The sequence below is a fragment of the Sturnus vulgaris genome, chromosome 4 (assembly GCF_052056855.1).
Source record: "Sturnus vulgaris isolate bStuVul1 chromosome 4, bStuVul1.hap1, whole genome shotgun sequence".
In the NCBI taxonomy this organism is placed as follows: Eukaryota; Metazoa; Chordata; class Aves; order Passeriformes; family Sturnidae; genus Sturnus; species Sturnus vulgaris.
Window position 1 is genome coordinate 49529603 of NC_142246.1, and position 72089 is coordinate 49601691.

Consider the following 72089-nt stretch of genomic DNA (forward strand, 5'->3'; position numbering starts at 1 on the left):
AGCCCAAGATTTCCCTGTCTTTATCATCCATAAGAGATGTGTGCTCTACAGCAGGAGAGATGGAGGGTCCTTTCTCCACCAGATAAATCTGGAAATAAATCCATTAGATAACACTCTGAATACATGTAGTCAGACACAAGAAATTAGTTTCTTCAGCCTATAAATGCTACCTCTACACATTATTCCTATCACTACAAATTCTACTTGATAAAATTAGATTATCTGAACAATTAAGAGAGAAAACAAACATTTTATCAACACCTACCATCTGGTTTTAAAAGAGCAGAAGATTTATAAAAGAGTTTCAATCCCCAGTGCTTGCTACATGAAAATAATTCCTTTTCAGACAATAGCCTGAAGGTAATGTAAGAGATTTAATAGAAAGATTTTTTTTTTCTGTCTGCCTCAGGAAAGGTAAGGAAGACTTACATTTTAATTTTTACAATTCCAGTTCCCTGACCTCCTTTTATAGTTTTTTTATCAGGTACTCTCTTATAAGAGCCATTGCATCAGGCAAGGGTATTTGCATCTGTTTTTCTACAGCGAGGCTTAGTTTGTAAGTTTTAATTCCATAGAACTCCTTTTCATTTGTCACTTGTTGGAGTCAAACATCTTATTTAACCATAAGACACAAAAATTATCTTCAAAACATCTTTGTCTGTATTTGTGTATGTGAACAGGGCTGTGCACCTGTGTGAAAAATTCAGGCTGTGAGCCTCCTCCTTTGCTGCTTACCTAGAGAGGAAAGGCTGTTCATCTTTATTTTAAAAGAAATCCAATAAAGCTAGAAAGCATTTTTAGCAAGATATTGCTACCTGCTGCCAACACTTTACCATTCTTTAGAGAGAAAAATGTTGTTGCCAGATTAATATGGTTCAAGAAATTGCCAGAGGATCAAATACCATTATTGCTAGCAAAATGACACATTACAGGTGTAGACACACTGTAAATCCACATGCCTTGAATCTGGGATCAGGAAAGCAGTAACAAGGCTATCTATTGATTTTTTTATAATTTCCACATAAAAGTTGTTTTTTTGTTCTAAAACCAGCAGTGAGGATCAGAAGTGGCCTGTTACTTGAGAGATAAAAATAACCTTAAAAGAACATGATGACAATAAATCTAAGTACTTTCTATGATGGTCAAAATTTATTAGTCACCAAATATAAATGCTAATTCTTGGAGCCAAATTAATAAGATGCGCTCCTTACAAATTATATTTAGTTACTACATTTTGCTTTCATGCCTCTCCCTCCCTCTTTGCTACTGCTTGTTCAAAACTCATCTAGTGATATATGTCATATCCACAAAAAATAAATTAGCCTAAATCATTTCACCTCAGAAAATTAATTGCCTTCTTTTCTGTTGCCTTACAATACTTCTGAAACTTGCTGAATTATTAAGAAAGGTTAGGTCACTTGAACTCTTGTTCTCACTTAAATAATGTCTTTCAACATGAATATAGAAAGTCGAATTAATAGGAACTCCTTTGTAAATATATGTCATAGCAGAAATAAGATAGTTCAGTGGTTTGCAAAAAAGGTGCAAGAGACTGAATGACTTCTTGAAGCCACAAATTGAATTTCAGTGATATGGCAATAGTTGCTTTTTCTTTCATTCCAATTCCAAAGGAAGAAGAAAGGTCACACAACAGAGAAACAGAACCTTAATATCAGGGAGAAGAAAAAAACCCCATTTTGCAACAGATAAACTTTCAGCAAAAAACACTATCTCTTAAGACACAATAATTTCAGTATTTGGCTCCATAAAAAGTTTACATAGGTGATTCACATGGGATTTTGGACAAATAAATGAATTATTTTGCTGAACACCAACTAACTAGCACTAAGAAACTCTATAGTTTAGAAATAGAAGGTGTGTGATAACATGTGGTAAGAATACCACAATCCTTGTGCATCAATTTTGACAGTTGTTTCTTTTCCACTGACAGTCACACAGCCAAATACACAAGATATGATAAGACATTATCACCATTTAGGCTACAACAGTGGTTTAGGATGTGGAAAAGCCAAGTTCAGATCACTTTTCTGGTTTTATCTCAGATGAAGAACTGCATTCTAAAAAAGGCAGGGCATAAATCAGATTACAAAATGTAGAACAGAACACAAGTGGTTTTGCACATTTGAGAGAACAGCTGAAAATATTTTCATTTTATCCTTTACTTTCCATGCAAAATAGATATATTTCAAGACAAAAGTTTGCTGTGTTGCCAAAGGCTTCCTCCTATATTTATTACACATTGGCAGACACAGCTTTTCTGAACTATCATACGTCTACCAGACAAGCAATTATTAAATTCACTTTACTCTGATCCTGCTCTAGCACTCAGAATGTAAAATAACTTTTGGTCAGAAGTAATAAAAACATCATGTGTAAATTTGTACTTTTTTGCCTTTTCTTTCTCTTGTACAACAAAGAGCAACCAACTATTTCTATGCTGACAGAATACAGTTTCATACAAATACTCCAATTAGTCTTCTAAAGTAGATGATATATATATATATTTTTTTTTTTTTTTTTTAGAAATACTGTCTAGATAGTATTTTAAATCTGTAAACTGCCTGTAGTGCTTAATATGAAGACCAATCCATAAAAAATTTATTTTAGTTAAGGAAAAAAAATAGAATATTCTCTTGGTACCAAAATGATAAGATAATATCTCCTGTTATTAAAAACCAAGTCAAAAAGCCTATCTGTTTTACTTTTCAGGTAACAGTGAAACACAGATGTGTCACTGATGCTCTATAAATAACATGGATATAGCTAGTGGAAAATCTTATTTTCTGATTTTACTCAGCACTGAATTACTGCAGCTCCATTCGTGCCTTTTCAACTTGCTCAAGACCTTAAAATACGCATTTTATTCTGTAAGAGTATGCTTGTAAATGTAATATATGCAATATAAGTACATAACAGAGTAAGCAGCTTCAAGAGTCAGAAAAGTCACCAATAGACCCCCCTCCCTAATTTGGATGTTTGTAAGGAAACAAATTGCTGGAATGAGCCCCATAGGAGACAGAGGAAATAGTTTTCCCAGCAGGCGTCTTTTCGACTGAATCCAGTGGACTTGCAGTTTCAGGTGGCTACAGCAGCTACCCATTAATTTCAAAGGTGTAGGTTCTGAACCAACAAGATCCAGTCGAACTGGACTTATGTATAAGTCTCTTGTAAAATGGAACTTTAAAAAAAGTTATCAAAGCAATTTAAAAGAGAGAATAATAGGGGCAAACATGTATTAGTGCACACACAGAAGTCAGTTGCTACATCATCTCACATATGACATTTGAGAGGTAGGAGAAAGATGAAGAGGTTCTTGGATTTACAATTGCAAATATATTGTCTTCTGCTAGAGAAAATAGAGAATTTACAGCAGCTAGGGAAAAAAGTATCAGTGAAGGTTCCCCACTAATTTGTGTCAAAGACTGTCACAAAGAATGTAGAGAGAAAAACAGTAATACCAGGAAAGAAGACTAATCACAATTACCCGAGAAAATATTTATTATACCATGGTCCATTTCACTTTGCCTTTACCTCCTCTCCAGATATACTGCTGTCATGTAGAAGAACAACTGGACTCAATCCACTTAATTTCTTCCAAAAATTGCTATTATCACACTCTGTATAATGTATTTTCCTCTCAAAGCCCTAGCTGACCAGGAAAGCAAATGAATAAGAATTACTTTCACAGAATGGCTGTGTCCTACAATTACATTTTGGCACAGGCACCTCAGTCTGCCAGCAATTTAGCACCTTCAGTCATGTCCTATATGTAGCAGCTAAAGAACAAAGGGATAAACTATGCTGATGACAATAGAAAACACATATACTTAGCCTTTCAGAAGGATCAGAAGATCAAACTCTCAATGGCTGAAGAAATCCTTCATCAAGAAAAAAAGTTTTCTCATACAAAATAATCTGTGAGTATTATCTGAAATTCAAAATAGTCTTCATTTCTATTTATTGTTTCTCATAACTCATCTCTAGCATCTCTAGACATATTGAGTTTTATTTTACTCTACAAATAGTTCCAGCGAAGTTGCATCTCAGCATCATATTCCAGAAGAAAACTTGTCTCTAATCAGTTCTTTGGCTCTGATTTTCCTCACCCTTCGGCCCCCTCCAGCCATGATGAAGAGCCAAACACTATATTTCTGGTTTTGGTCTTTCCCCTTTGCTGCAATATCCTTACTTCCATGCTTGTGAAGCTGCTAAATATCCTACTGAGTTCATTTGCAGTTGGTGACAGGAATAAACCTTTTGCATTCATAAACAATTATCAGAAACCAAGTTAAAACTGAGTTTTCCAGCTGTGTTTTAAGTTACACAAATAAAAGGAAACTGTTCAGAATCTAGGTGGTTTGGCACTATCATGACAGCAGCACAATGCAAACACACAGCCATGATAAATAGGACAGTGCTGAGCATCCTTAAACTGCATAACTTCTGCTGCCCTAGCTAACCCTTTTCATGACTGACTGAAGAAAAGGAACTATTAAAGCTGAAAAATAAAAAAAAAAGCTCCTGCAGAAGGATCATTTCTTCCAGCTGGGCACTGAAGGAAGGAGGCAGGGAAAGAGGTTATTAGGCTAAGCCTAATCAAGCAAGCAAATACAAAACCAAAAGCAAACTTCACAATGCCCTTTTCTATACACAAAAGAAAGGACAGAGGTCTTGTGAAATATCTTGATGCAGTTTTCGCTTATGCTAAATAGAGATACTTTGCCGGCTGTTATTTTATCACAAATCCCTACTTATGCAATAGTGATGATATTCTTTGTCTCTCATTCCCATAGCACACAGAAGGTCTAGTGGAAGAACAATTTCCAACAAAAACTTCAAGTACACTAGAAGATCTGTAGAAAACTAAATCATAATCTCATAAATAGGTAAGAAAAGAATAACTTCTAAATCTATCTTCTAATCAAGATGCCAAGTCGGGAGCTTAGCCTCTGCTCTGGCTAAGTAGGAGCCAGCTAAGCTGGAACTGTGAAAAAATAGCTTCAAACTATATAAGACAAAGGAAGAAGTAGAGACAATCACAGCTACTTTTCTGTTCACACTTCAGATATTTCTTTTAGATTTCCTAGTGTTTCTGTGAAGCTGGGAATGGGGAGCTGCTAATAGTGACGAGTTTAACCATAGTTTAAAAGTACAACGTGCTTTTACACAAGCACAAAGTTGCAGTCAGTGGAAAAGCAAAGGAGCAAATGACCATCAGGAAATAGCAGATAGCAAATGACCAGAAGAAAGTCACTCTAAAAATGAGTAGCCTTACAGAGTGGGAAATTAAACATTCCCACTGCAAATATGCATAAGATGGAATGGCCAAAAGTTAACATAAGAAATCACATACCTGTAACAGTTCTGGAAGAAAATACCAGCACAGTTACCCTTTATTGTCTATGAGAGACTGGATAAAAACACAGATCCTTGTCTTTTGTACTAGTCCTTTGCATAAGGTACATCCCAGTCAGGCAGATTATGCTCCTCAGAAGTTATTAATACAACTGTTTTCACCAAAGTTGCTGTGGAACTTTTTTGAGAAACCCAATGCTGATGGCCTTCAGCTGACTAAATTTCAATCAGTTGTATGTGTAATTAATACAAATTTTGATGGAGAAGCACAGCTGACATCACTATATATGTGAATTTCCTCTATAGATAAGATCCTATTAATGGAAACATCTTTTCTTATTTAGTTAAGTAAAATGTTAGTGAGGCAGATCACCCTATTTTTCTGCTGTAGCCCTTTGGATGTAGGAGAATCTGGTTTTGCTCTGACTCTGATTGTACCAAACTACTTCTCTGTGGTTTCAGTAAAAATGAAAGCCAGAACACAGAGAATTTGTTCCAGCAAATTTTTACAATCATCTCCAAAACGAGTCATAAATATTCCCCATGGGAGACTGATCCAGATGCCTAACATTTGTCCTGTGCTGTTCAGTTTTCCACTTCTCAAAACAAAACAACTCCAGATACTCAGCCACCTTTTCTGCCAGATTCAGATACATGCTGCAGGCTGATAACATCCATCTTACTGAGTATTAAAAAATCTAGGTTGTCCTTTTATGCTAATGGTACACCACAGTTTTTCTTTTCATGTATGAGAGAGAGGGGATGGGGAAGAGCATAGTGTATAGAAATTTCCCTACAGGGATGGCACATTTCCTCAGGGTACCTCTGAAGACAGAATTAATGACACTTTGATTTCTAGACTGTAAAGCTGACACTCCTGTGTTAGTGGCGTGGCTGACATTTCACAAACACAGACTACATAAAGCTTCCTGATTTGTGTTTATAGTAAGTCTCAAAGACTCAGTTTACCTACACTTATGCTAGAATAAGGAGGTGTTGCCTTATACTGTCTTCGCACACTGTGACTAGGAATGCAATGAGAACAAATTCCCATGGGGACACCTTAGATGATTAGGAAAAGACCATGGGAATGGTCTCTCCTGAACACCGGGAAAGCAACAGCAAGCAATTTTTCACGACAAAGATAGAACAAGCTTCATTCCAGAACAAGAAATTAGACTTCTGCTTTCAAACTCAAAATCCAGAATTCAGTCCCTAGTTTGCAGCACTACTGGATATTGCACATTTTTCAGGGAAACCTGAGACAGAATTTACACACGTGACCAGAATGTAATTCTGTGAACTACAGCAAGTGGTTCAAACATAGATCCTTTATGTTCCTATACAGGGGAAGTTACCATGGTGTTCTACAGGACTCTGCTCCTGTATGTTTTCACTCCACTGCACACTTGTCAGTAAAGTGTGATAGAAATAAGGTACCTGTGTCTCTGCTAACATGAAGGAAAAGGAATAATAGATCTGAGGTTGGGAGAGCTGGATGGAAGCAATAGAAGCATGTGGGACACTTGTGCAACTGGTGTGCAAATGTGAAAAGCACATCTACTTAGTAAAAGGATAAAGTCCAGAGTTCCTAGTTTGGGCATAAAGGTGGAAAGGGCTGGGTTTGTACTCTCTGGCTTACAACCATATGAAAATCTTGAGTGAAGCTGCTGGAATCAAGAGCTGAGTGTCCAACTCTGCTGTAACTAGTCAGTCTGTTGTTCCTCACTCTTTGGAACCACCCTTTAAATTTTTCATATCTCAAACTTTCTTCAGGCTTGCCTCCAGATAGAGGAAGAAAGAAGAGGCAGGTGCAAGATTTAGGATTCAAAATGGAACTGTGAGATTAACTCCATTGACTTTCCTGTTACAGCCATCTGCAGTGCATGGGTGGGTTCTAGACATACTGTAGCACCAGGTGATTTACAGCAGAGCTTCTGTGGTTTTCAGCAAAGCTTCCAAGCCTGACGTTGGCAGCTGCTCTGGCTGGGGTAAAGTTAGTAAAAGCTCATATAGAAACATCCACAATTACATTCATTTGAATTAAAACTGCAGTGAAGACCAGACAATTAAGTGCAGGCACTGCTTCCACTAGGTAAATACATCAGGGAGGAAGTGGTACCCAGGAGTATTTAATTTTTGTTTGAAGCTTTTGTTTAAAAAGTACTGAATGTGTCATTGCTGATAGAGATATCGAAATGCTCCCACTGCTGTGATACAAATGAAACCCCTACTGATGAGAAGTAGTAGCTCTAAATTGTTGAAATATGAAAGATTGACACTAAAACACATTTTCCTCCTTAAGACTGCAGCCTATTGAATAACAAAGGTTTGTTAGCTGAAGTCCCTTGCAATCAATCCTTGCATAAAACATGCATTCCTAATGCCAGCTGTTGTTAACATATTAACAAGAAAACTGATTTTGGATGTGAAAACATCAGATGTTAGATTTCCTCATTTACCCTTTTCTACCATTATAGAAACCATTGCATATTAAAGTACTGGTTGCTCAAAATAATAATAGTACTAAGCGTGAAATACATGCAAATCACAAAAAATAACTGAAATATTTTTTTCAATGACACAAAGTAAACAAACCCCTAATATTTTGCCCATAACGAGGGACACCTATGTTTAGGGCTGTATGCTGTTTCAGTAGAAATCAGTAACTGCTGAACAAGCAAATGACTTTATAAACGTTTCTTGATATTAATTACATACTACAGAATGAAAAGTGAAATTAGAGACCAGCAGAATGTATTTGTTTGTCTGTATTTGTTTATCTGTAGGTAACACAATGGTTTAAAGGAAAGTGTGTACTAACTAAAAAGAAGTCAGCAAAAAAGCAGCTCTGAATTTATCTGGAATAAATTAATCTACAAAGAGCTTTAACAAAAAAGACAGCCTCAGTCCTGGGAATTTCGACTAAGCCAGCTGATTAGCCCTGCAAATACAGGGCAAAAAGACTATTTTAAAAAGGAAGCACACTAATGAAACTTAAAGAAAGACAATATAAAATCAATCAACATGAATGAGAAAGAATTCATTTTCCCTGTGATGCTTTCCACAGCTCCTGAAAGTGCCTGCTGCTGGAAACGAATGAAATAAAAGGGGAGGGAGAGAAGAGGGAAAGAGGTGTTAGCTTACCAGCCGATGGAGCTTATTGCTCCACTCCCTTCGTGACGCTGGGAACTCACAAGCCTATAAAATGTGCCTTGACTCCCAGTCCCCTTCTCTTTAAGCAAAATCAAAAGCAAGAGGCTGTAGAGAGGAGAAACAGGATACTGTTCTACTCTGAGGCAGCTCTCCTGACGTGTCTGTTAGAGCATTTCTAACAGTTTGAACAGCATAGCAAAAGATTTTTTCTGACAGAGCTCTCCTTCCCAGTACCTGCTGAGCTGCCTTACTTCCCCTTTTTCTCCTTCCCTCTTCTTATCTGTTTGTGGGGATTTTGGAGGGTTGGGAGAGGGATGTGGGAGAGGTACATCATTCCTGGAAGAGAGGAGAGAAACACCCAAGATGACTTCAGTCCCCACAGCCAAGTGGAATATGAGCATGAGCAGCAGGTGGAATGTGAGCCTTGCTGAAGCAGGCGATCCCTGGGGACAGGCTCTGGAAGCACCAGCTGCAAATGCTTCTGCCCTTGTAGCCTCCTCAGCAGGCAACTTCTCCAATCAGTTCATACAACCTTCTTGGCGCATTGCCCTGTGGTCTCTGGCTTATGGTGCTGTGGTGGCAGTGGCCGTTTTTGGAAATCTCATTGTCATCTGGATTATCCTGGCTCACAAGCGCATGAGGACGGTGACAAATTACTTCCTGGTGAATCTGGCCTTCTCTGATGCGTCCATGGCTGCTTTCAATACTCTCATCAACTTCATCTATGCGCTGCACAGCGAGTGGTACTTTGGAGAGGCTTACTGCCGCTTCCACAACTTCTTCCCAATCACAGCTGTCTTCGCCAGCATCTACTCCATGACAGCGATCGCTGTGGACAGGTGAGAAAAGAGAAAAGTTTAGGGGCGAGAGACTGAGATCAGATTCTCTGCCAAAATAAAATACAGGTATAAAATCACAGTGATGAGACATAAAGACCTCAATAGTTCATTCATTGTGCTCCTCTGTGCTTCTTTAGGATCTCTCCCTAACACACTTTTTCTCCTGGTCTTTGGTCTTTCTCCTTCAGTCTTCCATTACTTTTATTCTTCTGCTTTCTTTTATAACAAACATTTCCTCTCTCTGTTTGACTTCAGCTGCTTTCTGTGCTCCATCTTTCAATACTTATTCTGTAACAGCAACTCAGGGTTTTGCTTCTCACTGTGAAAACAGTCTGTCTCTCAGCCAGGCATCTAATATATACCGGTAAGGAGTTGTAGAGATTGTATGTAAAAGGAGAGGATTTCAAATTTCCCTCTTCTCTGTATTTCTGCAGATGGCAGAAGCATTTATCTCCTCTTCAGAAATCACTTCAGACCCTGTTTTTAATAGCTTTTCTCACAGTCAGCTCTGAGATGCTTTGTTCCTGCTGATTTTAACTAATGAGACTATTTACATTGCCATCTGTGCATATCTGGAGGGCTGGTAAGAACATAGTTTTAAAGTGCTCAAGTTTTTTCTGATTTCTTGAAGCAAAATAAAGCTTTGCGATTGTCAAAGAAAAAAAGTCAGGGAAAAACGATACCTTTGTACTCCTGACAATAATAAGACAGCTGTAGCATCCATACAGCAAAGGGGAGATATCGTTGCTGGGTTTCCTACACAGATGCACTGAAGGATTCTGTTTCTCAGAGAGTGCTGTGAGAAAGAAGATGTATATTTCTTTATTATTGTTTTCACATTTGCTGTGCTGGAGAGATAACTTACTGATTTTTTTTTTTTTTTTTTAAGAAAAAACAGATTGATTTGTATTCCAGGTCTTTTATTGCTTTTAGCAATGCACTGAAGTTACTCACTAAACTCTTTTCTAAATATTCAAATCACATTATACATTTTTGCTGAATTGACTTGTCAGAACAGCAGTATTTCCAAGTGATGGTAGTTAAGATTTTCCAAGGTTCAATCCACCTTCTGAAATGTTATTTCTCATTTCCAGCTACAAAGACTGGGAAACGTTGTGCCTTTTGTGCTTGTGGACAAGTTCATAATAATACTTTTCTGTTTGCCCTACTAATTGCAAATGTTTGGTGGCATTCTCAGCTGGATGCATTTCTGTTCTGTAAAGCTAGAAATGAAATTAGATTCTTGGCAACTTTTCTGCTCTGGGGATGGGAGAAGACATGAAGAAATCAGCACACTTTCCTCCTGCCAGTGATATATCTTTTCAACTATTAATCCCCATTAAAAATTGAGAAGATAGTGTAACACCAGTGCTACAGCCTTTGACCAGGCAAAGATTTCATTCATCGTCTTTCTGAGTTTCATTTAAGATTCTCATCTAGCTTGAGGTTTTCAGAAACATAAAAGGGCTTTAGTTGAAGTATTTAACAGTTAGAGCTGCATATTTAATAGTTACTGCTGCAGCTCATCAAGTTGAGCAGTTACTTGGATGCTTTGAGTAATGTTTTATTTCATTTTTCCTGACAAAATTATCCACAGAGATGTAGTACTTTACCTTGGCAGTTCCTAAATTTATGCCAGGAAACTGGGAACAAAGTGAATACAGTTCCTTAGGAATCCAAACTGCATTTCCAGAGTGAGAGAAAATAGCTCTACTCCATACTGACTAAAGTGCAATGGACAGATACATGTATTGGAAATGTTTTCCTTGGTTAAGGAATGCAAAATGCTGGTGCTCAGAACAGAGTAAAAAAACTACTGTTATTCACTCTGATCTAGTTCTTGTCTCAAAATCCCCTGAAGGAATCACAATTTGCATCCCATCACATCCTCCAAATTCACCTGCCATCCTAGGCAAATTAAAATCTTCCCAATGAACAATGCCATAGCTGTTTTTAGGTGAGCTCTCTGTAGTACCATGCAGCATCATGTAAAACAAATGGAAGAGCAGTCTATCCCTCCTTCTCTATTCTCATTACTATTCCTTTTTCTTTTATACCAAATCACACTCGATGCATTCAGTGCCTTTAAACATTCCCTGGCTACCTCTGCAAAACAATTCTGCCAAGTTAAGGAAACCTAAGGGACAAAATAGATCCCAAGCAATGTACAAACTACCCTATTCCAGGCAAAGATCTACTGGGCGGATGTATTTTAAAACTTTGGTTCCCATTTGTCTTTAGTAAAAGTTCAGCCGTTTTAACCCAGTAAACACATCCTTACACATTATTTTAATTAAAATATTTAAAACAACAAAAGCTACAAATTAGAATAAAGCTGCTGAAGGAACTGAAATTATGGGATCAGATTATTTTCCTTCAGAAATTGTTACCATCTCAAAATACTAAAGGTCATGGGTTGTAACTCACTAAAAAGTATGTTGCAATATGCTCCACTGGTTGCTTTAGAGCATCCAAATGTTCATAGAGTATAAATGTGTGACTGAACCTGGACATCACAGAGCAGAGGTCATGGGCAGTACATGTTTCCTTTCACATCTGATTCTGTAGGACATTCTAAGTTGTGTGAACTGTGAGATTACAGGACTGACACAGAGTTTTGTGGACTAGGCACTTCCTGCAGTGGGAGTGAGCTGCATTTGGAGCTGAGCATGAAAGATGTGAGACTGGATATCCTGGTCATTGAACACAGACTCAAATTTATATGGGTTTATTCATACTTCTGACCATCCCTTCCTGGTGGTTTCTCTTCCCCCTGCTTTCTCCTTCTTTTCCAACAGGTTGTTTGCAGTCTACTGCAGAGATGCCACAGGTAGCTCAAACCAAGTTGTTTCAGGCACCAGAAGTAGCACAGATTTTATACTGTGCTGCTTCAAGGGCATTAATTCCTGCATGCTTCTGTTGTTCGTGCTGCAGTTACACTGCTTCCATGCAACAGTTCCTTTAACTATGTTATGGGGATAAACTGGTAAATAGTTCAACATAAATTGAATAGGAGATAATTCTGGAGCCAATATGCCGTTGTCACTGACCAGTGCACGATCCTAAAGGGTCCATCCATACTCCTAAACTCCATCTGTGATCATGGCAATGCAGTGTGTGACTGCAGTATGGGTCTTGGACATACTAATGACAGTAGATTATGCATCATTTAGGCCACCCAGCCATTGAAGACCTGCTGTCATTTCCTACGAGACCTTAGCATGAAAGAGGTGGTTCAGGTATGCCACCAATTAATTTTGAGTCTCAAGATTGCTTCATTATAAAACCAGTTCTGCATGTAGGCCTAAAAATTCTCTGCAGATACTTTATGGCCACACGGGAAGTTTGGGGATGTAGCAATATAGCACAAAATAACATGCCTTAAGTAGAGCACTTAGTATTATGCATTTTTTCCTGTTTTTAGCACATTTACATTACTTTCTCAGTTACTTTTCTCTCTGCAATTCCATAATAATTTTCTCATGTCAAGAAATTTAACTTTGTAAAAGCAACTCCTCTAGACTTAAAAGTATTCTAACTGCAATGGTGAGTAGGTGCTGCTCCTGTTCATATCTTACTATTTCTTTTCCTTCTAGTACGACAGCAAGCATTTGAAAGCAAAAAACATTTGTTTCATTTTATGTGACTCTATATTTAATATTCAGTTTTATTTCGCCTCTTGCATAGTCTACTCTCTTTTTTATGAACCTTAGTATTATCTTGTTTCTAGTATGCATATGTATTTCCTTGTTTAATACCTGTCATTTTAGTTTCCCACCTTATTTTCTCACTTGTTGTATCTCTACAGAAGAACACATATACTGGGTCAATTTTCTTTTTTTCTGTGACATTGTTCAGTTACTGATGGCTGTTAATAATCCCTCTATACACTCAGACTCCAGCAAAAGTACAAGCTTGTACCAGAAGACAGATATGAGACATAAACATATTATTTGCCTTATAAAATAAAACCCAAACTCATCATATATACACACGCTCATATCTTCAAAATATCACTTAGGCTCTTCAATCTCTCCAGGTGTATTCTGTAAGAGCAGTTATTATTGTCACAAAATAGTACCACAAGCCCTATAAATTAGTATTACTGAAATTCTGAAGTAGGAAGTTGGCACACTGAAAAATGTCTTATTTTTCCAGTAGAATACATTTTGGTATCAGTCTCTACCTGATTTCCCATTCCTGGGACAAATTGCTCAAGGCCTTCAAGCCACCATAAATATTTTAAACTGATATTCCTTCCAAACCATCTATTATCTGACTGTTATTAAGTATCTATTACCTGCCTTGTGTGCTCAGAAATACTAAAGTACAGGGAAATGTGTATGTATAAAATATATCTCAAACATTTCTATCAGGTTGAGATATGGAGTGCAGAAGGCATGACCCTGTGTTGTGGTCATGTGGTAGCAGTGTCAGCAGAAGATGCACATCAAGAAGGTACTTGCATCCTTGAACATGAGCCTGGCACCAAGTGTTTTGTGCTTGGCTCACTGGTGAATGGAGGAGGCTGAAGCAGTGACAGACAGGAAACCTGCACTGACCAGCCAGCTGCCAGACCCGGCACAGAGCTCAGCTCAAACACAATTGCAGCCTTTGACCCCTCTCTCATTCCCTTTCCCTCAGATTGAGATGTCTCAAAGTAAATTGTTTTCATATAAAAGAAGTGAGAATTTGGACTGAAGATTTGTGACAGAGAGATGAACACCAGAACAAGAAAAATAAAAATAGAGATGGAGGTTTTTTTCAGGTTTCTTTTGCTTCACAGGCTAGAGATCTTCCCCTCATATCTGAGAATATTTTCACCAGAAGAAATGGATAGTGCTTCTGTCTAGTTTTTTCCCATAAGATGCCACTTTACTGTTAGCTAGCTTTTCCTAAAGCCTTCAGTGCCACATAAGTACAGAAAACATGGGCTGCCATACCCCACTACCACACTAAAGTGCAATACTAATGGATGACTTCAAAATCACTACTTCAGGAATCAGTCCTCATCACTGCATATCATGAAGGGGAAAAATTCAGGATACACTTTAGACGTACTTTGTATTGTTTCTATTCTTACTTTGCTAGTCAAACTATGGAATTCAAAGAGGACATCCCTATTTCTCTGGCTTCCTCAAAGAGTATTCGAAAATGAAGCACATCTTATTTGTGGGTTCCAGTATCTGGGATACCCTCTGAAAAATACTAGTTCTCAGAACTGGAGAGAAAGCTCAATAGGAGGGCAGTAAGGGCTCAAATATCAGGAGCTGAAATATGAAAGACTATCATCTGGGGGGCTAAAAATGTTTGGTTTTTTGATTTGACAATACTCTTTCTTTCTCTCCTAGTAAAGAGGTGAAATCGTTTCTGCAGAATGTTTTGATGCAATGGCTACAGGATTCAGCATGCAGAGGCCTAGGAAAAAGAAACCTTTTCTTGCAATGGCACAATTTCATTGGGCAAAAAAAGAGAGGATTTTTTTTTTTCAGTTTTGGTCAAAACTCACATCAGAGTTACATTATTAATAACATATTGGGGCAGTCTGGGAAAAAAATACAGGCATAACATTAATTTTTTCCTTTTGTTTTGTACTGAGTAAATATTCTATTTAATAAGCTGCTTTCAAAAGGTGCTGTAAAAAAGAGGTTGATATACCAATATCTTGAGAAATATAAGCAACATTTACAACAGCAACAAGCCCTCAGACTTCTTGTTCCAGACAGGAAATATCCAATAAGTTTGAACCTTACATTCAAACAAGAAGTTCATTTTAGACACAGACTTAGCCTTAAATACATACTCTTATTTATAATTTAATGAAAACTATTAAAATATGTTCTGTGGTTTACTATCCAATATAGCCTGTGGTACTTTAAGAAGTTAGTTAAGGGTTGGGGTGATGAGTTTTTTGGGGAGAGAGGTTTGTTTTATTTGTTTACTTTCTTAAGTATTATTGCCTAAATGCATGTTTTTCTGACTGGTTTACCAACAAGGAGAGAAAGTTGTATCATTCAAATATTTGGGTTTCCCTAAAATAAAATTATTTCAAAATAACTGCAGAAACAAGAAGAGAAGGAAGCCATCTAGATGACGGTGGCAGAAGCATAGACACTAACAGTGGTTTTATGCAGCTGGAGCTGTTTCTACTGGCTTTGACTGATACTGGTCTTTGACAGCCCGGGTAGATGATATTAAAAGAAAAGGAAGAAACAGAAACCCTTCTGTCAGGGGAAGTCAGTCAGTCTATCATTTTATGAGACAGACCAAAGAAAAGTCTTACTCCTTTTCTATGAATAGATGTAAGTATAGAATACATTGTGTTAAATCAATTACATACTCATAAAAATCCAGCTCATTGTCAGTTACAGTCCTACAGAAATGCTCACAGCCACTCTTCCTGCAGGGAAAGTCAGACTAAATAAATGAATACAAACTAGTCCCACAAGAAAAGGAGGAGCCTTGCTCTAGTAGGTAGCAGATAGAGATTAAAGAATACAAAAGTTAAAGATTTGGTTTTCATCATACAAAAAATGCCTTTAAAATCTCCGTTCATTCCATCACATTTAAGCTACTCTGTATAGCTTACCTTTTGGAGGATTTTTCACAGCAATTTTCTAAATACAGGCAGGGAATCAGCAATTTCCCTAAGTTTTTTAAATACCAGTTGATTCTAAAATCTAAAAATCAGCTTCTGTCTTGAGGGAATAACACCTTCTGTGTATTCATGAAAGAAGCATGCTCTGCTGTCTCCTGTTGACAAGCCACTTACATGCAAACATTATGATTTTTCTCTCTCTTCCTTTGTCAAGTTCCAATTTCCCGTTACAATCAGGGATGATTACATTTTGCTCCACGTGAGTTTATATGCACACTGTAAACAGGTGAAACAAATCAGTTAGGATGATCAAAGGCTTCCAACTGTGTCTCCAGATGGGCATTTGTAGGATCCGATTCTGAACACCATTTTGTTTTAATAACATCTTGTGTATTTTTGCCACAATTTTCTAAATGATGTGTTAAAGATGAAAGGTTTTCCTGGCTGTATTAGCCAGTGTACACTATTTTACAAAAAGACAAATTAGGTTTATTTTATCTTTTCTATTGTTGGGACCATAATACATAAACTTTGTAAGCTTTTATAGTACATAGCAGCTATTTGGCTCATGTTACTTAAAAACTGTAAGAGAAATACATGATTATGCTGCTATTAAAGAGTTTATCAATGTTATTCAAAAGAAGACTGTCTCTATTTTTGTTTCAGAGAAAACAGGTTTTCTTGATTTGGTGAACCGAAGACATGAGAAGCGTCTAAATTGTAGACTCTAGACAAACAGAGCAGTTCAGAAGGGAACTGGATCTATTCTGACCCCAGAAGCTAACAAAGGAGTGCAGCAGCAAGTACACCGTGATGGCACCAGCCACTATATCATGCAGCCTGAATGATTTCTCATTAAGCTCAATGGAAAGACTCTTGCTGACTTCAGTAGTAATCAGTTAGGGACAAAGATTAGCACAAGATAAAGCTGTAAGAGAAGTGATGACAGGGAGATGTCATATGGTCACAAAACAAAATCATGTGCTAATGATGTGCGTATGAAACTGAAGTGCTATTTAAAAATGCTTTAGTCATACACAGAAGAATATGGTGCAGTTTTTAAGCAATCCACATTCTTGGAAGTGCTGGCTTGAGTCTCTACCTGCACATATTTCCACCTCTAAATTTCTAAATCACAGAATTACAGAATGACTAGGTTGGAAGAGACCTCCAAGATCACTGAGTCCAACCCATGCCCTAACACCTCAACTAAACCATGGCACCGAGTGCCACATCCAGTCTTTTTTTTAAACACATCCAGGGATGGTGACTCCACCACCTCCCCAGGCAGATCATTCCAACACTTTATTGTTCTTTCTGTAAAAAACTTTTTCCTAATATCCAACCCATATTTCCCTTGGCACAGCTTGAGACTGTGACCTCTGGTTCTGTCAGTTGCTGCCTGGAGAAAGAGACCGACTCCACCTGGCTACAGCCACCTTTCAGGGAGTTGTAGAGAGTGATGAGGTCACCTCTGAGTCTCCTTTTCTCCAGGCTGAACAACCACAGCTCCCTCAGCCATTCCTCATAGAACTTGTGTTCCAAGCCTCTCACCAGCCTTGCTGCTTCCTCTGGACACGCTCAAACATCTCAACATCCTTCCTAAACTGAGGGGCCCAGAACTGGACACAGCACTCGAGGTGCAGCTTCACCCGTGCCCAGTACAGGGGATCAATGACCTCCCTGCTCCTGCTGGCCAGACTATTCCTGATCCAGGCCAGGATGCCCTTGCCCACCCATCCAACCATTCCAGGTCTCTCTGCAGAGTCCTCCTCCCTTCCCACAGATCAATACATGCTCCCAGATTAGTGTCATCTGCAAATTTACTGATGGTGGACTCAATCCCATCATCCATGTCATCAATAAAAATATTGAACAGGACTGGCCCAGCACAGACCCCTGAGGGACACCACTGGTGATGATCCCCAGCTGGATACAGCACCATTCACCATCACTCTCTGGGCCCAGCCATCCAGCCAGCTCTTAACCCAGCACAGAGTGCTCCTGTCCAAGCTTTGGGCTCCAGCTTTTCCACTGTATTCCATCTTGTAATTATTTTCCAAGTATAAATGTTTTGTTGGGTGGGGTAATAATGATTTTTGCTTGTTGTGATAAATGAGCATAATGAATTCATGCCTTTCAGCAATGCGTATTTTACATACCTGCTTTGTTGTGTGCAATAAGCTATCTGTGGCACTATCAGCAGCTTCCACTGGAGTGAGAAAGCATTAGAAGTCCCATCTTTAAACCAAACCACCTGAGTGGGAGTTCAGAGGCCTTTATTCAGCAGGGAATCACACTGCTCAAGCCTGGTGACATACTGAAGAGTAAATATCCAAATACTGCAAAGCAAATTGGCACAGCACCCCACTGAAAAATGTCTGTGTGGCTACAGAATGCTTTTCAGTGGTGTAACAAGCCTTCAGTTGCTTGTAGCCATTAGAAATCCTTCAAATGCCTACCATCTTTTACTGTCCTTGGAGATGAGCTGTGGAGAGACACAAGGTCTGTGTATAAATATCGCAGAACATAGTGAACCTATGAGGGCTTCTGCATTTGTCACTGGTTTCAGAACTGCATAAATTTTGGGCACTACAACATAAAAAAGACATTAATCTATGTAGAGAGCATCTAGAGGAGGACCACAAGGCTGGTGAAGGGTCTGGAGGAGAAGCCTTAAGAGGCGTTGCTGAGGTCACTTGGCTTGTTCAGCCTAGTAAAGAAGAGGAAACTGAGGGGAGACCTCACTCCAGTCTTTAACATCCTCACAAGGGAAAGCAGAAGGACAGGCACTGATTTCTTCACTCCCCTGACCAGTGACAGGACCTGGGGGAACAGCATGAATCTGAGTCAGGGGAAGCTTAGGTCAGGTATAAGGAAAAGATTTTTCACCAGAGGGCACTGGAACTGGCTCCCCAGGGAAGTTGGCACAGCACCAGCCTATCTCAGTTCATTAAGTGTTTGGATAATGCTCTCAGGTACATGGTTTGATTCTTGGTAATGGTCCTGTGCTGGGTCAGGAGTTGGACCCAATGATCCTCATGGGTCACTTCCAACTCAGCTTATGCTATGTTCTATTATGAAGTTCAGACCACTTGAAAAAACCATGGAGTGGCAGAACAGTCTATAAGACAGATGACATCAGAGCATCTAGGAAGTCCTGCTGTTCCCCTTGCATTCTGTTTATGGTTGGCTGATTACAGAGAGAAAAACTCTCTGGGAGCTCTCTCCCATACACCTGCAGAGGTAAAAGGGCTTTCCACCAGACAGCCAAACTGCCAAAATATTCTGGTTTTATACCAGTTCTACTTACCTTGGAATCTCTGCTATGCTAGGGCTGATTTTTGTCATGTCTTTTGCTCTTACATGACCTGCAGTTTCCTGTCTTATTCTCTCCTCTCTCATCACAATTTCTATATGCTGTTATCCTACAATTCTCTTTTCTTTGCTTCTCCTATTAGTTTCTCATTTTTCTCTTTTCATTTCTATATTTTTTAATTCAGCAAATTACTCTCCAGTCTCAGTTCTTTTGCTAGATCCTGTATCTCATCATTCTCTCTTCCACTCCTGGCCTACTCAAACATTCCTATAATTTCTATACCATGTTCAGCATCATGCAGTGCACAATTCAGACAAAATGTCTACTCTTCCCCCTTGTAACTGGGATTTTGCCATCCTTAATATATGTAAGGATATAATACAGAGTAAAAAAATCAGCCACAATGACAGAGCTACACCATGAAACACAACAGACAGTTGTCAGTCATGGGGAATTGTAATACACGGGGCAATACATTCATCATACCTACATTATCCCATCCTTAGCCTCCTTACCTCATTGATTTTCTGAGCAACACCTAAGTATGGAACCTCTAGCCTCTGCTAGCAGGAGCTTTCATTCCTGCTGGAAACACCCTTGCTGAATGGAGAGAGATCAAAAGCAAGTGCCCATTGAAAAATTAGCTACTGCTACTTCACATTGAGCCTAAAGAGACAGACAAACTACCCTTTGATACCTGTAACAGCAAGATAACATTTACAGCAAACAAAATCATAAGCAGGAACATTTGTGTCTCCTTTGCAAGTGACAACTAACAGTGCAGGAAGAAGTCAGTTCTTTGCAAGGCTTCTTTTGGCTACAGAGATAACATTCAGATTCTGTTAAAACATGGAGGTAGTTTTAGACCTGCAATAAAGGGTCATCCTATATGTTCTACTTTACTTACTTGCGGCAATGACAGCTTCTCTTAAGAAAACGCTACCAAACGTGTATGACAAATCTGAGTGAATGTAACAATTGCAGTTACAAAGCAGTATCTCACTATGTTGATTAAGTAATTTTGTTTCTAAGAAAAGCCACTTAGAGAACTTAAAGAACACACTGTAATTGTTACTGTACTGACAAAAGTAGAATAACTTAGATTTGTTATCAAAGGCTCTGTAACAGAGCTGTCAATACTCTCTTCAGCTAAATCTATCATGCACAAACATATTATTTAGGGAATAGCCAAAGTTTCCCTACTTCCCATTTTGCTTTTTAGAATTACTGCCTGCTATATATTTGTAATGGATCTTGTGCAATAGCTAGGCTGTTGTCTTATAACTCAAATTTGAACTCGAAAGATAAATAGCCTGCTTTTCATCTGATCCTTGTCCTTTGACTTACCTTACTCAGACAGCCAATTGTTGAAATTTCCATCAGTACAGCAGTATGAGTCATTTCACCCAAACAATCCATGTCTTTAAAGGGCAGACGGGGAGATAAAACAACCAAATTTTATCTTCGGCAACAAGAACTACTGTGGGTATCTATTGGCAGTATGAATAATAGAACTGGGAATAAGAATAATGTGAATGTAAGAGAAATCTGACAATAGCACATAAAATAATAGCAATGTGCAATCTGAAGAAAAGTAGCAATTTGAAGGAATAATTCCAGGCTAGGAGGATATGCCTTAAGAGTCTCAGAAGCATGTGAAAATGATTATTTGTTTATGGCTTATCACTTACTACAAGATCATCAAACATTTGGACAATGCTGGCACAAAAGCCAGCTCAATTTGAAAGGGCTCATGACTATAAACCTGACTTCTTTACCGAGTGGTACTTACTTGTTGGAGGAGAAGGGAGCTAGGTGGTAGAGGGCAAAAATCCAACTGCTCTTCTCAAGAAACAGAAGACAGCCAGCTCAAATAAAACTATTTCATAGTTGCAATACCAAAAGCACCAGTTTAGCTGAAATAAAAAACAAAAGGCACATGAAAGAGAGGGGAACTAACTGTTACCCTGTGGAGAAAAATTATCAAAGTGCAGTAAGAACAAAAGCGAACAAACTTGTAATTCTAGATATGGATGATTCAGAACTGAAGCTGTTTTAGATCACTCCCTGTTTCTGACAGCATTTAGATGTTTTAAGGTATTAGGGCGGTTGTCGTGCCTACTAGAGAAGGCATAGCACTATTATGACCAATGTTGGATCATATATTTTATCATTAATTATAAACAGAGTTAGCTTTGCTAAAACAAACATCTGTTCTGTAATTACTCATCAGTCACGTATAAAATTTCCAAAAAAGTTAGACTATCTTGAGTGAAATCTGTGCACCACAGCAGGTAAATATGGATGCAGAAGATTCTTGCATAAATTCTTATCAGGAACATTATCTTACAAATATTATTACTGTCTTGTTGCTAATGTCTGTACCTAAGAATCTTGGGCAAGTCTGCCACGAACATGGATGTGTACTGTAACAATTAAACCATATCACTCCTTCCTTCATTTGAAATGAGTAAGAGACTTTTAATTGCAGCAAATACACTATATTAATCAATTATATATAATCAAAAAATGATTGATACAAATTTTGTGCGTCCCTTGTATCTGCAACAGAGATCAAAAGACAGAAAACAAGACTTGTTTTTCTATTACTGTCTGTCTAGATGCTTTCTCTCATTGTTTTTTTTCCCTAAGCTTTTACATTGTAATTACTTAAACTTTTTTATTACTTTTTCACGTGTTCTTCTAACCTTCTTCCAAGGTTACCAGCACACATGAATTACCAATACAATTATGGGGCAGCCCAAAGAATGCTATCCTACCTGGAAACACAGGAACTGAGAAGGCAAATGAGATGTTTTCTTGCTTTATGCATTTGTTTCCCTTAGTGCTTTCACCAGTTCTTAACTGCCTCTTCAATCAGTCTCTGTACAAATCAGCTGCTCTGGTGTTCTTTGCCAGACAATCTGAAGTCAGTCTATCTCTACTAAATAAATGCACATGGACTTATCAGGTTCCTGTAGCTTTGGGACAGGTGACTAATAATCCTGACAGCTTGGCTGTAAATTTTTGTATTAGAAATAAATGCTGTATGACCTAGAAGAGTAACAGAGGATACAGTGGCATTGTTGCTTTTCAATCAGGCTGTACGGTAACAGAATGGTCTAACTCTTAGCTAAATAGTTTCTCTACTGATACACATTTGATTAACTGTGTGTCCCATGGCTGCAAAATAATATCCAACGAACCTTCTTCTCCTTCCAGGCGCTGCCTTCATTGGAGCTGAACCACACAAAGAGCACAGTGACATCAAAACTGCAGGAAGATAAATATCTCTGCTTTTATGCTTCTCTTTTATCCTAAACTTTGGCTGATTCTAGATACATATGAATCTCTGAAGATTTCTTACACAGAGGTTTTTGCTTTCTTTTACAGATACATGGCCATTATTGATCCCTTGAAACCTAGGCTCTCTGCAACTGCTACCAAGGTGGTCATTGGGAGCATATGGATTTTGGCATTCCTGTTGGCCTTTCCCCAGTGCCTATACTCCATAACCAAGGTGATGCCTGGGAGAACTCTTTGCTATGTAGCATGGCCAGGTGGTCCAAAACAGCATTTTACGTAAGCTTTTGTTCTTTTAAACTTGTGCATGGGGGTGTCTAGACTTGCAATAGACTTAGCAAAATCTCTAGCGTTGTGCAGATACTCTACATGCAGAGTAAGAGCTTTGTTCACTGAGAAATGCAGAGCCTGTTTTCTAAGTAAGGAAGATGAAGCATTATATGTGATAAACAATACAAATTTATTCTCTTCTACATCTCTGTGTGCTCCCTCCAGTGCTGCACTTTTATCATTGCTCAACCTAAGATGGCTACTTCTATACAGAGAGAGATGGTCAGAATTGGGAAGACAGCATGCAATTCAAGCAAGCTTCCTCTTTATTCTAACTAGGAAAACAAGGATTTCTAGTCTCTCCTTAGAATCATTTAGTTTGGAAAAGACCTCTAAGGTCATCAAGTCCAGCCACTAACCTTACACTACCAAGTCCACCACTAGACCATGTCACTAAGTACCACATCTACACATTTTTAAATACATCCAGGGATGGTGAATCAATTGCTCCTCTGGCCAGTAACAATGTTTGACAACACTTCTCATGAAAAAAAATCCTAATACTCAGTCTAAACCTCCCCTGGCACAGCCTGAAGCCATTTCTTCTCTTGTAACTAGGGAGAAGAGACATCCACCTCACTACAATCTCCTTTCAGGCCCTAACCAGATTTTTTTTCTCTAGATCTCTTCATGAGAGGGTTGGATTTTATTACTTCATTCTGTTACACTATCACAATTACTTATGTCAGATATTAGTCCAAAAGAAAAAAACTGGATAACCTGTAACTGGTTCCGCTTTCTGAAAGTGAGAATATCATTCAATTAAATTAAATAGAACCCGTTTGTCCTTTTGGCAGAATTAGGAATAAGGGGCTACTTAGGCATCTGTCCTTTCATGTCTTCATTGACATTTAAGAAAAACACTGCGTTCAAGGCTGAAAGCCTGTGTAACCATCTAGAATCAAATTTGACCTTTTGCTCTTTTTGAGGCAGGTGAAAGAAGTCCTGGTCATATGTAATTTTTATCACTTTAGGAGCCGTACACAGACATTTCTCTTTAGGGCAGGAAGGTCACACTCAGTGACAGCTGAGGATTCTTCACTGATCATTCACTAGGATTTTATCTGAAGTTGGCATTTAACCAGGAACTAATAGGAGGCAAAAGAAACTATCTTTATTTTCCCAGAGCTTACATCAGCAGTAGTGACTATATTGCACACAGGCTACAGATCTGTGCTGTCTATGTGCAACAGATCTGCCATATGAAGAACGGTGGGTGACAGGACTCTTATCAGGGTCTTTATATCAATATATCACTAAAATACTTATTTTCCTCTTTCATTTATAGTCCAGACCAGAGCTCCAAATGCCTAGCTTGCCCTCATGATACCTGGCTGTGCAATTAAGTCAGCTAGTTATGGACAAACATACCTTATTCTGCACTCACTAATCATGGTAACTATAGAGTTATTAATAATATACACTAGAGCAGGCTCAGCATTAGACACCCCACAAAGCACATGCATTAACATGTACATAAATTTGCAGTGCAATTCAAGACTTTCAAAAAGACAGCGAAAACAACAAGGACTAGCCAATTAATATAAAACATGCTTTGTGCTAAAGTAGCAGTCTTGACTTCTAGCAGCCCATTCCATTGGTATAACTCCTCTGAAAGCATTTACCACCTTAACACCTTTTCATTTCAGGTATCATGTTATTGTGATTGTGTTGGTCTACTGCTTTCCACTGCTTGTCATGGGCATCACTTATTCCATGGTGGGAATTACCCTCTGGGGAGGAGAAATACCAGGCGACACATCCAACAAATATCACGAGCAGCTCAAAGCTAAGAGAAAGGTACTGTTCCAGTGGATCCCACTAAGTGAATACTTATAAAATCACCTGTAATTATGTGGACACCTATCAGAGTAAATTCTTTCAGAAACACCAAATAACTTGAAATAGCAGTAATGAGAGATCTCCTTCAACACAAAATTTGATTAACTTTGACAAGTTGTCTTCTCTGTTCACTGTTGGGTTCTGTTCAGGCTGTTCTTTTTGTAGCTTTAATGTCTGTCATTAAATAAAGGAAACATTTGGGTTTTAACTTCTTACTCCACATGTAGCAGCACATACTGTGTCTGCTACGAGGAAACTAAAGCAAAACATAAGCCTTCACAGAGTTAAGATACTGAATTTTGAACAATGGCTAGCAAACCATTAGCTCTAGTTTGGTAAGATTCTCATCCAACTGAAACAAAAGTGAATCTTGCTGCAATTCTCAGGTGATTAAGGTCCATGCATATTTGAGATAAGCACTGATCAGCCTGTTTGTAATAAACAAGTTAGATTTTTAAACAGTAATTTTTTTGTGAGAAATGCAGACAAGTTTTCCCAGATATTTTCCTTCAATCTCTTTCACTGTAGATATTATTTAAACTAACTAGACTTGGGATTGCTTATGAACTGAGTATTTGACTATCTCCAGTTCAGTTTTCCTAATGTTGCAGTGCAATGAAGGCTTCTTTCCTATAACATTCTTTTTCTTAACCTAACTTTTCTTATTTAATAAGGTGGCCTCCTGCTTTTTATTTCTGACAAGTTTTTTTTATCCTAATGTATTTAACCTTTCAGATTTGAAATAATGGTACCCTAATACGAACTTCTAATTCACAATGATGAGGGCATTTTAAGTTGCTCAGTTTGCTTCCTGATACTGAGTATGTTTGAACTGAGTATATGGAATATGCTACTATACTGCAGCAATAGCAGAGTGGGGTTTATTGGGTCATGAGATAATACGAGATCTCCTGCAAATTCTGAAGAACACTAACACTTCCATTTCTTTCAGGACATCGCAGAAATCACTTTCTGTAACACACACAATTTGCAAAAGCAAATGTGGAAAGGAAATTATTAAATTATTGTAGAATCAGGACAAGCCAGAACTTCAGGACCTGTTATCATAATGACTAAGTAAAATAATAATCTTGTGACATAGAAACTAGAGGTCTCTGGCTTTCACTGTATGATATAGAGGGCCCAATTAAATCCCTTGAACACTTTAAAAACAGCACCTGTTTAGAATTCTAAGTATATACAAGAGACAAGGAAGAGCATCTTTAATTAAGGGATTTTAAATGTGAGACTATGGGAATACATACCTCCAAGACATGCAACAAGGGAATTAAATTATGTGCAGATATATTATAACTGCATCAGTGACTTTATGGGTAGAGCTCCATGACAGCACTTTAGCTACACTGCTGTGCTCTCCAGCAGGATTTATGAAATGACTGGTATTTGGAAATATGAATCATAATTGGTTATTCATGGAGAGGAACTAACAGACTGGAATCCAAATAAAGCCATAACTCAGCCTGCCTCTGATAACACACCTAGTGCTTTGCCCTTTTCAGGCAAAGTAATAATCTGTTTTTTTTGCTTTTTAGTATAGGTCTCGACATACATCTAGACATACATCTAGACGTATGGAAAATCTATGCACTTACAATGAAGGAGAATATAAAATAGCTGACTATGTTTCATATCAGGCAATGCTGCATTGTTTGCAACAGGGCAAAGGTGTCTGATTAGGGTTGTTTGAAATGGAATATAATATTAAGAAGGTAGTGAATGTAAGTTCATGCAAGACCTTTAAAATAAACAATATTTGCCAACGAAAGATTTGAAGCTTGAGAAAACTGCTAGTAGTTCAACAGAACTCATAATTTCATATATATGATTTGGCAATACAGTCCTGGATCCTCCTGAAACTGCCATCAAGGGACAAAGGATTCAAAGAGTTTCACAGTGCACACTGCAGGCTGGACAACACAAAGTCATGCTTAGTATCTTTAAGGTCAAAGACAAAATATTTAGAAATTCATGACTGGATGCTACTTTTGCTTCCCTCTTTTTTTTTTTTTTTTTTTTTTTTTTTTTTTTTTTTAACAGCTCAAATATCTCAGGGACTGACCCATTTATATATGTATGACATCAGTTTTTGAGCTTCTGAACATTTGCTACATGCAGGGACTTTGCATCCCTTCTTCTTAAAGCTCCTGGCATGAGACTGACTGATGATCAGCTGAACATCATTTATTCTCCTGCAATTCCCATTTTCACAATATGGAATTATAGTCTCAATCGTGTCACACAATAAGTTTATATAAGTGTCTCATAATGTTACTGTAAGATTTACTAGGTCAAAATCTTCTTTACATTCACTGCAGATACTTGCTATCAGATGTTGTCTCCATATCCTGCTTTTGCTATCTAACAAGTTCCAATCGGTCTTGCAGCTTTGCTTAACCCATAAGAGGGAATAATCATGTACTGCAAGTAAAATCAGTTAGTATTGTTTTTATCAAGAGATACAGTTCTGATACAAATGTTTTCTGGAAAAAAGAACATTTATCTCAACAGAAGATGCTATTGCCTGGGCACAGTGGGAAGACTAAAGAGGAACAGAAAATGTTCTCCTTAACTTTTATAATTCCTTTACGGTTCTTTTTACTTATAGCTGTTACCTTTGTGACAATATCTCACCAGGCATCTTTTTCAGTAACTTTCATTCCTCCACACTTATGCTTCTGCCTGTATTTTCTGCTTCTCCTAACACAGCTTGAGGTGTCATTTCAACTTCTTTTAGCAATGAAGATTGATTAAAAGTCACATTGTTTCAAGATAAATTTTTTCTCAAATTTGAGTATAAAACAAGAAAAAAAGCCCCATATACGTGCTAGCGAATCTCAGTCTCTGTGAGAACTCCTGTATGAACACTTCACATATATTTATCTAGTTTGTTCTCTTTTTCTTTCCCCTCCTTTTCGTAGATTTAGAGAAAGTCCAAGTAAGGGCAGCTAAAAATGATCAAAGGACTTATGAAGAGATTAAAATGGCCTCAACTTTTTGGAGACAAGTAGGCCAATGGACAAGATTTCAGGGTTTAGAGAAACACAAAGGTGGTGGATAAAGTGACTGAAGGACTGCTGGTCACCAAATCCTGAAATACAAGGACTAATAGGAGAGCAGCATAAGGCTGGTAGAAGAGACAGCATTTTAAGAAATGGCAATTTAAAAGTCAGTAGAGGGCATCTGAGATGTTCCCAGATGCTTATCATCTCAGAGGATTCAGAAGGGTTTTAGGCAAATTAACAAACAGTAAATTCATAAATCATAGAGTTTTAAGATTGGAAAAGACCTCCAAGATCAACAACTCCAACCTGTGACCGATCTCCACTGTCAACCAGGCCACAACACTAAGTGCCTTGTCCATTCATTTCTTGAACACTTTTAGATATAGTGACTCCACCACTTCCCTGGGAACCTTTTCCAATGGCTGACAACCCCTACAGTGAAGAAATGCTGCCTGATGTCTAAAAATTCTCCCTAATGTCTAAGTACATACTGAAAGCATGAATCAGAGATGCACTCCTCTTTAACACAATCTTGGGTGCTGGGGCAATATTAGGAAAATAGAAGACAGAAAATAGCAGGTTCATGGGATTTCCATAAACAGCACCTCCTAGTGCCTCTGAGACAGAACAGTAAGATAGATGGGCAACTGATTCAGAAGGAACTGTCCTATGTCTTTATGCTCCTGTTTTTACATAGCAGTGCAGCTATAAAAAAACTGCTGACTTCTCACTGGCTTTCAGTGCAACTAAAAATGCAGATTTTCCTTTTTTACTTCTTTACTACATATGAATAAATGACATGAAAACATATTAATATATATTTTATACCACATTTAACAAAGAAAAGCACTAGTTAGAAATAATGATACTTTTTCTGACATTAAAAGGTAGCCAACCAGGTCCGTCAGAAAAGAAAGATTGTTTCCCTATGAAGTAGTTTATTGCAGAGCAGAGGCAGGGGAAAAAAAAAAAGAAGAGAGAAAAGGAAAAGAAAAAAAGCAAGAGAGTCAAAGCCTAAAACACTGCAGTATGGCATCAAAACTCTTGAAATACTGAATTAATTATGGGCTGAAACAGATTTGAAAAAAACAAGACTATACTCATAATATAAAGCTGATTCAATATAAATAGGTGGTGAGAATATTACACTATGAACTCACAGATCGGATGATAACCAATAATTAACTCTGAAATCAAAGATCCTTCTAGTTAACAAGCAACCACTAAATCTAAACTGACAGACTAGGGTTAGATACTGCTTAATTCATAAAACCTTTTGTGAAAGTTTGCATCCAGCCATGTGAAACAAAATGTTTTGACACTCTGGGTCCACGCGTTTGTCTTGCATGTGACTTCCTACACCATCTTGAAACTTCAGTTTTATCCTACATATTTGTTCAGACTTCTTTGAGATTGGAAAGTAATTGCTTCCTCATGGGACTACATAAAGACATGGTATGTTTTAAATCTTCCCAGTTATTTAAGCAATCCATCTTCTCTTGACTTATCCCAGCAAGAGAACCACCACTGCAATCTCCACTAACTTATATATTATACGCCATGTTCAAATGACATAAGGGAATAGAAGTTTAATACAGAAGGAAGTAAATATAACTCGATTATCCTAAATTCAATTTAAAATACCTCCTGCAATCAACTACTCTACATAAACTTGTACTACAGACTTCAAGAGAAGGCCAAATCTTCACAGCTGATGCCCTTATACAGTAAGAAACAGAATTTTTTTGTAATGCCAGGTTTGCCAAGGCTGCACGTATGTCAAAATATTCACTAGGCACGTTTAAGTGTGCAAAGAGAGCCAAATGCTAGAACACACTGTATGTAGGGTGAAAGCATTTGGACTACAGATCACCCCAACCTGCCATGCAACAGCAGTCTGCTGAAGAGAACTTATATTGCCATTTTGCCTTTCCCATCATTTATTCATTCATGGGGCATGAGTGTTTCCACCTTGAAGATTCATTTGCGCTGGTGCACCACGAACAGAAATGACTGCCATGGTGGTGTCAGAGCACCCTGCTCACACACTGACCAGATGTCCACGCCAGAATGGTGCAAACACACACAAAGGGCCATGGGCACTTTTCCCCTGGGGAGGCACCTCTTCCCTTTAGCTGATCTTACATTCAGTGCAAGGGAGTGATATGTGAAACAACCTACCCATCCTGTTTTGGGGTAATGAGGTGCAGAAGCTCAGTTTGCTATGAATAATGTGTATGTCCTGCCAAAAATAGGGGCCTGTATAATGTTTTGGTCCATCCATACTCATCTTCTGTAAATGGGTCTACTCTTTGATTTAGCAGAGATTGACAACGAAAACAAAATGCAAAACAGAATAAACAAATACTAGAGGAGAATTAACACAGAAGATTAAGCTGGAGAAATAAACACTATTTTAAGAAGACGTGATCTCACTGATCTAACAGTCATAGCACTATGGCTTTTATTATAATGTGTGGGTGGCTGTAATGCTTGAGTAGCTGAAATTTCATACAGCAACAGTTAAATTATATTTATCCAAAGTGCTGATGCACTGTGAGCACCTTGCCGGCCAAAGCTCTGTTGTGATTGAAAACCACAGGTGTACTTCAGTGCAGCTACATTCACAAATTTAGCAATCATTGTTCAGCACATTCAAAAAGAAAAAAGACTTAGTAATATGAGGTTGAATAACAACGTACACCAGTTAGCACCATTTCTGTCCACTCCACTGCTCTGTTAACAGCCAACAATCAAGAGAAACAGAGATGCTTTTTAAAGATTGCAGTCCTTACATAGAAATGTCTGCTGATTAATTCCTCAGGCAACTGAAGGTGTAATAAAAATACCAAAGTGGCAGTTTGTTATGCTCACACAGTTTCCTCTATGTGAAATACAAAGAATTCACCAAAAAGTTCCTGAAGTAATTAATCTGACTTTAGGATCTCATAGTTTTAAGTCAGTTTCCTCCAAAGTTATAATCATGTAGTCATATATCTCAGATTTTGTGAAACTACTCTAGAAATTAAATATTTTTGAAGATTTTCATATCAATGAGTCATGGAAAGTTTTAAACACCAACTTCATCTGTGGTTGTGTAAAACAGGAAAAGAGAATTCTCAGTTGGTGTTAAAGACTCTTCAGAAAACAAACTCATCCCTTGTTTGCCAGACACTGGAAGATGTTGAACTGTGTCCAGTACTTTCTCTACTTACTCACTGAGTGTCAGTTTGTGTCTTTCAATATTGAAATGTTAAATGAAAACAGGACAGGAACCAGCCTTCAAGGCCTGTCACCAAAGACAACTAACAGAACTCCTCTGATACCATTTTAAACCTCCTAATCTTCTAAAAAAATCTCACCAATCCTAGAGTCTTCCAGGCTAAATTTCTTTACAGACAGCTCTATCTATGCCATTTTCACTTGGCTTAATTAATTACTTAACATCCCGCACTGGTGTCACCTCTACACATGTTTTTATGTCCATTTCTTCTCTCAGTCTTTGTTTACATTTGCTACATAAATGAAACAAATGCTTCTGATCTTTTATATAACATCTTTATGCAACAAGTGACTAAAACCAGACAAGGAATGCCAGCACTGTTGTGTCACCATGGTCCTGCACAGGGATTATTCCCTGTTCTCCACTGAGAATGCCTCATCTGGAACATCCTAATATCTCATTTTTTCCTTTCATTCAACGGATTACCTGGTCATGCTATAATAAGTCAATAACATCTGTCTCCTCCTCATTTGTTCACAGCAGGCAAACAAATTCCCAGCAGATAATTTTTTATTAGTCTTTAATTGAGCAAATCCCAAAATTTTTCTGAGTATGATCCTACCTATGGAAGTACAGAGTAAAACAACCTGTCAAAACTAGCACAGTACCAGTCCAGCAGTTCCTATCTGCTCTGTGATATCTGTCACTGCCACCACCCCATCTAGGGACACAATCACTACTGGTACCATAAAAAGTATGGACCAACACTGTGAAACTGCATTTCTCCTCCCACAGTTCTTCCACATCCCAGTTCTTTCTCTGCCTTGCTTCTGGGGCAGCAAAGCTGTTCAGAAGTGTCTTGTCAAACTTATGACATGTCTATTTTGATGTACAAAACTCCTCAGTAAATACATAAAATGAGGCAGATCTCAAGACTGATACCTAGAGAACATATCCCAGACTGGAGAGAGATAAGTATTAAATAATTTCTAATAATTTCTTTTTCTCTTAACTACCTTTCCAGTCCAGTGTTTCCCAAATCATGCTCAGTAGTAAAATATAACAGGTAAAATTACTTACAAAAATTAGTAACAAAACATAGGTTTCCTCTCATTCTGCTTCAGGGCACCTCTTACTATGATATCCTCAACTCTGACTATTTATGGGAACTATGAAACAGCCCTGTTAATATGGGAGATGCAAACCAATCCTAATGAAGCTAGAGCCTGACTTCACAAACTGTTACACGTGCCTAAAATTGGGTTTGTAACCCTGTAGATGAAGTTAGTTACCCAAGGAGATGTGACATGATGCTTAGTATGCTTCTTACAGAGCACAGATGTTTACCCCGCCTGCTGCTCTTCCCCAGGGCTCTGCATGTGTAAGTCAGGATTGGCCATTAAGAAGTTTATTGGACCAGACTGCAGATGTTAGTGTTCCACTAACATTTTGAGCATGATTTTTCCATAACTGTAAAGACAAATACCCTGCCAGACTCACCAGATTTCTATTAACAAAACAGTCAAAATCTCTACTTGCAAGTAATTGCTATTATAGCTAAAAGATTGCAGAAAATTAATTTTTCTAAGCTTATTTTCTCTTAAGTTTAAGAAAAACTTCAAAACGGTAATGAGGGTAAGAATATCATATGAATATCTTTTGGGTGAAAATACTAGCAGAATAGGATATCTTTTCCTATTTTGATCAGTAATACATTCCCATAGTTATCAAAAATCTCCAAAAGAAGAGAGACAGAGTACTGACAGGAAAGCCCATTTTCAGTATTTTACCAATAATGAATTCCTGCACAATCATTACACTAATTACAGTGTATGAGCCCCTTCCTAAACACATACACACAAAGAGGCACCTTTTTTCCAGTAGGATGAGGCAGAATAACCAATAATCTTTGCTTTTAAGTTTCAAAAAGTTCTATTAAATTCTTTCTATTATCAAGTATATGGACTGAGAACCCACTGAAAATGTACAGAATGAGCAAAGTAATTATTAATGTTGTCAATCACAATTTTTATTTCACAGTCTCACTCTTCACATGCTTAGAAACTGCCTAGGGAAAGACTTGGGCATGAGGTACAGGGGAATTACTGTCATTGCATTTGTTAAACCCAAAATATTTTTTACAGAGCTATTTTATGGTCTTAGAACTTCGGAAAAAAAGGGTTCACCTGTTCTCCTTTATATGATTTTTTTTCCTAGCAATTTATTCTCTTTTTAATGATCTGCCCATAATTTTTAACAAGATTTCCTACTGAGGTAAAAATAAAGTCATACCTCCTGATCATCTTCTGAACATGACTGACACAGTGAAATACAACAAAATTACTGGAAGCTGCTCTTCTCTGGTCTCTGTCTCCAAACAGCTACAGAACACTCAGCAGAAGTACCAGCTTCCATTCATTGCCTCAAGTTCCTAAAACTCATCGGTGAACTGTGAACAAACATCTTTCCACACCCATCATCCACACTTCAAGCAGCAACCACAGAGAAATAAAAGCAGAGTAAATACTTAGAATGGCTTTATGCTGTGCATAAACCTTGCTAATTTAAGTATTTACTGACAAACTGATGGAAGTTTCCTGGTCAATACTTTTTTATAGAACAGCGGGTAATATCTCCAGGTCAGGAACAGATTTAAGAGATTGGTTCTGCGTGGTCAGTAAATTGTGCACTTACAGTTGCTGTGATGTCTCCCCTTGTTATTTTTATATTTCTGATCACTGTTGGCAGAAAATTTATGTAAAATATAAAGTCCAGGCACAGTTCTGGGGCAAAAATTTCTGCTTACTAATGCTTCATATTTTTAAGAATGGAAGAAATGCTAGGTTAGCAGACAAAAAAATTCAACAATGCTTCACTCTAATGTTACTGAGCTCAGTGTATTTTCAAATGCAGTGCTGAATCCAACTACAGATGCTCGTTAATAATAGAACTAAGATACCTACGAGAAAGACAAATGAAAACCAAGTGTCTCTTTTTCAACATTCAGATTTTCAGCATGGAGATTATGATCTCCATGTTTCAAACTACTGGGTTTTTAAAGAGAGACTTCATTTCCTCAGTGCAGTTTATCCCCAAGTTCAAGTTTGGGACGTGACCCTCCAGACTGATAATCTTAAAATCCCACATTCAGGACAAAGCGTATTCTTTAAGTTGTATGCAATTTTTTTCACCAGCATATAAACAAACCTTAGAAACAGACAGGACAGACTACATAAGAAGCCCCTTCCTCATTGAGTCCCTGTAGGGAAGTCATGAACAAATTAATATTAGCATGAGTTTTCAATCTGCTGAGCTTTCTGGAATACTGCCAAGCATCTGTGTGGTGAAAAGCCCAGGAAATCTGATGCAGATCACTCATTTTGGAGGACTGCAGAGCCAAGACTAGTATATTCAGCAGAACAGAACTGCAGTTCCCACATTACATTTGCACACTTTTGCATTTATTATAGGCTGCTCTTCATGTCAAAACTTCAGCACAGTTTTTTCTGAGTTAAAGCAGAAATCTACACACCTACACACAGAGGGGTGTCTATGTTATGTTCATTAAAGCCTTCACCTAACAAATCTAATCCTTTAACTCAAGCATTTAATTCTTCAGAAGTTTCTGTAGTGCAACATTGTAAATAACCAATTGAAAGCATTTTTTTTCATTACTCATTTTCTGCGGTGGACAGAAGTAGTTTTTTTATTCCTCTAGGTTTTAAAGCAGGTTTCCTAGGAAACAGTTTCAACCACCCTGGCATGGGTCAGCTTATACCTTATTCCACAAATTGGGATATCACAGGAGTATCAAACCAGTGCAATAATGACCAATGTGTTGACCATTATGGTCAAGTCATGTGGATACTTTAATACTTGAAGCAATGCTTGTATGTACAAAAGTAGATGCTGTCAGGAGAATAACACTCCTGATACTTTTCACCAATAACTGACCAGAGCATGTACCACTTTTCATTGACCAAGTACTTCCAAAATGTTCCGTATGTGAGTTACAAGTCTACTGCTCCTAATAAATTCATAACCTTGTACAGTCATTTGAAGAATGCCAAAAACAAACAAGGTGCATGAAATGCAGAATACAAACCTCTACATCACTGACATTAACAGTTTCCTTTGAAGTCAATTTAAATGAAAGTAGACCGAGGGACAATATTAAAATTTTTTGGTTTTTTTTTTTTCTTAGGTGGTAATAAACTTTTTTTCTTCAAATTTTGAAAGGGGAGATGCTACTACCACTGCAAATGCATAATTATGATGGCAATTTAAAAATAGCTTTAACTGTGCTTTTTTCCTAACAGAATTTTGCAATGCAATTTAAACAAGTACAGTTCGAGAATAATTCATAGTTCTTTTCTTATCAACATAAAAGAGACAAAAGAGGTTTTTCGAACCATGTAGCAAACAATCTGCATTCTTTCCCATTATGTTCTTGTGCCAAAATTCTGGAGAAATATGGTAAACATTCAAATGGCTTCTAGTTTTATAAATCACTTATTTAATTCCCCTAGTTGAATACGCTGGAAATAAAACAATTCAAAAATTAGTCTTTCCATATGAAACAAGAGTTTGTGCTCCTATTTTGAAGATAACCAAAGGTACCCATCTCATTTTAGGTTCAGAAAGACAGTTTTAATTATAAGAAGCCCACATAAAGTAAAACACATGTAAGATGGTATACAACCTTTGAATAATTCAATGGCATAATTCATCATGGCATTAGTTGTTTATTGCAGTGTCCATTATATAAAATTTAGTTTTCAAAAGAGAACATTCACTAGTGCCATTTCTTTAGAAATCTTATATGGTAAATTAAACATTGAGCCTACAACAAGGATTAAAGGTTCCAGAACACTTTCAGAATTGTGTCAGAAAGTGGACTTCAGAATTAACTACCCCTATTAGCCAAACAAAAGAAGATATTATTACTTTATTTTCCCACACAAAAAAATCTCGTATTTGGTTGAGGCATGGAAATGAATTATGCCCCATCATTCATTCCAAGTAAGGAAGAAAAGTATTGTAAAATAAGTGGTAGCACGAATCTAAAATATAAAAGCACTAGATCAGCTTTTCCACTTTTTTTCCAGAACTAGATCTCAGGTGGATAATCATGCCCAATAATGCCAATCCCACAACAGCCACTCAGAGTCATTCTCTAAAGAACACAAACTTCTTATGCTGCTCCTTCTTATGCTTAAGACCAAGACAATGATACAAGGCCACCTACCTTTACTTGTTGTCCAGATTACAGAAAAAACCTCTAGGTTTGAGCAGCAGGCATTAGCATATTGCCTAATATCCAACAATCTCTTGTGAGAAATTGAGAAATCTCTTCTTAGATAGTGTGGAAACTTTTCCTCCTTGCCCCCCAGTTAGATGCTTGTAAAATGATGCATTCTCAAGGAAAATAAAACTCTGAGCAATTTACCCCTTTTTTGCAATGGAACAGATATTTCTGGGCATGCTGAGAGAAACTCAAAGTCACTGTCAAACCTGTGTTCTATGCAACTTTGGGGAAACATCATGTAAAAATGGCAGTAGTTAACTCATAAAAAATTTCAGGATTGCTTTGGTTTGAGGGGAGCCTCACATTTTAGCATTTGGAAGAAAGCAAACTAATTAAAAACTACTTCACAGTAGAACATAATATATTTTTGAACTTTAGAGCTTACCTAACAAAGTAAATGATTATGAATTCTGTTTACAACAAGGGATTATGCAAACTGAAATAAAAACAGTTTCTTTATTTCAAGTAACTGAGAAAAAGAGATGGAAAGTGCAGGTCAGAAGACTAAAATTATCTGGAGGACTGGAATTGGCAAATACTTCACCTGGCTGAAAGACTTCCAAGCTCTCTCCTACTTTCTGCTCCTAAATGTGCATCTTCCTCAGTTATTAAGAATTCATCCTTTCCTATGGGCTGAAAGAGTACGGAAAATCCCTGAGTTTGTCAAAGCACTTGGTACCTTAGAAGTCAGTTCTGTCTCTGTACTATTGCCAGAATTGCAGAATAACCTTCGAATCCTAACTTTCTTGGAGAAGAGAGATACTTCGCTCCAAATAAGCACTGTGGAGAAGCAAAGGCGTATTGGTGTTCCTTCCTCTCTGGTGCTTCATGCGTAAGTGCCATGTCTGTCCCCAGGACTGGGAAGTGGGTTTTCTGGCTGCATCTTAACACTCTGTGAAATGTTAGTGGTATTTTACTTCTCCCAGAAGAGCACAGGGCAAAAGTCAGGATTGCAGTGATTATCTCTGAACTGTGTTTAGCTGTATTCATGAATAAATAACATCCAGGAGAGGGTAAACATTTTTACACTCCATGGGTTCCTAAATAATTTGTTTCTCATTTATATCTGCATAACACCCAGGAGTAAAATTTCTGCAAGTAATTAAATTGTTCTGTGTGATAAAAGTGCAAATGAAATCAAAAGACAAATTTCTGTACTTGTAGAAGCAGCAGTATCAAAGATGACTTAGAAAGGCAATAAGGAGCTGAAGAGAGGATTGAAAAGGAAATGATTGCATGGTCCAAGTCTTAGGTACTGCTGACAAATCAACGTCTTGCAATGTGAATTGCTGTATTCCTTCAGCAGCAACTGAGTCTCTCAGAAAAATATATGTTATTCCCAACCTTTCAAGAGCTGCTCTCAATGCTACATCTTAAATCAGACTACTTTTCTAGCTGTTCTTAATGCATAATAAAAACAGGATGGAAAAATAAATGTTCTTGTTGGTTTTTCTGAGTGTAGCAGAATCTGTTAGTTCCTTTTCACTTTTACTGTTCCAAATGTTTCACAGCAAAGGCAAACTTGCCAACTCCAATTCCAATTAACTTACATTGGTTTTGCTATTTTAAATACTTTTTTTATCATTACATCCATTAATGAAAGAATGCTCCTTACCCAGACAGAAAGGATTTAAAGGAATGGACAAGACCACAAAGCACATAAATTAACTTTCTTTTCTAGACATAGTTTTTCTTAGACATAGGCAGCAGTGCATCAGTATCAGCAGAACAGGTTGATGAAAATCAATGTGTAAAATAAATACTTTGATTTTCCATTTACAAATCTAGCCCCAAGACTTGCATGCAGGTTGCACAACTGGGAGACTCAGTAAAACTCATTTAACGGAAGTATTGCCTAGAACAGAAAGAAGCTTCTTTCCTCCAGTCATGCTGCCCACAATACACACAGAGGGAGATTGGGAGATTGAACAGAACACCAGGGGAGAATGGTGCCACTGGGATAAAAGATTTTCACCGCAATTCACATTTTGGAAAGTTCCATGGTGAAATGGTGGCAGGAACAGAGCTAGACTTCAAGCTAAGCAACTGAATTCAGTAATTTTCTTGCTTTAGAAATGTTTCTTAATACACAACAGCAAGTCCTTATTAATGAATTCTATGCAACTCAGAATGGAAGGAAAAGCTACTGAAAAATGGTAACATCTCAAAAAAGTGCAACAGAACAGATCTATTTAAAAGAACTTTTTTTTTTTTTCAGTCACAGATTTAAGTAGTCAAAAAATAATCCGAACACTGAAGTTGTCTTTTATACTCTGCAGTTGGACCTGTAAAGTGTCACGGGGGTTTCTTTAGTGAAATATCACAGTGTACTGGGAAAAGAAAATCAAGTTTTTGTGGTAAATTCATACTGGGCCTGTTTCATTTATTTTCTGTTGGTTTATGGGCACTTGTTCATCAGAATTTATTTCAAGTAAACTCAAGCTGCCCTGGGTTTATAGACCTTGAAGTCACACTCCATTCACAGTTATTGATATAATTAAAAAATGAAACTTTATACTGGAAGGACCAATGTTACGGACAAGAACTGCAGCTATAAACTGCAAGGTATGGCCTTGCACAGTATGCACCTCCCTCTGAAAGGGCAAAAGACATGGGGAATATTCTCCTCCCATTTCTTCTTTTTTTCCCCTCCATTTCTGCCAACGTATAGTCATTCTTAGATAATGAGATGAGACTAGGGCTTTTTGATTCCTCTCACAACTTGTATTTGACTTCAAATTTAACCTTCATTGTCTTGTGTTTCCAACAATTTTACACCACACAGACTTGCAACATCTCACTTATCTTCTCCTAGGAAATATGTCAATAAGTGCACTGTATGATATAAATGCTCAAAATGACATGCAAGCCTCAATGATTAAGAATGCAATGTGTTTCACTCTCTGTCATTCAAGTGACTTGTTACTTCACAAATTAAATCAAACACTAAAGTCCATTTAAATCATCTGTAGCTTGTTCGACTATTTGCTTCAAAAATTCTGCTTTCAGGATGATGATGACTTAATATTTAATCATGTATTTCCAGACAAAAACAGCAATAAGAAAACCTTATACTAATCTCACTCTTTTAAAAGATAAGCATTTTGTTTTAAACAAAAGAGTAACGTCTCATTTAAAACAAAGAGGAAAAGATGCAATTCTCTAAGGGTGATCTGGCATTTTTCATTTCAAAACAATAAAAGTTAAAACATTCAAAATTAGAATGGAATTGCCTGAAATTGTGACATAATTGTGGATTAGTTAGTTTGGGATTTCTGGTCCCTTGAAGAAAACCTGAAATATTGTATTTAATAGTAATTTAAACAAACTTCATTCCTTCAGGGTTGATTTTCGCAGCATCTGAAATCTAAAAGCTATTTTTTGTACAGCTTGAGAAGGTTTATTAGCTTTAGGAGACCTTTAAGTAGACTCTGAAAGCACTGCTTGCCTTGCCCTTCAATATAACACAGAAAACTAGACAATGAGTATTTGGATGTCAGAAAAAAGACAACTTTCCTTTGGAAAAAATTAACACAACTGAGTATGCCAAACAGGCAACCTGGACTGTTTTTGTCATTTCTAGCATCCCTGAGGCATGAATGACAGAGTGTTCAGCCAGATTAAGCTACATTAGTTGCTGGGAAGCTCTACTATTTTGAAATGCACACTGTAAATACAGATTTACCTGTTTACATTTTGAAAATTTGGACACAAGAATCCTTTTATTCAGTACCTATGATATTTCAATGATGACTAACTCTAGGAACAATTTCACATGCACAGCTGGTACTGCAAGACTTGCTAATTAAATATCAAGGTAAGTAATTAGACTCTCAAGGGTTCTGAAATTACAGAAGTCTTGAAAGGTGCTGAGGTAAGACTTATCATTCCTGACAGACCTATAAAAACACAGCAACAAGCAAAGTGCACCTGTAAATCAATGACAGGGAGCTTAAGTACCATGGTAAAACTATGGAGTTAAGGCTTCTATCTATACAATGTGTGCAAGGCAGAGGTGTATAAATTCTCAGCAGAACAGCTGAAGTTATGTTGAAAGCAGTAAATAGTGATGCTATTTAATGATAGACTGTGATTTGACAACATATTTTTATGTATAACTTCACATACATAGTTTAATCCAGAAATGTCTGTCCACATAAATTCATAACTTTTCCCCCCACCCCAAAAAATCGCATATATAGTCATATAAACTCCTATATATGCATAGATGCAGACACACAGTTGGTGTGTTGCCTTCCTTTATAATAATACTGATCTTCCTGATCAGAGGATGATTTATAGTTAATTGATGAAAAGTTTGTCAGTAGAACCAACTATTATTAATGTTGTATATGTGGCCAGATGCCTCTTTTTTACCTTTAAGTGATGATCAGTACAAATATATCAGCAATAATAAGTATTCATAAAAGCAAAATCTTGCACATTACAGTCCTATCCAGCAGGAAAGATTGTTAATTGGTGCCAGCTATTAAATGTAAAATTGCTTCATGTTTCCCATAGGAAGAAGTAATGCAAGTTAAGGAGGACACCATAACATTTATATGTAAAATCATTTGTGTAAGTTGGAATTTTATAAAAATATTAATCATAGACATTTAAGTGCAGAAAAATTCATCTCTTTGGATTTCTCTCCTGGTAAAACTAGAAACTAGTTTTGAAATGGCACCTTGTACAGAGAAAATAAAGGAACCGTTCATAGAGATCCCTGTTATTCCTCAGTATTCACAAGTATATGTGAACAAGAGACCTCCCAGCATAGATCTATCATGTCTAGTTTCATTTTAGCTATAGAAAGAAAACCTTTGGTGTAAACATGTGACATATTGTGCTGAAAATGGTAGCTGGACTAGTATTTGACATAGCTGAAAAGAGAAAGATGGGAGTGAAAATTTTACATGAGTCGCAAGTTTTCTTTGTGTGTTTGGAGCACAAAGCAGAGCTCTTCTTCATTTGTGCTTACTGGAAACTATGGTAGCTAACAGATGTTGTGATGCCTGCAGAAAACAACAAATAAGGATCACCAGCCAAGGGAACTGTTAGGCTCTGAAATCACACAGGATGCTACAGTTGCTCATTTCCTATAACCTAGTATTACTCAAATCACATCTACAAACTGGGGACAAGAAATACACTTGCAGACCACAATAAAAATAGATACCAAGGTCAATAAAAGTTTAAAATGAGGTGTCCAAATAAAACACTCTGTAACCTTATGCCATGATTAGATGTACAGAAAAGAAGTGATATTTTAGATACCCAAATATAAGTAAGCAAATACATTACTTGCAAAAATCAATACAAATAAAGTCAGGGAAGATTTTCATGCTATTTTTCTTAGGAAAAAGAGGATCTCCAGTCAAGAAAAAAATAATTAAGAGAGTTACATTAAAAGCAAAAACTATACAAAAGCATATTCAGCTTTCCTTTGACTAACTTTAAAAATTAATTACAAGAAAATTATTAATGGATGTTGAAATGCTAGTCCAAATAAAAAAGGCTAAATATCATTATTATTTCTTTCAGGTGGTAAAAATGATGATTGTGGTTGTGCTGACATTTGCTGTCTGCTGGCTGCCCTACCACATTTACTTCATAGTTACTGGGATCTATCAACAATTAAATCGCTGGAAATATATTCAGCAAATCTATTTAGCCAGCTTTTGGCTTGCCATGAGCTCTACAATGTACAATCCCATTATCTACTGCTGTCTTAATAAGAGGTAAGAGCTGGTTATGAAATGAGGTGCATAACTTCACCAAGAATATAAACTGCTTAAATGGAAAAAAGACAAAATTTTTACTTAAATAGTTTTCAGTTAATGAGAAAGAAAACAGAAGAAAGAGAACAAAACCTTCCTTTAGGTTTGTACTTGAAAAGATTCCCAAAAACCTGAAGGTAGACTTCCAGTAAATATTTTGGTCTACCTAAAATTTCAGAGCAAAATTCAGTTTTCAGAAACCAATCCTTCCCATGTTCACCTGCAAAATTTAAAAAACTATTGCAGTTTAATGTTTTTTGATCTGCAGAATATTAAAATAAAGAAGATGGTAATTAGTGATATAGAGTGAAAGCTGTATGTTCATTAATTGTAGCCCAAATTTTGTTTTGCTGGAACAATGTAATAGAAAATGTGATTTATTGTGTTTTGTATATCTCAGTTTTAGAGTTTTACTGTGCTCCAAAATCAACAAAAGGTTGATAAATATTATACAAATATTTATATTCTCATTACTTAATAATAAGTTACAGTATTGTTTGATAGCAACAAAATTATGCTCTGAATTTCAAAGGCACTGCATCTGTTGAGTTTGGTGACATTTTACAGATACTTACTAGTCTAAGACTACTGCATTGCAGAATGGACTCAAGTCTTTCAACTTACAGGACCAGGATCTACACAAACATCCTGGCCATCCTATTCACCAGTATTTCTTCTAGCATTACTGGAAAAATGTAGAACCAAGAACAATTAATTACTTCAATAACTCAGTCAGTATGAATCGATATTGAATAAGTGATCTTAAATACTATTTCAAATCTCTTTTGACTTAGCAGCCAGTGCCAAGTTTAATTACTGTCAAACTTTATAGCAAGTGCAAAGTATTTCTAAATCCCCACTAAAGATCATATGGAACCTGACAAATGGAGTCTAATCAAGAAAGAAGTGAACAAATCCTAATGACTTTTTATTGGTGTAAAAACACTGGCTTCTTCCTCCTTGATGAGGATAACTTATGATGATTAACTTTTATGATCTTTTTTTAAAAAGACAAAGTAATGACTAAATTCGTAGAGCCTTGTGCCTCTTTTCATCATTTACAACTGTTTAAAGATGAGGTAAAATTTTAGCATGTCAGAACAAAACCATAACTCAAAATTTCCATTATTTTTAACAGAAACCAGATTTCAGTAATTGTCCAGTGTCTGCGAAATCAAAGGCAAGGAAGAACAAGGCCTAATATTTTACAATTACTACCATAAAACTTCTAAACCAATACAACTTCCTTAAACTTTTTATGGCACAGTTACAAAAGTATTTATAAAAAAATAACATCTCTGATGTGGCTTATGTTGACACTTGCAAACTGCAAAATTAAGTGTCTGGATTAAAGACTACAGACAAAGAAAAATTAATATTTTGAGACATACTAAAGGTCACCTTGTTCAGAATTTGATGCAAGAATGAAATCCCAGTGACGGTTTTCTTATAATTAAGTTCCATATTGAAATGAAGATATCAGAATGTCTGCTTCCTTTTCATTGAGTAGGAAAATAGAGCTGGTTGCTGGGAGTCAGATCAATTCATGCCTCTGCTGGATCTAGTATCAGAGCTGGAACATCTATTCCCAGCCTCATCTTCCAGGCTAATTAGGATATTACGTATCTAGATAAAGAGAGCATTATTTCAAGATGAAGAAACATGCCCAGAATTAGAAAGTGGATGGAAGATAACCAGAAAAGTAAAAAGTAATACAGTTTAAAGATGTTTTGGTTTTACAGTTTCAATCACTAAATCCATTTCCATCAGAGGTTGTTTCAGTATTTTTCCAAAATGTAAACAGAATAATGTAAAAATGTAAACAAAGAATGCTGTTTAGCAACCTACCTGCTCAGCTGTCATCAAGTGAGAATTCCATGGCGAACTTAAAAATTTGAGAAAGGAAAAGCCACTTCTGTGAGATCCGTTAACTGTAACAGAACAATTTATGTGATTTTTTTACCTGCAGTTATCACTGTGGGAGTTGAACCATTGCTCAAAAAAATTTACAGACAGGATAAACAACAAGAGTTGATTGCTAAAACAAAGCAAGAGAAGCAAGACAAGTGAGAAAGTCAGATAAGCTTTAGGTCCAGATGAAAAGACTTTCTTTTTCCAGTTATACACAGATATATAGGGAATTGCTTTCCCAATATATTAAACTTTTATTCTGGAAATGCATACACACAAAACATAGCAATGTCTTTACGGTGAATCCCCATCTCTGTATGAGAATTGCAAACATTGATGTTCTAAAGCCTCAAAATGCCTGCTTGTATATTGCTTACATTTAGACTTCAACTTTCTAGGACGCTCTTAATTATTAACAATTATTTTCCAAATATTTTACATGAACAATTATTAGTCATTACATCATTCACATACAAGTATCTCTGCTACAGAGAAACACAGAAGGGACATTGAAATTTGGAAACTGGGATGGTATTTTAGAGAAAAGAATGTTAAAAGTTTCTTGCTGGAAAAAAGATGAAAATATAGGTGCAGATTTCACTAGAGGTCAAATTTCTGTGAAAACACTTCTATGGCAGCTGATGTTTGTTTACTTTGCATGGGCAAAGGACAGGAAATTCATTATAATGAAAATACCACTGCTAAAATGCAGGTAAAGCATATAGAAAATCAGAAATTGAAATTAGTTGTTACCAGTATCTTTTTTGCCCTAGTCAGACTTCAGTCAAGGAAATTTCCACTGACTAGACCAGACCCAGGCCTAGGGGCAGGATAACTGGCCAAGTCAGTGTCCTGCCAGCACTGTGTATGTTTTCAGATGAAGGCCTGGGGCTGGCTCTCACAAGCACAGACTTTCCCCAGGCTTCTTCCCTCCTAGGTTCCGAGCTGGCTTCAAGAGAGCTTTCCGTTGGTGCCCCTTCATTGAGGTGTCCAGCTATGACGAGCTGGAGCTGAAGGCAGCCAGGTTTCACCCCATGCAGCAAAGCAGCCTCTATGCTGTGTCCAGGATGGACTCCAGCATGACAGTGGTGTTTGACACCAACGATGGGGACAGCATGCATGCCAGCCATAAGAAAAGAGCAGCTCCAAGGGACCTGAACTTCAATGGCTGTTCACAGAGGAATTCCAGGACTGTCTCCACGGCCTCAAGCCTCATCAGTTCACTGCACAGATCAGCAGATGCTTATTCCTAAGCATTTCAAGTTGCTAGAAGGGCAACACTGGACAATGTTCTCCTACTTTGGGACTTGGTTTTCATACCACAGGAAACAAAATGGATTCCATTAACAAACCTTAGCTATAAATATTGTGAGACTTTTGGGAATCTCTTTTTTTGCTTTGGAGAGAAAGAGGAATTTGAAGACATAAGTATATCTCAGTCCAAAAGCAGAGTCACACCTCATGCACAAATATGTTTGTAGGGATTATCCAAAATAAACCAATGGCATTAAAAACTTTGTTTCAGTTGTCTCTGACCTGTGGCATTTATATTTGACTTGCTGAAATGTAACAGGCTCCTTTACTTATTGAAGCAGAAATGTACAGTGTTTTCCATTAGGAGTGTATTAATTCTACTGTAACAGAATTACATCAGATTTGATTATAAAAATGTATTTATAATGAATGCCTAATGAGCCCCAAGTCTATTAAGCTGTTTTACAATTTAGCCCCATTACCAGACAAATGGATAAAATTAAGTTCACGTGAATGCAGTTCAGCTCTGTCTGCAACAGTATAATTTTGCAAATACATATGTGTGTTGGTTTGAAAGTAAAACCAGTGCGAGACTCCAAGTCAGTAATACAATTTAATAGGAGAAAAGAGAAAAAAATAAAATACATGCAATAATATAAAAGAAACAACCACCAACACAGTCAGAAATACAACCTGACACCCTGTCAGTCAGGGTGTTGGTAGCAGTCCGTATAAATGGTGGCTGCAGTCCTCCTGGATGACAGATGTGGTTCTGTTGAAGCAGTGCTCCTGTAGAAGGTGCAGTTTTCCTCCGAAGATCCAGCCATGATGTGGAAAAAGGTCCGACTTTCCTCTGGGATCCAGTAGAAAGGTCTGCCCTCGGGTCCCAAACCCCAGTTTTTTATCTAGGTAGGAAAGGCTTGGCTCCTGCCCCTGGTTGGGGCATCTCCCAATGGGATGATGTAATCTTATCAGTCACACAATAGGACTTAATGGCCCATTAACAGAATATATCTTCTGGAGGAAGGATGGGTTGTGAATAGATAACGATGATCATCCCCCCATCTTATCAGATGGCACATCAGCAGAGGATATCTCCCACAGAGATAAGGATCACCACCCCTCCCACATTTTAACAGATGGTGATAGAATACACATTTTTGCATTGTACCCCAGGACAATATGAAAACAGAAGAACATGACTAAGAGACTAAGTTAAATTCTACCAAAGTTTGCATATTAGTAAACATTAGACTCTAATGGGATCTGTACTTCCAGAGGAATATATTGCTTTGATAAATGTCTCATAGCTTTGTATCTCAGTATTAAGGGTAAGGTCTGTCTCTGGTGACCTTATCAGAACCTTTCTGACTGACTTTAGAAGTGCCAAAAGATTTCAAATTGGAGACTCATTTTTGAAAAATATACCACTGTGGCAATGGACTCTTCTCTGCAGGAGATAAAGTAACAAGAATCATGATGAAAAACTTCCACTAGGGGAAAAAAATATTTGGGCTTTTTTCACAAATTTTCCATAGCTTGATGCATGTAAAAATACTCCTGTGCCTGCCTCTGAAAATATGCTAGGCATTGTTATGCTCCCACTGAATTCAGACAAAATCCACTTACCATTACTGTTGCAGAGAAAGTTGAATGTAACAAAAAACGGGACCAGAGAGCAGCCTTTTTTTTAGTTAAATGACTGTGTCAGTTGCATGGATAGACTAGTTACACGAATGTTTGTTGTTAAACAGCTAATAAAAACAAGAAAGTGTGAATATCTTCCTGAGTTAGCACAGGACAGTGGATATCTGGCTGAACCCAACATAGTACCAAAGCCGAGGAATTGATAAAGAGAAGTTTGAAGAGAGAAAGGCTTGAGCTGGCTTTAGTCCACATTCCTTCCCAGCATTGTGACAGTGAGCATATCAAACAAGACTAGTAAAACAAGAATCATGTTTGTATTGTGATTCATGTATATAAGTCAATTGTTATGTTCTGCCAAGTGTAACTTGTACTTGTGTAGTGATTTCTGTGCACTATGGTATCACTTACGGAATCAAAATCCTACATAAGGTAAAATATCCTTATACATAAACCTGATATATTAAACTCTTCATGTATGGAATAGCTAAAGAACTTGGTCATGGAGTATTGTACTCTTATAAAAATGCATCACAATTCCAGACTCACGCTTTTTCTATCTATGGCCTGATCTCAAATCCACTGAAACAAAGAGCTCCTTTCATTAATTACTTTCTTTTTAAATGTCAGTCCACACCTTTCAACAGTCTGTTTCTCTAAAAAAACAAGTATTTTCCAACATTGCAATTGTTATACTCTCACCTCTTGTTTGCTTTTTAAAAAAGTGTGTAGTAATCCAGCAAGAGTCATGCAATGCCTATAAAATACTTTTAAAAGTTTTTGTCCCGAAATACTGCGTTCTAAGAACTTAAAAATCTTCACAGGTTTTTAACAACTCTGTGGAGAAGATCCAGGATAGCCACACACAAACAAAAAAATGACCCTAAGTATATTAACCTGATGGTGATGTACTACAAACATGTACTGTGAAATCCTGTCTGCTCATGTACCACTTCTGAGAAACATACATAGAAAAAAATGTATACTTGTTAAATAAACAGTTTTTTCTAATTATGGCTATTACAAAATCAGTCTTGACAAATGTATTGGTTTTAAAAGTAGAGTATAAATTTGAAAAAGCTGTATATAAAAAACTAGCAGCATAAATGTATAAAACATCATCTTCATGTAACTTTTATTCATTGACAGATATCAAGAAAGCAATGGTGGCTTTCACACACTTGTACATCTAGTGAAATAATTTCACTTTAAGTGTTTTATGATATGACCTCCTGGACAACTAATCCATTGATAATCTCGCTGTATTTTCGTGGGCTAGAGGTATCAGAAACACCCTCACTGTTCCTCTAGTTCTTCTCTGAAATTACAGGATATTTCTGTATAACAAATGAAGAAATCTGTGCCTGTAATCACAGTATTGCTTTAACAAAACATTACAGTGATACATGGTGTAAATTAATCTCTGTGTCTCAGCCCCCAAGAACATGCAGGGTTACACAGTTAAACAAGTAGCACACCAAAAGCTGTGACTGACAGCAGCTTCCATATGAATAACTATTTCTGAACAAACATTTTCAGCCAGTGGCCTGGTCACTTTAAGATTCCCCACAGGCCTCCTGACAGCCCTCACTGAGTGCAGGGGAAATCAGGTCATCCTCAGTTTGTGTCAGTAAGACTGCTCAAAGTAGTAGCAGGCATGCAGAGCATGTGCTCTTGTGTGATTACTGGCACAGCATTGTGGCTGTCTCATGCCTGCAGCCTTCAACCCACATTGTTTAATTTTGCTAGGAGCAAGTTAAGGAAAACAGACAGATAAAGAGCTACCATCTTGCCGAAAAGGGCACAATAATACTCCAAAACAGCTGCAATTAAATAGCATCAGGAAAGGTTTTCTGATCTTGAAATCTTTTGAAACGTTAGTCCTCAGTATAACAGTTCATAGTACTTCAGCTAGGCTCCTACTGGAGTCTGCCTCTAAAACTTATATACGATGAAGAGATATCACTGCTCCATGGACAGCCACTTTGCAGGGAGATTCCCTTGGTAGAGAAATTCATAGGTTTAACTTTCACATCACCAAAGACAGAATAAGTGACATTGGTTCACTCTGTCATTCCCTTGACATTGGCTAAACTTGCAAAAAAAGAAAAAAGAAAAAAACCACAACCAACTTAAAAAGCTAAACACAACTATTTGAACAATAAAAAAACCCTTCATTTCTTGTCTCAAGTTTTTGTGGTGGCGCATTCTCCTCCCCACATTCTTCCTTGAAACCACTGTACCTCAGGAATCCCCACTGGGCCTTGGCCTTTGTGTGATGAATTAGGTGGTCAAGCTTCCCTTGACCATATGGGAACTCTTGTGTGGTGAAGCTGGGAACATCCCTGAGATGAAGGACAAGAGCACAGTCAGTCTCCCACTTACAGCCTTGGGACTTTCCCTGAACCATAACCCAAGGGGAATAATACCATTATGGCTGGAATTTTGAAAACAATTTGAAATTGTATTGGAAGCAACTTGGAATTGTTTTGGAAACTCCAGTGATTACTGATCTGAGGACAGAAATTTTAGGTTACATCTTGTTACCCTATAAATAGGGGTCCTAAGTGAGGCCTTTTGAGCTTCCCAGGACTTCAGTGGGATGCACCAGAATCTCCCTTTGAGTGAGATGGCTCTCAGAGCTTGCAAACTTTCATGTTTGTGACAAAGTTGGTAACAAGGTATAGGCTGATCAAGTATCACTCCTTGAGCCTCAACCCCCATCCGCTGAGAAAAGTCAAGGCACTCACCACAGGCATTTGACTGAAATCACAGGGAATTTTTCACAGTACTTCTGTACACGCTTCATTGTGCATGTGTGAGAATTGATTTAAATACCCTATAACAAGTATAGCATACTGACATCTCAGAACTATAATTAACTGCCTGCTGCAATTTTAGTCAATTTCATTGAATTACTTTATAAATGCAGAATTAATCAATTAAGTACTACTTAAATCCTTTGAACATGAAATGTTGATCAGGTTTAAGCCTAAGTTTGTCAGTGGGGTCCACTCTGAACCTTGTGACTCTATGGGAAGGTCTTCCTTATCCTTTGCACCCTTATCACTTGCATCCCTGCTCTCCATGCAAATCATTCTAGCGATTTTAAGCCAATATTCTTTTGTATGCTTCGTTTATATAGAAAATAACAGAGCAAACATTGCCACTGAACTTTGTTGCATTTTCACACATTTACATTACTTTTGTCAATACCTGTGACAGTAATTCTTTAAGCTACCAAAACCACTCAATTGTGATAAATTGGCATAGTCAGCAGAATACTAAATCAGGATTTTCAACAGTCTTCCACAAAAAAACATGATCTTGAGAGGAAAAATTAATTCCAAGCAAGCTCAGGGTACTCAGACAGGATGCATTCAGCAGATTGCAGCCCAGATCTCTTTGGCAGGAATCTCTTGACAGTCTTCTTTCCAGTTCACTTACAGCACATTGTCAAGGTTGGGAGGCAGTGGCAGACCTGCACAGCATGAACTATCTGGTAACTAAATGTGTCACTGAGGAAGGTCACGGATCAATACCAACATATATTTTCAAAAATAACATACAAGAGAAACTGATTAAAAAAAGAGAGCAAAATAGGTTTTAGAAGTTGGTGCTTTATCTAAATAAAAACATTCAGGTATTTTGGAAGTGGATGTTTCTCTTTTAATACTGGGGAAATTTTTTTCACACCAGTGAAGAAGAACCTGTTTCACCGATATAAATTTCTAAACTTTTCAGGCTGTGCCCACCAAGATACAGAATTTAGAGAAACTCTTGTTTCTATGGGCTTTAACAAACAACGGGCTGTTTGTTAAAGAATACCACCAAAGTTTGCTACAAAAGATGCAGGAGATACTACTAAGAATATACCACTGTTTACAAATGTCTTGTGAGTTCTCTGTATTAAATAATGCATTCAGTTCAATTTATGTCTTCCTGTTCATGAGCAGATTCAAGTGGTTCTATGTTCATAAATCAAGATGATCTGTTGAGACCAGTCAAAGATAATTCTTTATCAGTCCATGAGCAGTTGCTGTGGGTATTTAAATACAAATTGTATTTAGATGGGTTCATATATCACATGGGATATAGTTACTGGCTAATTGAATTGCTTCTCTCCCATCTACAAAACTGAAACATGCATACTGTATTACAACTGGAATCAGATTCCCCAAAGCAAAGGGCTAAGCTTACAAATACCAAGCCCATCTGTTACGAGTACTCTGTAACAGCATCTGGAGTCACTATTCCTAAGTTTCACAACGAGTTTTTCACTGCAATATTCGTGGTGCAAACAGAAAAACGGACACCAGGAACAGTCACATTAATTGTACTTCCCAATCACACTTACTATGAAAACACATTGCCCCAGCTTGCTTGGATTTACACAATTTAGATTTTAAAAAAAACAAAACCAACCAACTAGTAATTTAATCAGTAGGTATTCACCAATTAAATCCTACAAGTCTGCCAACACTTGAATGCTCAGCATCTCTTCTACAACATTGTCCACAAATTCATATGCAAATGAAAGTAACAAATGAAGTCTGTAGATACTCTACACATCAAGACTTCAGGCAAGTCCTTCTTGAATGCAAGGGAAAACTTCCTGGACAGCATCTCCAGATTTGCAGAGGTTCTGCCAGATGACATCTGCCCAAGGACAAGGGAAATGTTCCAGCATCAAAGGACTTCACAGTCCAGCCAGCAGCTCTTTCCTGTTTGCAATATTGAAATCTATTATCTTGTATGAGAACTGAAAAACTTAAGGCAGCCAGTAACACCTCCAAGATTAAAGGTACAGCTTTGCCTCGAAGCTCTACTTAGTAGCACCTTACACTAGGCAAAGCTTTTATTCAGAAGTGTGTTCTAACATATTCACAGCCTTCATTCATTTGGTTGAGTTTGGAACCTTGAAAACATTTATTCAAATGCATCACCAAGAAGGCATGGGCCAGGTGAGGTGGCCCACCTGGAGAAGTTCTCCTGAGGACTGGCAACTTCAACAAGGCAGAAAGGAAGTGATCATAGGAATACTATGATCTTCACTTTTCATCCTATGTATGCCCTGCACCACAGCACCCTCATGGCTACTAAGTCATGCAACTGCTGTCACCTAGCCAGGCTACTGTGTATGGGGCAGCAGGACCAGTATGAACAGAGGAAGGAAAAAGCAGCCAAACAGCTTGCCCCTGGTCCCAAAACTCCTTACCATAGATTGTTAGACATGTAATTACCCTAAAACTAATAGGATGTACAGATACTTCAGAGCTAGCAGCCGATAAGCTTAGGTACAAAAAACAGCACACGCATATCAACATGGAGCTCTGTGAGGACTAAAATTTACCTAAAAATTACCAAACTACCACAAGTAAACTTGCCTGTGCTGGCATTTGGCTGGACCATTTCTACTATCCCTAATCACATACATCCCACTTGTAGTACATGTAGCTACCTCCACATTCCAAAGCAACTATTATCCTAATGTCTGCCAAGGAGTGGGGGGGAATCAGTCTAACCATCTGCCAAGCGCTCGAAAAAGGAAATGGTGGAAACTCTTCACACACCCTACACATCTCCCATTTTACTGCCATAACATGATCTTTGGCAACCCCTCCTTGTTTCAACCCAAGAGAAGCATGACCCTAAGGCCAGGAGGGAGCTGTGGAGCAACCTGACAGATTTCCCAGCATGGCTGCAAGCTCTGACACAGAGCTCCACACCCTATCTCAACATAGATTTAAATACCTGAAAGAACCAGGAGTGATAATCATAATTGTTTTCTACCAAATAATTCCATTTGCCTTGACTGCCACAGAGAAATACCAGGGTGGATATTTCACAAAAATTCTTTGAAAGAGAAAAACTAACACATACACACACAAATTCCAGGGAAGGAAAAAGACCCTGAATGAAATCCACAAGTCTCATCCACAGAGAACTATGCAATTCCCCAGAGCACCTTGGACTCTTAGCACTGGTTCAGAGGCCCACTAACAAAGCTCAGGTCCTTCCAAGAATTTTTAAGTAATATAATAAACACCCAACAGGAATTCAGAAGTGAGAGACTGGGAGAACCAAATACTTGATTGCTAATAATCTTCCCATGTTCTTCAACTGTCAGGTGAGTATTTCAATAGAAACCCACATGAAGGTGTCAGAAGTTGGTATGATAGAGGAAATTATAATTTTGATACACAGCTTTGAGGGAATCTGGATGACCATTTGCCTGATTAATTTAATGTGATCTTGAGCCTGAAATATATGTTCATGTTCTACTGAAAAACTTTGCCTGGGAACTAATAATTGCATAAGGGCCTTAGCTCTTTTGAAGCCTCGGAGGAGGTGACAAAGGAACTTGGAGTTCAGGCACCAAAATACTCAGGAGCCGTTGGCTTTAGGGGTAATTCAAAACAGAAGAAAAACCTCCTCTTACACAAGGCCATATGTTTCTGAATATATTAGAACAGGTCTCCATGCTTTAATCGAAAAAGCCCTGCTTATATTATTCTGTCTTCCCAATCACTGCGAAAGCTCTTCATAATTAAGATCAAACACTAAATTAACTTTCCTAAGGAGGTAGAGTAAGTATCAGGGCTGTTAACTTTGCAAGGTCCACATTCCTGCCTGAACATAAGGGTAGAGAAAAATGGAACAGAATAGATTAGAATCAGAAGCTATCTTTTGCCTGACAGATGTGAATTTGAAATTTTGAAAAGTGTTGTGTCTGGAGTGATGTTCACTGGTGTTGGGTAACAGCAGCAGCAACAATACTAACATATAGCTTAGGCCACAGAAGAAAGAGCCTGCACGGTGATGTTCTACAGAGCACTAAATCATGAGGCATAGAGCCAGGAACCTCACCTGGAGCTACTTATGTCTACCTGGCAGGGACTCAGCAAGTGCCTGTCACCAATTCTCAAACCCTTCTCCCAGTTTGTACAACGCCATGTCTCTCTTTTTGTTTGGGTTTTTTTTTAATGTAATACAGTTTCTCCTCAAACTAAGAAGAAACTTCATCTGCTCTCTCTTCATGGGGCACATTTAATCAGACTGAAGAGAAGGGCACAGAATTCTGTGTGGGTTATATGGGAATGCTGGGTTATATGCCAGTCAACCTTCAAAGACGCAGCATAACTATTCTGAGAACAGCTGACACTTGTAACAACTGAGCATCAGCTGGATGCTTTTAAAAATCCAGGACTGTGAACACAGAATAAATTAGCATATGAAACTTGTCATAAGTTATCAATAAGATTTGACTATGATATAATTTATCTAAAATGGATTTTGCTCTTTTCTACCATAGCTTCACTGAAAACTTCACAAAATCACACTATTGCAGCATAAGACACTAATGAAATTCAATCCCTTGAAAATATTTGGAGTTTGCCATCTTTCTCCAGTAGATGGAAGTGTTAGATCTGTCAGTTTCATCATCAGCTTTTGCCCATATTTGTAAATTCCTCTTCTTTTCTCTTACTCCTCTAGCAAAAGTATTATGGCTATTATGCATTGCCATACTTGTAAGGCAGCCTGGAAATGGTCTCATCAAATTACTGTGACCTCTATAAGAAAAGTGTGTTAGAGATAGGCCACTAAAGCTGAGAAACACTAGTCTCCAGATCTTCCTCCTCTTTTATCAGGAGGCTTGAGCCAAATTCTGTAGATGGAAAGGGGATAACTAGGTTTGTTCATAACCTTGAAGATGAGAATTGCACAAAATGCTTTGGCACTCAAGAAAAAACATTACTTTGTAACACAGATTCAAAGCAGTAAATGTCAGCTCAATATTATAGTTATGCATAGTGCCTCTATATAATTAATATAAATGCTTCTAAATAACAACCTTAGAAATAGCTGATTATTCATTTTATTTCAAAGAATTTCAGGGTGAAAAAAGAGGAAGAGATAATGGGAAAAGAGATAGAAAATAAAGGGGAAAAAAAAGGTAGATTAATCTTGTCTGTTCTGAGGGAAAACAGTCAGTCTCTAAGCTATAGACATCATTAAATGTATATTTTTAAACATCAGCATTTTCCTTAATGAACACACCAGGAAAGTGAAATAGAGGGGAAGGTGGGGAGAAGGCAAAGGTAATTAATTTCAACGTGCTTTCCCATAAATGTTAAGAGAGCTTTTTAAAAACTTTTTTATGTCCCACCACCAGATAATCTATGGCCTTTTACTATCAAAGTACAAGCATGTCTGTACAGCAACAGTTCTTTTAATATATCAAACTGTGTACCTGAGGAACACACTGAGTAAACGTGGCACTGCAAACTGTGACAGGGCATGGAGATGTCCCATCTCATAGATATTCGTATGATAAAATAAATTCTTATTTTATAATCCTAATATATAAGCACTGTACTTACTTCGCTTACATTAGTGATATAATATTAAGTTTTTGTCATGGAGAAAGACCCATTGTACTGTGTATGTCACACAACAGAAAACAAAACCACTGCTTTAATGTGCTTAAAAGTAAAATGTAACACAAAGAATGACTGGCAGATGAGAAAAGGTTTGCTAATAATATTAGTCAACTTGATTAGGAAAGGCTCACAGAATGTCTCCTGGTTTTCTCAGTAGAAGAGTACAATGCCTCCCTTTCCTGGCAAGATTAACATTGAATTCACAAGATGGTCTGATGGTATTTGGGACCAAATACAGTATTGTTTTCAACTGCATGCAACAGAGTTAATTAAATCACACAAGGTTCACTCTGATATAACTGAGAAAAATTGACTTAGATATTTTCATTATAATGTTTCATTTGTATTATTTCAGGTGGAAAGAAGAAAACAGAAACCATTATTTTTCTTAGCTTTGCACCTAACACATCCATTTACACAGAAATTGAGAACTTGCTAAAATTATAGAGTTATAAATGACACAATTTGTTGACATCATAGAGTACGCTGAGTTGCAAGAGACCCACTAGGTTTATCAAAGTCCAACTGCCAGTCATGAACAGGACAGCCCCAAGAACCGCACCCAAGAGCATTATCCAAACACTTCTTGAACTCTGTCAGGCTTGGTGCTGGAACCACTTCCCTGGGGAACCCAGTGCCCAACCACTACCTGGTGAAAAACCTTTTCCTAACACCTAATTATTTGACTTCGTGGGCTGCAAGTTCACACTGCTGGGTCATGTCCAGCCACTCACCCACCAGCACCCCCAACTCCTTCTCACCAGGTTTGCTCTCCATCTGTTCATCCCCAGCCTGTGGTGATACCAGAGGTTGCTCTGACCCAGGTGCAGCACCTCACACTTTGTCTTGTTAAATCACATGAGATTTCCACAAGCCCACTTCTACAGCTTGTCCAGGTCCCTCTGGATGGCACCCCATCCTTCAGGTGTGGCAACAACATCACTCAGCCTGGTGTCACCTGCAAATCTGCTAAAGCTGCACTCCACCCCTTCATCTACTTCATTAATGAAGATGTGAAATAACTCTGGTCCCAATACAGACCTCTGAGGGACATCACTGGTCACTGATGTCCATTGGAACTCTGAGCCATTGACCACTACCCTCTGGATGTGACCATCCAACCACTTTCAGATTCATGTTACAGTCAACTCATAAAATCTACCTCTCTCCAATTGAGAGAGAAGGATGCTGTGGGGAATCATGGCATGTTTATAGAAGTCTGAATAAATGAAATCTGTAACCTTCCCTTGTCCACCGACATAGTCAGTCAGTCATAGAGGGTCACTGTGTTGGTCAGGCAGGACTCACCCTTATGGAAGTGAAAGAAAAAAAGCACTTCTAGCAGGTATTTTCACTAAGCACGTGTTTGTAAAGAAATCTTAGAATTATAAGAAATGTAACAGCCAGAGTCTGTTTCCAGACCTTCATGACTTTTGAAAGCAAGGTGCACCATGTTGGCAAAATAAAATTCTTACCTGTGGATTGGAGCACATCCAGAGGCAGCAGGCTGCACAGCAATCTCTGGCTTCTGCTAGAAGAATTTTGTCTTTCTTTCATCCTAAGTCCCTTGGAACTACTAGTTTTTAACGATCTTGTTTACTTTATTGACACCGGGTTTATGATCTATCTCAAGTGATTTTTCCTCCATAACTATCTGGTTATTATCTTTCAGTTCTTAACTAATCTACCATGCATGGAAATCTTGACTGCACAGCAACACAGCCACAATCTTTCAAAAGCACAAATCCTTCTTCCTAACTGCATAAAAACAAGAACTTGTAATAGGCAAAATCACTTAAAAAGACAAAATAATTTAAAAAATTGAATGTATTAAAGAGCAAGAGCTGCTTTTCTACATATTCTAAAAGCTATTAATAGGGGTAATTCTACAGTTAGTCTACAGTATTCTGAGTTCAGGATGTCAATGGTATCATTAAGAAAATACAAAGCTTCTCAGTCCCCACAGTACCACACCTGACATGGGAGGGCACTTTAGTGAGTTGAGTGATGTGGACTTACTACAGCTGAGCAGAATTTCCCACCACTAGTTGGAACTCATCAGTTCCTCTCCAGCTGAGAAACCAAAGGCTGAAACAAAGGGTCTAAACCATCACACGGTTTCTCTTCTGTATTTGAGTCATTTAGTTCACACCAAGCAATGTTCTTTTCACACTACAGAAGAGCATCTTTCTCTGAAATACTGAGAAATTCTGATTCCTGACAAAGTCAATAGAGTTGCTTTTAAAGTAGTTCAGCATCTTGCCAAAGATGCTTGACACTGCATGTACTAGATCTTATAATGCTGTAAGCTGGGACATTATGAAGTGGAGATGAAAAAGAGCACATTTAAGATCAACATCTTTTTTGCAAATATGACGTAAATGCACAGAAAACAACCTATTACCTCAATGACAGCTATAGACTCAAAAACCACAGCTGCTTTAGCCTCTGTGAAACAGGTTTCAGATGCATGTGTCAGAAAACGGAATTCAGGGAACTGGTTGTCCTTTATTCTTATCCACACAATTGTTACTTTGCAAAAGTATTTAAATAGAAATAGGCCTGACTGAGAGGGTTTTTAAAAATATGCATTAAAGTCTAAGAAATGGCTTGTCTGAATGACTATTGTAAATGGAACATTCTGTTCCAGGGGAAGAAAAATAACCTCCACAGTAAACCTCCACAACATGTGATAAAAGTCTCAACAATAGAGTCAGAAGCAAAGAGAAACAACTAATTTAATTACAAACTAACATACGTATATATATATATATATATGTATTAAATTATGCAGAACATAAGCTTGGTACAAACCATATGGAATAAAGGGTGGAGATCATACAGAGCCTGAATATGATGGAGTTATTTTTCCCACAGCTGTCCGCACAGTGCTGTGACTTGAATTCATGGTTAGGATGGTGTTGATAACATAGCAGTGTGCAGGTACAAATTGTGGAAACCACTATATCACTCAAGACAAGGCTGAAAGCTCTCTGAATATAAACATGAAACATGTAAGCTGAACAGTGTAATTCATATTCTCTGAGCGACTCAGGGACTAAAATGGATGAATCACAGGCACAAAGGAAAAAAGCTAACAAAAGTATCACTGAAAATTATTCTTGGTCAGGTATCTTACAAAATGTACACACCTGTAGTGGTTTTGGTTATACAAACCACCACAACACCCCATCATTACAAAAACAATAAGTACAGCAATCACTCACCTTGTGTGCCAAGAGTTATTAGTTGACACTTTATATGTCTGGGACATACTAGTCTTTCTAGCAAGCATCACAGAAAACATATGTTCAGCCTCAGCTATTCCCTTGCTATTGCTAGGTTTCACCATTGAGGCCAGGGCATTATTCCACAACTAAACAAAAGCCAAAGCTATCATTAGAGAATATTATGTAGCAGAACACCTCACAATTACAATGCAACCAAAAGAATATGAAAAAAAACATAGGGATCAAATCAGAAACCAGCTTAGAGAAGAAGAAAATATCTCCGAGGAATCAGAGACTTAGATTTTGTCAAATTTTTAAGAGCACTTCAAATCAACTACTAGCTATATGCGTGTGCCCACGTAAGTATTCAGGCACATACCTGGGTTCCCTGAGACACAATCAAGTAGCTCCATACCTAACTAGAGTATCATTGTCCTTCTTCCCGCTGCAACCAAATTCTTTTCATCTTGGTAAATTTGGGACAGAATTCAAGAACAAATTCTAAAAGTCAGTCCTTTTCCGCTTAGGAACTGGTGAAACTTACTCAATCTTTAATTAAAATGACCTACCTCAGGCATATGCAGAAGTTGCATCAGCCTCCAACCAGAAACTTCAGTGGCACCCATTGAAAGTTTTACTGTAAGTTTTGTTTTAGCAAGTAAAGTACTTTCACATAACATTTGATTAAAGTAGTACAGGAAACATCAGGCCTTGTAGGTGCACATTACTTTCACAGACATCTGTAAGTTTAAGCACACAAGATGACAGACCAAGAAATCTGACACCACAAAGCTTGTAGGTGAGACTGAGTTCTACAAACCATTCTTCTCACCAACTTGTTCACCCTCTGCTCTTCATCAGTCCCCCTGCAAAATTATTGCTCTGTGGGAAAGAATACATTGGCAGGCTCCATATGAACAAGTACTGTAGTGTCATATTCAAAAAGATGACACTAAAGATGACCACTTCTGGTCTTCTACCACAGAAATGTGTCTACATTTTCCATCTGACAACTTTTCTAAAAAAAGAAAAGTAATTTCTTACAACACATTTTACAGTATTTTTCCTACCATCCTTCAAAGAATTAGAATTAACATAAAAGAAACAGAAAAGACTTATTTGTTCTGTCATATGATACTTCTGAGTAAGCATAGATCTTCCTTCACTTTTGCAGTTGGTGTTTCATTACACCTCATTTATATAGACATTCACAGGTGTTTACAGTAGTAGCCCTTCCTTAAAAATAAAATTCAGTTTTCAATAATGTATTATTTTCTCCTTCATTAATGAACAATTTTTAGTTTTCTTTTTGTTTTCTAATTCCACTTTTCTTCTCACATGTTTGTAAAGATCCTTACTCTCTCTAGTTTCTTTGTCCAACAGTAAATGACTGTGCTCATGCTTGTTTGTCTCTACCAAGTAAAAGAAAGAGAATAATGGAGCAGCAAGTATTTTGTGCACTGATCTTCTGGGACCGACCTTCAGCTAGAGCACAAGTCACAGCACACTCTCTAAAATGCACAGGCATGGGTAACAACACCATTGCAGTAACATAGAGCAGTGCTCCTAAGACAGTGAGCCAAACACTAATGCCCTCCCCATCCTTATGCACTCACACTTCATGGTGCATTCAGTTTTGCAGTGGTGTCAGTATAAAGTCTCATAGGCAGACCTGTTGTTATACAGGAATCTTTTGGAGGAAATGAAGCTAACTCTTGTCCTTAAACGTTTAAGACCTTTTGTGGAATATAACATAAGACAGAATGTCCTACAAACTTATTATATCAATTATTTAATTTTATTTCTAACAAACCTCTAGTTTGAATTTCAACTTCTACAAAAAACACACACACGTAGTTGTTTGTTTTTTAAAACTAAACAATGATGCTTCTGCAAATTGAGAAAAACTATGTCTACAGTGATGAGAGGGTTTTATAATCAAACATGTCACAGCTATTAGATCTGTCATGAAGCTATTCTCATATTTTGCAACAGGTAAAAGAGACAGTATTTAGATTTGACAGTGGTTTACTCACTGAGATGTCTTTAATTGTTAATGTGATAGATTTCAAACTCTCATTGATAGCTGCTAAAATATACAGAAGTCAGCACTGAACTTGAAAGCGTGTTCTGCTGTTCAGTTACTACCACTGGAAAACTTCCCATCTTTAGATATTTACCTTAATATCAGCTCAGTGCAACTTGCAGCAACAGAAAGCTATACTTGAATCCCTAATCTCATTAATTCACTGGTTAATGCTACAGCAAACATACACTAGTGTAAAAAGCAGCAATGAAAATAGCAGTGTCCAGGATAGTCATTCTATTGTGATAAAGAAACTTAGACTAAATAAACTGTTGGATCACATTGAGCAATGCAGAGGCACAATTGTATCAAGCAGAATGTGAAGCAAAAGTATATACACCATGAAAATTCTAAAAAAAATTTGGAACACTCTCAAGAGTAAGAACTGTAGTTGAACTGTCCCTTCCCATCAGTGTGTATTCCCATTTTTACTAGCAGTATTTGCTTTTCACCTAGCCAGTACAGTGCCTGTCTTCAGAGACTTGGTAGATGAAAAAGAGACTTATCTTCACTATAAGCTAGACAGTAAAATAAGACATTTGGTGCGCAAAGGCTGATTCAGATGATCCCAGTAGGTCTCATACAGCTCTCATCAATGGTGTGCACTTGCTCACTCCTTTAAAAAACCTTCCACTATCTACACTACTGAAGTCTACCCCATACTCACATCTGAGTATCATAAAGACATTGACAGAAAGCTTACATGGTACCCAAGCTATGCATAAAGTGGTGTCTCTACAGCAACTTCCATAAAATCCATTTAGGAAGAATGCCACTTCTTGCTGTGAGAAGTGAAATATTCCAAATGGGGAAGACACAATTAAGGTTTGTTGCCTATTTTTCATAAACCAGACAGAAAGAGCAGATGCTTTAAGTTTGCTAATCTTTAAACTTTTAGAGGGTCTGTGTGCCACTCATCAAGCTGACCCACACACATGAGAAAAGATGGTCAGAAAAAAAGAAGAACATTTAAAGATGTTGAAGAAAACAGTTTGTGAGAGACAAGAAGGATGGGTGTGTACAGAAGGCAATTTTTTCTCAGGCAGATTTCTAAGGGCCATCACTCTGATGTTTTCCATTAGTGCTGAAAATTGTGCCTATTTTAACTTATTTAGGTAACTGCACTATGACTGTCAAAGAATGAAACTAATACAATGTGCGGTTTCTTTAATGTTTTTATCATTATGCACTTTTGTTTCATGTGAACAAAAACACGCAACAAAAGCGCTTTTAACAGGAAAATTCTTCCTTTCAAGTGAATTCAAGATGTGTGTACGTGAAGCAGAGCAGAAATCGAGTCTGAGTAGAAAGACCAATTAATTAAAGACATAAAACACTGTAAAGAAGACAGAAGGACAGGTCCCCAGTAGGTACAGGAGCCAATTCTAGCTACTAATTCCACTGCTGAGCCAAATCACTGCTGCAAAACAAGTATCTCACTTCATAGGCAGTAATCAAGATTTCAAGACAGCTTTAGTAAGACAGGCTGCAAAAGGAAAGGAATTGCACAGGTAAGGAATCTCATCGCTACAAGGATCTGTCTGTATTTGCTCCTTTAGAAGCCAGGAAAACTATTCTTGTTGAAACACACACTTCTGCTGAGTCAGGTATTAAAGCACACCTTAATGTTATCTAATAAGGACCCAAAAAACGAAGTGCTACATATCACGGACTAAAACTATCCTTTATGGCCACTCTTCAGGCTTTCCTATGCCAATACACAGCTTTGTGCTTAGTTATATATGCAACAAATGCACTTGGGATATCTTTCCACATAAGTATCATGGAACAACTGCATTGAGAAATAGGCAAATATACACAAACATAAGAAGCACTAGAGAAATCCTAGTAAAACCAGCTACCTGCAGATTCCCAGACCACATTATAGTACTGAGAAAATATCAGAAGCAGTTTTGGAGCAGAAGCGAAAGAAAAAAGTCAGAATATCTGATCTGGTGACAGTGTTTTGTATGAATTAACTGGCTGCCTCTCTGTAATAGAAATGCAATTTGTTTATAACAAAAAAAAAAGAAAGCTATTCATGTCTCATGGTTACTGGGGGATGGAAGTGGGGATATAAATGATCTTTCTAGCTACTGCAACAAATTCAACATAGTCTACAGAGGATTTTTTAATTTGTTTTTAAGGTTCGTATGAAGATTTTACAACCTTCTCCTGCCTGTATGAATACACAGTCCAGTTTGCAAAAGGAGATTTTTTTTTCCCAAACAGATTGTTAACAAGAATCTATTTACTCTTCCATATGCTCTTCTTATCTAGCTTTCAGAAGAAATGAATAATATTTGTCAATCATTCATTTAAAAATGGCAACTTATTATACTACCAAAATCATAGAAAAATAACCATTAGCTAGTCCACAAAAATCTGAACAACAGAAAGTCCTAAACACAGGCAAAATACTAAACTGTTTTGCATTTTTTTCTTCCCCTGCATTCACTTTTTTGCTTAAATTCAATGTGGGTCTTGAGCCAGCAAAAATGAAGATGATTCTTTCTCCACTTTCTGTCAAAACCACTAACCAACCAAAATATATTTGAAAGTTTAATTTCATAGAGCTTCTTTTGCTATTCCAATCACATCAAGAAGATCTATATGGCATTACCTGAAAAAACATACAAACAGAGCAGCTGACTGGCATAATTCATATGACACATATTCAATAACAATAATAATTCTTTTACAAAACAAGTATCATATTTCAAGTACTTCATGCTTTGGAATTTTACTCCATTTTTTCTCTCCGTATGTCAGAGATTCCATATCCATTCCATATCTGTTCTAAAAGATCAGATTTTCTATCAGTTTCAACTTCTTGTTGATTCAAACATTCTGCTAGTGGTAAACAGATTGGTAGAATAATAAGGAATTAAAAATATCGCTGTGGTAGTAGAGAAAGATGTAAGGCTGATGTGAGAGCAATAGCTTGGCAGTTTTGACTCTGAATACAGAGCAGATGCATGAAACAGGACCCAGAATAAATAACAGCTGTAGTCACAACAGAGCAGAAATTCTGCAAAATCATAACGATGTTGAACAGGGAGAAAATACCTTGATTTACAAAAAAGGAGGAGCTGAGTCCTACTGAATGCATAGCATCCAAGATAAGAGAGGCTGTGAGGACACAAAGGAATTTCTATTCAATTCTCAGCTTGAGGAACAATTTCAGTAAACAATTCATATTTTTTTGAAAAAGTATTTCCTTGTCTCTCCAGAGAATGTCTGTGCATGTGTCTAACCAAGTCTCCACATCTTTACACAGTTGACAGTAATGACTCCTGGTTTCTATTTCCAGACTTGTGATACAGAATACTCCTGTATGCTGATTAAAGGTGATCCAAACGAGTAAGATGCAATGCAAGATATCCTAGAAGATCTAGATAACTTGTTTTCCAAAGAAATTGAAATAAAGCTTTTCAAACACTGCCACAGGAGTGACTTAAACTTTTCTAGAAAGTAATTTTACTACCGAATAAAAATACTTAACAGTTACAAGAAACCTACACAACAGTAGTAGCTCAAGAACAGGAAATAAAAATAACTCCCAACCTCCCAACCAAGAAATAACTTGTGTCATTCACACCATATGCTTGGCTTGCACTTAAGCATCCATATTTTAAAATATTAAAAAAAAAAAAGGTTCTGTCTCTAGATACTTTTGTTGCTGGCAGGAAGATTTGTGAAGGTATCTTCCAAAAGAGCAGTACTAGAGAACTGATAGGGATGGAAAAGACTAAAAAGATATAAAAAACAGAAGAAAACAAACCAAACCAACAAAAACCCCTGTAAGAGCCTGACGGAGAGATGGAGGCTTCAGACAGCTCTCAAAAATGTTTACTGCATAGACAAGGTTACAGTAGTTGTGGGTCATGGGTGAGCCTATAGCTGCTGGCTATAGGCAAGCCATGTGTCCTGAAGTCCCATTCTAGTTCTGGTTACAATTCATTATACACTTTTCATTACAGAGCATCTTAATACATGATTACCAATCAGCATCATACACAATACCTTTTACATTTACATACAACCTATCCAAACTGCTAAAATTACCACATTATGTTAGTGACTAGCCAATCATCAGAGTTAGTAGTTACATGTTAAATTCTGGGACTTGTTTTGCTGTGGAAATTTCTGAGATCTTTTCTCTACTTGCAATATTGGCTTTCTTGTTTGCCTGTGAAAATCCTTTTGTTTGGTAAAAACATCTTTTGTTTGAGGTGGGTTTATCCTTTGCCATAAAAGCTCCTTCCAACTCAGCTTGCTCTTTGCCTTCTAGTTACCCAGCAAGACTGGCTCAGCAATTCTTTTCTTCTATATCAAAACTTATTATCATTTCTATTCCTTCTTCAGATTCTACATTCAGAGATCTTTCTGTTACATATACATATCTGTGAGACCTTCCTCTCAAATACTTATCCTTCCCAACAAACCCTCACACTGTAATCCACTGAGCAGGATTTATTCGCCAAAGAGAAGACTGAATCACTGCTGAAAGATTAGTTCCATTAATGAGGATGTGAGGGAATGGAGAAAAGAATAAAAGCCATGGAGCAGCAAACACAGGGTTAAGACAGTTCAAATAGGCTCTGCTGTCCAAGGCCAAATTAACAGCTCCCAAGTCACTGTTCCTGTTAACCTGAGATAGCCACTGCCTGAATCTTCTCATAGTTACACAGAAAATCCTTGAGATTTAATGGAATTTACATTCTCCAGATTTTTCTCCAGATAAAAGAAAAAAAAATCTTTCAGACATGAGAGACAGAACAAGTACTCTTTTACACCTAAATCTAGTGTTTGCCATAGTCATTCAACTGAGTGCACTTTTTTTTCTGCACGGTTGTTAAAAAAATGTCTCCTCCCTATATTTCTTGTATAATCTTTAAACATGGATTTCTACTTCAGAGTTTACTTACCTCTTGTTCAGTTTGGTAGGCTTTTATGCAGTAACCACTGAAAAAGACTACAAAGTAGAAAAGAATTCTGGTAAATCAGTTCACTGCATGAGTAGTAACCAGAGCTGCTGTGAGTGCCATTCTCAGACTCACTGGCTACATATTTATTCTTGACAACCTGCTTGCCTTTGAAAACCAAAAGCTGGACTATTTTTAAAAACCAATTAATGAAAACCCTGTTGGTGTGCCAGGCCTATACATAACCCCCTATACATAAAGCCCTGCCTGGTTTGTTCCTAGATCTCAGTTCAGCATATAGCCTCCATAGGGCTTATACCCCTCAAGAACATAATGTGAAGAAACAATACCAGGTTTAGAGCACAGGCAGGACTACAGTGAGATCAAGAACTACCAACCAGGAGCTGGCAGGGCAGAAATGGGTAAAAGAGATGAGGAAATGGGACTGGAATGGAGATGGCTGATGAATGGTACTATATGAGTGCACAGGTATTTCACAAACAATATAAGGAAACTGCAGGAGGAGTTGACAAGGACAGCCAGAGTAGTTGAGCACTGCCAGGACACATGGGGCAGAAGTTCCTTGAGCTCTTGCTCATCAGTGCAAGGTACAACTTGTGTTGCCAAGTGCTGAGGCTTTGCAGTGCCTTGAGTTACCCTGGTAATCTGCTTCTGTCACCATGAACCAGACATAGAACACAGGCAGGGTTGCTCTCTTCCAGCATCACACAAGGCTGCCACTGCAGGCCCATCAGTGCTGCTGATATTATGGCAGTGGACAGAATGAAAACCATGACATCACTTCACAGCAGACGCATCCTCACAGGCCACTTGGCTTCACAAATACCACCCTATTTACACTTCTTGGAAAACAGTTTCTAAGCTAGTGACACTTCTGTCTTCCTTTGAAGAAACCTATTTTAATGTATTTGAATACTGAATTTGGCCTGTGTCCTTGCCTCAGGCTACTTTTTTCTTTACAACATTTCATAAACTACTTAACTAGGCCTGTTTCATGTCAGCACAATCTGCCTACATTTTTCTTGTCTACTACACAGCTTAGTTTCTGGATTAGACTCCCTAGAGAACTAAAGTTTTCTTCCCTCCTATGACCTGATAGACCTATTTACATTGCAGACTTCTGCATGCTCAAGGAATTGATGTTGGCATATTACTATTCTGAATGAATACAGACACTCATAGCAGAGGCAAGTGTTCAGAGCTACTTGTTTCCAAAAGTTGCAGTTGCAGTTCTTTCTAGGAAAGAAAATTAGCAAAGAAATTACTTTATATGTCTCCTGAATAATGCACAGGAAAAAGAACAGTATAAAGCATCTCCATGAAAATAAATAATTTCCCTAACTTTAATGCCACTTCTTAGGAAAAACACATTTTCATTGACAAAAAGAGTACCAAGTTCTGTCTTGCCCTTGTTCTAGAATCCCTCGGCAGCAAAAAATGGAACAAATGCATTACCTTGACAAAAATTTCTCCAGGATATGCTATCTTCCAGCAGTAAAAAGGCAGAATTTAGTTACAATGCTTTCATAATTTAAATTAAGAAATCTGAACTCCATTAGGCCAGTAAGAGATAAAAGTTTGAAATATTTAAGTCAACATGAAGTCAAAAATGAAGTCTGCCTTTAGGCTCGTCATAGCATGGTACAAGGGCTAAATGGTTGTCAAAAAATCTGCTTAGACAGAAACTGCACTAACAAAATTATTTTGTGTTTTCACCAGTTGCTACATCAAGTCTTTCATACAATAGAGCAGAGGATAATTGCAAAAGTAAAAACAGCAGAAATCTCTTCCTCTCAGTGGACTACAGAAAAGATCCTGGCAGCAAATATGGTAAAATTTCACATGGAATAATTGAATATAGCAAAAAATAGTGAGCAGAAAATAAAAATGCACCTTATGTGAGGTCCCCTAGAGTAGTACACTCCAAAGAGTGAGATTAGTTCCTGTCTGTATTCTGCAACATTAAAAAGCCCTTCCACAAGTGATGCTCATCAAAATAGAAGCCATCTTCAATTAATACAATGACTCCTTGTTACTGTAAAAATACAATTGTTTTATCCTCAGAAATAACAAAGAAGTTAGCTCTGTAGACACAGCTGTTTCAGGATTCCGTGAATGTGCAATCTGGCCACAAAGAAATGCATAATATCTGGAGTTTCCAAGATGCTTGGTACAATAACTTAGTGCAACTTCTTGTTTTTACACTGGAGAATAATGCACTGTTCTCCAGGAAATTTCCACTTATAACGAAATCATTACAATGAAAATTCTCTTCTCATGCACAGCAATGGATGGACTCCATGACCTTAGCAACTTCTCCAACTTAAATTATTCTATGATTTTATATCAAATTTTAATCAAAACCTCCTGGTAGTTCTATTCCATTGAATCTAAAGAGATGGAAAGGGTTCTATTTTACTATTCCCTACACAATTATGTAATAGAGCCTAAAATCAATAGCAGCTTTGAAAAGAAATACTATCATCTCACTTTGTTATCCCTGGAAGCCAATTCTGTGTAGATATAGTTTTATGTTAGCATTAAAGTGGGCAAGGAAAACACCAAATACACCATTGCTAAATAAAGAAAACTACTCTGTCTTCTGGAATGAGCTCCTCTCCTTCCCAGGGGAGTTTTTAAGATTCCCCCTAAATTAGATCAGTTGGTAACTGAGATACTTGGATTAAGGTATCATTCTGCTTTCTTCCTGATTAATTCCGGTAATATTTGAATTACTTTGTTTGAACAGCCATAATTTCTTTGCATACATTGCCTTTGAAAATCATTCAGCACAGTTGCCTATGAACAATTTAAACCTAACCTCCAGTCTATCATTTTAAATTCTACATTTTTTTAAAATCTTCCTTTTAATCCTTATGATTCATTTACTGTCAACTTGAGTGTTATTATTCAAAAATATAATTTCTAATTTTGATGAATTAGTGTTTAAAGGCTAAATGATACATTTATATTCAAAAGCAGTTCAGAAAAAATTTTCTTATCCAACAACAGTATAACTGTTGCTATTACACTATCCAAAATTTATAGCCTGTCTCTTAGCTTTATGAAGATTTTCTCTATTCCCAGTTTCTTACTTTCTCAATCTTTCTTAGTTCTTACAGATGCAAATAGAACAAAAAGCTGAAAAGGAAAAGTGAACTCACTACAATCTCTTATGAAGGACTCCTTGCTGATGTTCATGACCGTCTGCTGAGAAGTTCCTGTGTTACCAGTGTAGATTTCAACCAGTACACCATGTTCCCTTCTATGCTGGTGAAGTAACCTGAGGACTAAAATTAAAACAGGAGGGGGACTAGAGACATGTACAAGTGCAAGAAAAATCAAAGAAAGAAGAAAAGGCTTTTTGTATTAAGCTCGTTATTAATAAATATTAATAATAATTAATATATAAATACAATTCTACTCAATGGATTTAGGATGTAAGTAGGTGTGGAAAATAGGCACAGAGAGCTTTCAAGGCCTTGAGCATACAGGCTCAGAGATAGAGATGGATACAATGTTTGGCCTAAGACCTTGGAGAAGGCTCGGAGAAATAGAGCATTAAAGTGAAATAGACATAAAACAAGAATGTAAGTTTGTGGTTTAAGTAAAAATATGTTTTGAGTAAACAGAGATATGTATTACGTAAGCAAAGCAATAAGTAAGATAGTAAAAGATTTTAAAGTTTAGCAATAGAATCTGTTATAAAGTCAGTTGGAAGTTTAAGATGTATCAATATAAGTTTGTGAAGTGTTATGTGATTAGTTGAAAAATAATACATTGCAGCAAAGCCACAAAAACCAAAGCAATTAATGATTGGTGTAAAAAGAGGCTAGCAAACTTTTTAGAAGTATTTGATTGGCTTAAAAACTAACATAAGGCATTATAACTAAGAATTAAGTGGCTTCTGATGTTATGGCATTGGATCTAACACCTTTAATGTCTCACCCTTCTATGAGACTGATAAAGCAATAAACCATCTTTTACAACTTCAGCTGCCCCATCTCTCTTAATATTTATCTCACGATAAGCAGGCTCTGTATTTATTTTAAAAGTCTATAGGCCACATGCCTTCTGTTTGGATCCACATATAGGCACTAAATCAAACCTCTGTTTATACAGACAGTTTCTCTCCCATCCTTTCCCTGCATTTACATTCAGTTAAATGAATTATTTTCACAGATTAAATTTATTGCCAGTGGGAAGCAATGCTGCCTGTACTACTACCAACTCTCCTGTTGCACAGTTAGGCAGCAACAATAAATCACATAACTCTACTCATAATTACTAAAGGAAAGGTCATAGACAAGGTAAAATTTGGTGCTGCTGTGGGTTTCAGCTAAGCTGCTGTACTTTCTATCAGTCCAAGATCTGTCCTTACTCAGTGAAAGAGCTAGAAGAGCAAACAACAGCTCAGGGTGAAATTTGACATAAACCAGCAAGTAGTCCTTAAGACACAAAGCTTTATTTTAAAGAGGTCTTCAAATTTCAGTACTAACAACCAGACTCTTGGCTTCTAAAGATTTGACTAACAGGGCTGCAAAGAATGGAACAAGCATCAGCTTTTGTGTTCCAGCACCTGCACCTTGTATACCAGGTTACAAACAAAAGGTCTATTCCTTCACAAGTATGTCAGACAAGGGTCAATTAGAAAAAGATGACCCTGGATATCATCATCTGAGCTGCCAAACTAAGAATTAATTACAATTGTACATCTGTTTTGAACTCAAGAAAAATAGAGTGTTCATAAGTCCCTTTCAATGACTTTAACTTGAACCCCTTTTTCATCACAAAGGGTGAAAACAAGCAATGGAATTCCCTTTGTCTTCATCTGGAGTGCTGCAAGAAAACCCTCCTTAGACATTTTGCAAATCTGCAATATGATCAGTCCTGTACTGTCCTGTAAATTAGCAGTAATTAAGCAGTTACACTAATACTAGAGGCTGACATGTCACTGAGGCCGTAACTCAGCGCCTGCTATCATGAAGCTATTATTCAATAGTTATAGGTTCAGGCAGATAATATTACACCAGTGACTCACATCCTGAAGATTTATGCCTAATCACAAGGATCGTACAGTTGTTTAAATAAAGACTGCACTCATCACAGAATATCCACTTATGTGCGATAAGATGTAATAATTCATTTAGCAATAATAATTTTGTCCCTTTTTTCCTTTGCCTAGAAAAACTTGCATTCAAGCACTCCATTACATCTTGAATTGGAATGGACAGTTGCTCTTCATGCACAATAGAACTATAGTTTTTTTAATGTATGGCTAAGTTTTCAGCTTTCTCTCCAGCCTTCATGAAAGAAAAACACCTTGACAGACAGACATGAAACTTTTCCTGAACACAATGTCACTCAAACTACCTAAAAGGAAAAAAATGTATGCATACAATATCAATAATCGTGAGAGGAAAGCTAATGTAACCTTTCTTGAGACAGCAGAAACAAAGAAAAATGTTTCTCAAGCATTGTCCCTCACCCCACTCCCTAAATGCGAGTTCAAGGACATCTAACCCAGTGGAAAAAAAATGCAATTCTCCCTTACTTTCTTCAAAATAGTTCAAGTGCATTCTTTGAAATTTTAATGCTGGGGGAATCCATAGGCTAAAGCTTTTTCTTCAAAAGTAAAGAAGAAATAATGGACAAATAGATTCAGAAAGACAGCAGAGGACCAGCTGGCTGTAATCTATGTCCTTGCTTGTGATGCCATGCTGGTGCATTTAGTTAAGGATTTAGATCAAGGCTGTCTTTATCCAGAACAAAGGTAAAATTATTATCACATAATTTTCAGGCATGAGGAACTGTAGTATTTCTTTCATTTTAATTTTATGTTCTTCTAAATCACCTGTCTTTTATAAATATTCTGCCTCAAACTGTCAGCATTACATTACAGCACTAATAATGTAACTTATTGCTGACCTGTTATGTTTGAAGTTCCGGAATGTCAAGAAGGCTGAAAAATGGATTTTATTACATCCATTTCCCTTCTGTGAGAACAGATCAGACTTCTCTGACTTATTGATTCTTTTTTTCCAACAAACCAATCATCATCTTACTTATCTGTTCATAACACAGGTCAAGACTGTTTCACGTTACTACCCATGTATGATGAAAAAGTCTGTTAAGAAATAATAAGAAAAATTATTTTAAATGTTTATCACACAAACCACAAAACTGTTTAGATGAAGAAAAGGAGAAATTGAATACAATAGAATAAAGAAAAAACAAACCAGGTATTATTTACATATGCAAAACCCAGAAAAACAAATTTCAACTCTAAATCAAAATGACAAATCTGAATTACTTCTATGTTGATACAAACTCTAACTACCGAATCTTTGGTATTTAAATGGCAACTCAATACAACATAACTTCAACCATAGCTTGTTGTTGTTGAGATTGAGCAGCTCATTCTACACAGCAGCATAAGGAATAGCATACATCTTGAGCTTACAAGGGTTTTTC

General features: G+C 37.3%; 1 protein-coding gene across 1 annotated transcript; it reads left to right on the top strand.

Moving 5' to 3' along the window:
* The first annotated feature begins 8592 nt into the window (after positions 1-8592).
* Positions 8593-48027, top strand: TACR3 (tachykinin receptor 3). The gene is made up of 5 exons (XM_014875234.2): positions 8593-9371; positions 22682-22870; positions 24571-24721; positions 41862-42058; positions 44946-48027. The coding sequence occupies exons 1-5, from the start codon at positions 8896-8898 to the stop codon at positions 45259-45261; spliced, it is 1329 nt and encodes a 442-aa protein (XP_014730720.1). The 5' UTR covers positions 8593-8895; the 3' UTR covers positions 45262-48027.
* The last annotated feature ends 24062 nt before the right edge of the window (positions 48028-72089 follow it).

Excerpts from the sequence above, each read along its gene's own strand:
- TACR3 (XM_014875234.2), top strand. The coding sequence starts at position 8,896 with ATGACTTCAGTCCCCACAGCCAAGTGGAATATGAGCATGAGCAGCAGG. Across the intron at positions 22,871-24,570 it reads GGTCCAAAACAGCATTTTAC|GTATCATGTTATTGTGATTG; the intron begins GTAAGCTTTTGT and ends TTTTCATTTCAG. Across the intron at positions 42,059-44,945 it reads TACTGCTGTCTTAATAAGAG|GTTCCGAGCTGGCTTCAAGA; the intron begins GTAAGAGCTGGT and ends CTTCCCTCCTAG.